Source organism: Monodelphis domestica, chromosome 6, assembly GCF_027887165.1.
Source record: "Monodelphis domestica isolate mMonDom1 chromosome 6, mMonDom1.pri, whole genome shotgun sequence".
Taxonomy (NCBI): Eukaryota; Metazoa; Chordata; class Mammalia; order Didelphimorphia; family Didelphidae; genus Monodelphis; species Monodelphis domestica.
In genome coordinates, this window is record NC_077232.1 from 218,393,138 (window position 1) to 218,465,226 (window position 72,089).

Here is a 72,089-nt window from a genome sequence, read left to right on the forward strand (position 1 = left end):
AGATTTCATTCACTTCTCTTGCCTCTTTTTAATTATTTTTTTTTTTGGTTTGTTTTATCTAGTTAGGATAGAGGAAAATTCAGGTCTCCCACTAGTATAGTTTTTCTGTCTATTTCAACCTTGAGCTCCACTAGTTTCTCCTTTAGAAATTTGGATGCTATGCCATTTGGTGCATACATGTTGATTCCTGATATTTCCTCATCGTCTATACTGCCTTTTATCGGAATGTAATTACTTCCCTATCTCTTTTAACTAGATTTATTTTTACTTTGGATTTGTCATATATCATGATTGAGACTCCTGCCTTCTTTTTATCAGTTGATGTCAAATACATTTGACTCCATCCTCTTACTTTTATGCTATGTGTGTCTACCTTCGTCATGTGTGTTTCTTGCAGACAGAATATGGTAGGATTTTGCATTCTAATCCACTCTGCTGTTCACTTGCATTTTATTGGTGAGTTAATTCCATTCACATTCAGAGTTAATATTACTAGCATTTTGCCTTAATTTCTTCTTCATTAGAGGTAAGGTTTCCCTTTTCATCTTGGATACTGTCAATTTTGTTTTCTTCTTTCCTTTTTCCCAGCATTTTGATTTCTACTCGTAGTCCTGCCTTTTCTTCTTTCACTATTGCCTTCTACACCAATGTCTGTTTTTAATCATTCCCCCTAGTTCCCTCCCTTATTTTACTTCCCTTTCTACCACCCTCCCTTCTTATTCCCCCTTATTTTCTTTGCAGTCATTTTAAAACTACCCCCTGACCCTTTCCCTTCCTTATACTGCTTCCCTCCCCACCAGTTCATTTGTTATCCTTCTACTCACCTATATGGCGCGTATCTATTCTCTGCCCCAATGGATTGGATTGTTCTTCCCTCTTTGGGTCAATTTCAACTCATGTAAGAGTTGAGTATTTCTTGTCTCCAACCACTTTACCCTTCCAGTGTATTGATGTTCTCCCCCCTCCCTCCATGAGCTTCTTTGTGACATATAAATTTACCCCATTTTGTTTCTTTTCCCATTTCTTTTAGTATTAACCTCTTTTGTTAGCTCTAGTTGTATATGTATCCATAAACACATGTATATGTGTTTATGGATACATATATATATATATATGTATATATATATATATACATATTTATGTCTTGTTATTTCATCCTATCCAGTATGTCCCTGTTCCCTCTAAGTGTAATTCTTCTAGCTGCCCGAGTGATAACAACATTTTTTAATAGTTACCAATGACCTCTTTTCTTATTGGGATACATATCATTTAAACTCATTGAGTCTCAAAAAAAAAAAGGTTTTTCTTTGTTTTATTTTTCTTTTTTCCCTCTTTTAAAATTACTTTTTCATGGTTCTCTTAAATTCTGTGCTTGGACATCAAATTTAATGTTCAGGTCTGGTCTTTTCTTTACAAATTCTTGGAATTCTTCTATTTTGTTAAATGACCATACTTTCCCCTGTAAGAATATAGTCAGTTTTGCTGGGTAGTTGATTCTTGGTTATAGACCTAGTTCCCTTGCTTTCTGGGATATCATATTACATGCCTTTCGATCCTTTAGTGCATATGCAGCCATATCCTGCATTATCCTCACTGTGGTTCCATGGTATCTGAATGACTTTTTCTTGGCAGCTTGTAACATTTTTTCTTTGGTCTGATAGTTCTTGAATTTGGCTATAACACTCCTGGGTGTTGTCAGTTGGGGATTAAGTACAGGAGGTGATCTGTGGATTCTTTAAATCTCCATTTTCCCCTCTTGTTCTAAAATATTGGGGCAGTTTTCTTGAATGATTTTCTGTAGTATTGTATCCAGGCTTTTTCTTTTGTCAAGGTCTTCTGGTAGACCAATGATTCTTAAATTGTCTCTCCTGGAGTGATTTTCTAAATCTTCTGTTTTGTGAATGAAATGTTTCATATTTTCCTCAATTTTTTCATTCTTTTGGTTTTGTTTTATAGTGTCCTGCTGCCTTGTGAGGTCACAATTCTAGTTGTTATATTCTGGTTCTTAAAGACTGGATTTCATCCCTGTTTTTTTTGGTCATCCTTCTCCTTCTGGTCTGATTTTCTTTGGAGGTCATCTTTCATCTTTGATGAGCCTCTTTGGCTTATTTTTCATCTCCTTTGCCTCATTTTCAAGCTGGTTGATTTTGGCTTTCAAGATACTATTTTCTGTTTCCAGATGACTTATTTTAGTTTTTAAGTTCTTTTCCTAATTGTCTTCAGCCTCTCTTAATTGTGTTTTGAATTGCATTTTGAGTTCTTCCAAATCCTATATCCAATTCTCTGGTATATCTGATTTTTCCTTTGCTGAACCCCCCTCCCCTGTGTTGTGTTTGCTTTTTGCTCATTATCTGTACAGAAGCTCTCTATTGTAATTTCTTTCTTCTTTTTCTTTTGTTTGTTCATATTTACCCCTTCCTTGCTACCCATATTTGTCTGTGCTCTTGCTCCTCTCATTTTTTTGGTTTTGGGGGTTTCTGTCAGTCTCCCCTCTTGAAGCTTTGACAGAAAGTCTCTCCCTGCAGTCTGTGGGGGAGGGGTGTTGTAGTTTGAGCTTCCCTGTCCTCTGGAGGCTTTTGATTGGATTAAATTAAAGTTCAGAAATCTGTGAGGGAGGGTTGTTGGAGTTAGGACTTCCCTGACCTCTGAAGACTTTTTATGGGATTAAGTTCATCTGGGTTGGCCTGGATGTGCTCTGAGGCCAAAATCTCCTGGAAGGCTGGAACAATATGGAGGGTCTCAGCCATTCTGACCAGGGTGCTAGCTCTTCACTCCCTTCCAGCTGCTTCCCCACAGCCTGTGTTTGACACTTTGAGCCTGGCACAGCCCTGCCTTCAAAGTATGTAAAAAATAGACTCGAATACAGGACTACAATCCCCACAAGCCTTTGCTCCACTTCCCCAGAATGCCTTGTAATCTCACCTGGGCCAAGATAGAGAAGGTATTTAAGCTGATTCAAAGGGCTTTTGAGAACGCTCTTTTTGGACTTCCGTTTTGGAGCAGACGCGTCTCTTCCATGATGTGAGATGATTTTGTCTAGGCCACTCTGGCCTAGGCACGTGTTTCTTATCCTGTCTTTTCTTTAATCCTTAATCCTTAATAAACCTCTAAAAAGTATAATACTCCTTACAGAGAGAAACTAATTTCTACCTGCCTCAGTCTCCCCATATTCCCTAATTTTAATCTTTACAAGTACACCCTCCAGACCAGTGCCTTTGCCTGCCCAGAGGTTCCCACTGCCACTGGAGTCTTAGTGCTCTAGGTGTGTGTGTGTGGGAATTCTGGGACCTTCCTTCTGCCTTCCCCTTAAACCCATGTTCTTGGATTCTGGCTTTTGGGAGGCATATCTTTTGGATTGAGTCCAGCAGGAGGGTTCCTTGGCTCTGTCTTATTGTTAGGTTTGATTTCCAGTCTCCTAGGAGCAGTCAGTTTGTGATCGGTAAGGAATGGATTTTAGAGGTCTGAACTACTGCTGCTTCTAAGTCACCATCTTGACTCTGCCTGCTTCTTATTAATTCTGATCTATAGACAGGTGAATATAGTTCTCTTCCATTGTCTAGCTCCAAATTAATGGAAGTCAAATGGTGAAGGCAATATCATTCATATATTTACATAGAGAATTTTTAATGGAGTTTCATAGTTTTCAAAGCACATTGATATTAAGACATTTCATTTGTCAACCAAAATAATCTTATAAGGTCAGAAATTCTAAGGTCCTCAAGTTGTAAGCAATCAATCTGAGGCCTAGAGGAAACACTTGCCCAAGGATAAAGGCTGCTTCTTTTCAGCATGTAAGCTGCCTCTAATGCAAATGTATTTGTCCAGACAGATCACAGAAACATGAAGCACTTGGTATCTTTGCCTTTCCAATGTTAAGCTCTTTCAAATGTTGCCAAGTACAAAACCTCTTTGCAGTCCAGAAATATAGTCGAGTTCTCTGCTAAGGAAAACTCTTTTGTAATAGACTGTCAAGGTCTTCAGATGACCTCACTTCAGATTTTCTCCTTTCTTGGCTACTGTGGATTAATTCTTCCCACCTGCTGGAGCATGGGAAAGAAACTAAACTCTGCAGTTACTGCACTGAAATTAATTATGAAATAAATGAACATGCAAAAGAGTAGAGATGCTTGGCTTGATCCAGACAAAGCTGAGTTTTCTGAAGGCAGATGGAAATGAAGCATCCAGGGAAGCTAAAACATATGATAATCAGCACGCAGGAAAACTGATGAGAAAAAGTTCATTGTTTGGGGGATTTCTCCCCTTTTCTTTTTCTTTCCAGCTTCTTTTCTAAAAAGGAAACTTTTCTTTTTTTGCTTTATACTATGGAGGGCACTAATATCAGAAAAAAATATTTATTACCATTTTGATAGTTTCTTCTTTCTCTTTTCAAGGGTACAGCTCTAAGGAAGAGTGTCAAGAGACACTAGATAGCTACCTTAAGTTTAGCAGCCTGTAGCCTTATATGTAGCAAAAAAGTAAATGAATTGTTGCTTGAAAAAAATTATATTCTCATGTACCACAAATGAAAATCTTATGAACAATCTGAGGTATGCACAATAAACATTCTATTTCTAAACCAATAATCACATCAAGTACATTTTTAACATATTGCCTATATTTCCTTTTCTCTCCATAATTTTTACTAAATGGTCTTCCCATGACTGAAATATGAGGAATGTTACATTTCTAGCAATGTTTAGGTTTTGATTATATAGAAATAAAGGGTAAGCATTAACTGACTATGTTTGAAAAGAAGAAATCAAGTTTCTTGATGGTGTAATGGGCTACGGTCTTGTCCTTAAATTATGTACAATATGTCTTGCCTACTTTCAGCCAAATGAAAATGCTCTATACTTTAGAGAGTGAACAGTTATTCTCTGACTGATCCATTTGTTCACTTTTGGTGACAAAAAAGCTTCTTATAAAGATCTTCATCAGTTACTTGGGTTCTTTGAGAAGAATAGCTCTGTTGACTATCAGCAGGATTCTTCTTTTGAGCAGAATGGTAAACAAGGGGTGGCTAACATTGTTAATCCCATTCAAAGTATGTTTACTTTGACTTCAAAGCCAAAACTGAATGTGAATACAAAAAGTTTTAGGCCAGTTCTCTTATTATGTCCCTTGGTAGCAAATTATGAAAAAAAAAAAACCCAACAACCCTACTTTGCCATGAGTCAATGGTGAGACTGTATTTTGTGTTTTTTTTCCCCTTGGTTTTAACTAAATAAATATTGAGAGATGGAACAGACCAATTATGACCTCATGAGCTTCAAAAAGTTGAAAGTAGTATTAAAAGTCCAGTAATTGAACTTGGTAAGTAAAGTCTGATAGCGTCAATAGCCAGTTCAATGAGGAACCAAGTTTCTCTGAGGACAAAGACTTGTTTGATCAAACTCAGTAAGGTATCAACCTAGCTAAACACTGGAATGACTTGTCTATAGGTTGTGCAACACCCTGAAACAAACTTGATGTGGACTCTTTGAAAAGAGAAATGTACTCCTGATGCCATGAATCAGGTGGTCTCTTGTGGTCACATATATGCTTTGGCTCTTGTTAGATCTTGGGACCAAAGCATCATCCCTTTCCCCAGTCCCTACTGAGACCAACTACCCCTTTCCCCTGCTGTCAAGTTCTGTTTGTTATAACCTGCACCTGCTTGAACTCCAGAACAAAGGAAGTAGTCCCACTTCATAGGGTGCTGCTACTTTCCATGCTGTTACCTGACAAATTCATGATGGATTGATGTTTTAGACTTATATTGTCTATATCACACTAAGGATTATACAAGCCTGGGAATCAAAACCCCCCACCCCCAAAGCCAACTACCTTAGGGTTATCCAATCAACTAGACACAACTACCCCAACTTTGCCTAATAGAGACAATCCAGGTTGCCTCATCCCAGACCACCACCCTATAAAAGATTACCCCCTTCTCCAGTCAGATGGAGATCCCTAGCCACCTACAGAATTGCAATCTCCCTACATGCTCTCTTTTCCTCCTTCCCCCTTTCTTTCCCACAATAAAGCTTTGCTATATTACTCAATGTCTCTGTCTCATTTGCCTTGGATTGGACCCTATCAGTCAGGTATGACAGCACTAGAGTGCTTTAATTATGAGCATACTTTTCCCTAGGGACTTTAGATATATACAACAGGTAGAGTGCAATTCAGATTGAGAGGGGGTGTTTTGTATATACCACTTTCTGTTTGAGACCACTCTTCCTATGGACTAAGATTGTTCAGGGAAGAAAGTGTGCTCCAATTCAAAGGGGGTGAGGGAGCAGATGTTTTTGTACTTTGGTCTTTCTTAGCAAATATTAAAGCTAGTTTGTATTAATTAGCTCATTGATATTGGGGAGATATCAACTAATTAATTGATAGTAGGGAGAAGACATTTGAATTATGGTTGATAATATTATCAAATATATTAGCATGCTCTGGGGATTCAATCTGCCAGATCAATTTTTAGAGGAATGAGTTCAGAGGCTCTGCTATAATGTGTCAAAAGATTAAAGAAAATAATTTCAGGAGGTATAAATGTTGTCAATGTTATTGACTTGGAAGATAGATGATATAACTCTTTCAGAGTACAATGTTAGCAGAACTAAATTTTGAAACATAAACAATTATCTGTAAATATATTTATATGATACATAACAGCATAAAAATAGCATTAGCCTGAACTTGTCTATGTTAGCCATGTTATCCTCTTTGTTAATGATTAACAATTGTCCAGACCAGAATAGCTTAGATTTTGGCCAAGAACTGAAAAGGGTAGAAACAATAAGATGAGAAACTGAAAATTCAACTTATGAAAATATATATGGGGTGTGGGCATTTTGGGAGATGAACTTTGGAGAAAGGACAAATAAATATAGATGTTAGTCTACATCAGAGCCTAAGTTCTGTAAAAATAATAGTGAGTCCTATAAAAATAATAAATCAAGGGATTGATTATTGGTTTTAAACTTATTTAGATACTCTGCTTACTGTGCTTACAAAGTATCTTCAGTTTATATCAGTGAAGTGAAGCTCTTAAGTGAACTTCTCTTAAGGGTCAGGTGCAAGGATGCTAAGGAAACTCTTGTTATAAAAAATAAAATATTTATTGAAATATATAAGGACAAAAAAGATTTCTAATTCTAAGGGATTCTAACTCCACCCAAATAAAACTCTGTGGTTCTGTAAGGAACCACTTCTCTTATGTCCACAGGCTATACTGATCCTTCCTGATGTGATTAATCCAAATTTTTACTACTCTAAATAAACTAACACTATTATCCTTATAATTCTTAACTTCATCTCCAAGTTATAAAAAAACAAACAAAGGCTAGCTGGCTGAGTCTCAGCAAGAACCAAATTAGGACTCCGATACAGAGAGAGAGTAAATCCTCACTACCTCCCAGAAAGTAACTTCCAACTCCTTCCAAGAAACTGACACACCCAGAGTGTGTAACTGTCACAGAACTGTCAACATTTGAAACTGCTACTCTGCCTTACATCTGCTTCAAAGTCCAATTCTTTCTCAAGCCAGCTTCTCTATTTCTTATCTCTAAACTAATATAACAAGACTTAATTTCTAATATCATTCTTATAATTTACAATTAGAAGTTTCATATTAGAAAAGAAGTCCTGAAATATTTTTTTATCTATGGTTACTGTTTATATTTTCCCCTTTATTCTTAAGGGAAATGCTGTGTAAATTGAGTTTCTAGCCAAGCCTGGAGCATTTTGCATTAAACTACAAAGCTACATGGGGAAAATTCTGGCCCAATATTGAGTGCCTATATGAGGATTAGAGTTGGTATGAAAGCTGTAGAAAGGAAGATAGTCTTCATTTCTTCTTTGAGATAGATACATATGATTCCAGACTCCCATTGGGATAAATTCCAGAGAGGAAAAGAGAAAGATTCATTGGAAGGTATGTAGGGAAAGCTGACACCTCAATATGTCCCTAGTGAGATAATAATTTCTCTCTTGGTTGAACTTAGATATCTTATTTCCACAGAGTGAGTGAGACCATTTCTTTATATATATATATATATATATATATATATATATTTTTTTTTTAGATGTGATGTAATCTTTATAACCTCCATTTTCTTATTTCTGTTTTTTATTTGCTTAGATGAATGGGTTCACTCATTATTCCCTATTTGTAATACACATGTTCTATGGAAAAGTTTTGAGTTGGCCAATGTAAGATAAGGGCTACTTTCTCCCTACAAAAGGGATTGCAACAAGAGAATCTAGAAGCTTTTTGTTGTGAACCAATTGTACCCCTACATTAGCAATGTTGCGGGGCAGAGGTAAATATATAGAAATCTATTCTGTCACCCCCTCTCTCAGATGAGTACAAAGCAGCCACATCTTTTGGCCTTTCAGAGCTGCCTGGTAGAGGGGTGGGCAAGATTCCAGAGATATCTGTCAATGTCTCATGACAGCTGCATTTAGACAACTCACCTGGCCATACATCGCCAACAAAGGATTCCTATTACAACCCAAAATTCTCAAGTGAGATGCTGATAGCAGTATAATTGGGATGTTAATCTTGACAAGCCAGGAGAAATGAAATCCTATTCAGTGCTCTTGACTCTATGTGTCTCTGTTCTGGGGAAGAGTACTTAAATTGTGTGGAACTTTTTTGGGAGATATTCATTTGACATTTCTCCTTTCCCTTAGTTTTCAGAAACCTTGGTATATCTGTGTAACTCTCAGCACTAAAAATATAATGTCACCAAACTTTAAATCCAGAAAGAATCTTAGAGGTGATCTAGTTTTATCCTTCAAACCAAAGATAAGTAAAATATCCTAATGCTTTATAGTGGATTACTCTGAGGTACTCAGTTATGGAATGAGATGGACAATGGGGAGAAGGAAGCATCTAAATGTTAACAAGTATCTTTCTGTAGCAAAAGTTTTGGAGATTGGAAAAAAAAAACTCTGAAGATATACAAGTTGTATATAAACATAGATAGTTTCATTCATGACCTGTCAGGTTTGAGGATTCTCAGTCTTTGAATGGTAAAGTAATATGTCTAAGCTCAAACTGCTAATTAGAAGCAGATATAGGAATCTGAATTCAACTTTTCCTGATTCTTAGTATGGTGCTCACTGATATCAGGCTTACAGCCTATTTTCTAGCTTTCTCATTTCAAAGATAATTTTATGCAAAGGACTTAAATAGTCACACACTTCCAGAAAGCAAAATCATATCATTCTTCTGCTACATCTTTCTGCTATTTTCTCATTTATTACACTCTTTCTATGGAATGAAACTATTCCCAGTCTTCTTTAATATTTTTTCACCTAACATAGAATCTCCATAAAAGTGGTTCATTTGGTCAGGCAGGGTATGGTTGCTGGGTTCAGATGACATTTGGACATTTGTCCCTTCACTAGGAGTTCTGTCACTGGTCACTGCAGCTATATCCAATGTCTATGTTAGATTTCAATTAAGGAGACTCTATGGTTTGATTTTTGTCATTAGAGAGTAGAATAGAGAGACGGATGATTGAAGAAAACAGTATTGAGGGTCAAAAAAAGAGATGCCCTAAATTAGTGCTTTTTCTTTACTAAAATTCTGGCTTAGTGTGCAAATGACTTGAAACAACTCAGTAGATTTTTCAATGGAATAAAGAGAAAGGAGTACGACTGGTGAAAGAAAAGAATATGAAAACAACCACTGAACTATACCTTTGATAATTATTTAATGTATTTAATTAAAAGAAACAAAAATCAAATTACTCTCCATTGGAATAATATGCCTCTTTTTCCATCAGAAAAATGGCTGGAAAAGAGGGGGATCAAATTCCTTCATAGCAGGGTATACTCCAAGACTGTATAAAAACAGCTTAGGAAAGCAAACACAGATGTAGCCTACTGACCTTGCCAAGAAATTGAATCACAAATGACTCATCTAGGTTGGCAAAGACAATCTCCCTTTTACCCTCTTCACTAAATCTTTACTCATATCCTAAAACTGGAAAAATATACTCAAGCACTTAAGAGATCCTAAATCTGGATGAACTAAATTACATATTTGGCCCTCATTCAAGAGGAAAAGTGTTAAAATGCCATATGAAATTAATTTAAAAGAACTAGATCAATATGATAAGCATCTAAGGTTATGAATTGGAATTCACCATAATTGCTAAACCTTTGGGTAGTAATCCTGAGAAATAGCAAAGTACATATAAATATCCAGCAATTCAAATCAAAATACTAGAGCCCAATTCAATACCATGAAAATCAATTAAATATAATTCAATAGGTAGTTGAATAGAATGTCAAAGCTTATTTAATGTTGAATGAAGGAAGAAACCTTAGGGGATCTTCTGAGGCCTAGAGCAAGTAAATAACTTGCTCCAAGTGACCTGGCTACTTGAGGCAAAACAGGACAAAATTTTTCATCATTTGTCTGTCTATTCCCTTTTTCATTTCAACTTTATCTATCACATCAAACATTTACAGAATATTTTCTCTAGGCAAGGAACTGTGGGGAGTAGTAAGATAAACTGTATTAGATCCCTGTCCTCAAGGAACTTGAATTTCTCTATATTTGAACAAAGGGTAGTTTTGATTTCAAGTTTCCTAACTTTCCTCTGTCATGTCCATAACTTAACCTGGAATACCCTTCCTCATTTCCACCTTCTGGCCTCCTTCAAGTCTTGGTTTAAATATCATAGTCTATAAGAATTTTTTCATGGCCTCCTCATTATTCCCCACCACCCCAAATTCTACCACCCTTCATTCAATAAGCATTTATTAAGCTTATACTATATACAAGTTACTATGTATACAAAGAAAGGAAAAACATTGTCTCTGCCCCTAAGGACTTTATCATTTTATAGAGAAGACAACATGCAAACAACTATGTGGGGGGCAGCTGGGTGGCTCGGCAGATTGAAAGCCAGACCTAGCAATGGGAGATCCTAGGTTCAAATCTGGCCTCAGACACTTCCCAGATGTGTGACCCTGGGCCAATCAATTAACCCCCATTGCCTAGCCCTTATCACTCTTCTGCCTTGGATGTATCACCTCTTATATATCCCCAGTCAGAAAACCATCCTACATATAATTTTTATTTAAACCTTTACCTTCGGTCTTAGAATCAATACCTTGTATTGATTTTAAGGCAGAAGAACTGTAAGGGCTAGGCAATGGGGGTTAAATTACTTTCCCATGGTCCTACAGCTGTGAAGTGTCTGAGGCCAGCTTTGAATCCAGGACCTCCCATCTCTGGGCTTGGCTCTCAATCAATTGAGCCACCCAACTGCCCTAATTACATTTTTTAAAGAAGTGATAGAAAAAAATCAGTCAAACAAGTCAGTACATTGAAAAAGCCTGAAATTATAATCAGTTTTACACTCATGAAGCCTTATTTTTGTAAAGGCAGGAGTGGGGGAGTGTCTCATATCTCTTCTGTCAGGACAGAGCTAGGTTATTATAATCTTTCAGTGTTCCATTTTGCTGGTTTTGTAGTTCTTTCCATTTACATTATTATAGTTATTATAAAATTTCTTTTTCTGTCTACAAATTTTTTTTGAAAGCCTAGTATTAGTAGATTTAGATTCAGAGGACCTAGATTTGAATTCTGGTTCTGTTACATACTAGCTATATGATATTGGAGGAGTCACAATCATTTTGTATCTTTTTCTTCAGCAGTACAGTAAAGGGGTTGGAAGAAATTACTCATACTTTATCTTCTCAATTTTAATCTTCACTGTGATGTTATATACAAAGAACTTTTAGCTTGAAGACTAGAGGAGAATTTGAGGTTCAAACTTACCAGTTAAAGGGAGAATCTCTAAAAGAAAAGAACATTTTTTTTCTCTAAATGTTACTGTTCAGGATAGAAACTACTTACATGCTAATAACCCAGCATGCTCTTCTTTGTCAGTCTCTGACTATAGAATCTGTAAGAAGATGCATGAAGAAAGTAGACTTTGTTTCCTAATGCTGTTTTTTCCTAGAGCAGCATGAAAATATATTTAAGGAAGGAATGGAGCTGCTACAAGAACAGGAATTCTGTGGGAGAATATTGTTTAGTTCTGAAAGTCAGAGTAGGAATAGTGTAAGAAAATGGGATGTGACTTGGCATACCTAATTATGCCATTTGATTGTTTAAGGGAGGGATTCTTAACTTGGGATCTGTGTAAAAAATTAGATAATGATAGTTCTGAATCTATCTCCCTATATATGTATATATATACACACATATAAATGTTTTCCTTTGTAAGACTCTGTATTTTATTTCATGCATTTAGAAACATGATTCTGAGAAAGAGCCCATTGTCTTCAACAAACGGACAAAGGGATCCATGTTGCAAAAACCAAACCAAACCAAACCAAGAAGATTAGAAATCCCTGGTTAGGGTGAGCCCTGTCAACAACTCAAAACCACGAATTCCTAGAAGCCGTGAATATAATTTGAAGAATGTGTTCATAGTTTGACCAAAACTTTGCATCTACAGTATTTGCTGTGGACACACCTATAAGCAGAAAATGAAATGCAGGATTTGTCAGAACTGATGTTTTAAAATGTCGTGTATACTCCAAAGCTTCCAGAATGAACTCTAATTTGGCACTAGGTTTTCAAGTGAAAATTAAATTAAAATTTTAAAGCTCTCTTCCTAAGTCTTACTAGCTGTTATGCTCCCACTTACTGGAAAGAGGGTGGTGGTGTTAGTAAATTCCTCCTAGGGCTTCTGTATCCTAGCTGAATCTTTGAGTCATTTTAATAAAGAATGGCAATGCGTCATATTACTATCTCCTTAGGGATCAGGAACACATTAACCCAGGCATAGCTATCAAAGCAATAAGAATTGCTTTAGACCTCTTGCTATAGCTATTAAGCAAATGTTGCCATTATTCCATTTTGAGCCTTGGAAACACTCTCCTCTAGTCACTTCAAAATCACACTAGAGTAAGGTTTTCTGTTAACTGGACATTTCCAGAGAACAACTAACATTTCTGTAGTGCTTTAAGATCTGCAAAGTGTTGTATGTACATTATTTCCTTAGATCCTTGTAACAACCTATACAGTAGATTCTTTTTTTTATAGAAGATAAATAGAGATGGATAGAAAGAGAAAGCATTTCTTAAGCACTTACTATGTGCCAGGCTCTTTATGAGTGCTGTTGCTACTATTAAAAACAAGTAAAACTGTCTTTGTCTTCAAAAAACTTAAATTCTCATGTAAGGAATCAGTGCAGAAAGAAGAAGACAGCATGGCATGGGAGTTCATCTGTCCTTCTTTGTGGAGGTTGTCCAAATGTGTTCATTTAGCTATTTCTTCTCCAAGTAGAGATGTGAGGAAAATTAGGCTCACTATTCTTTGGAGAGTGTAACTGACTTATGGAATGCAGATTGTATTATTTTCAGATACCTTTAAATTATCCAAATATGTGTCATTGCTCATAGAATAACTAAAGTTCTGGTCTACTCAGAAGAGCAAGGAAGAGGAACATGGTGTGTGTGAGTATGCTATCGTACATTACCAAAGAAATTTTAACTAGGAAAATGGCATGAAATTATCAAATAAATATATGATTAAAAAAATCAATCAGTTATAGAGAAAGCAAGGGTTAAATGATAGAGTGCTATTCATATTCTTATAATATCAAGGAATGCAAAAGAAGATCTCTAGATTGGATAAAGTATTTATGAACAGTTTATGGGAGAACAGACTATTACATAGAAAGAAAAGGTGTAGTAGGAACATGATCTACTAAGTAGGAACATGTATAAGATCCTTCAATGCATTCAAACAACAGTCCCAATAGAATGTGAAGCTTGTAGATGTCAAGATTTGTTTTGTTTTGTCTTTTCATTTCCCAATGCCTATAACAGTATCTCATATGTAGAAGGTTTACTTTCCTCTCTCTTTTCTGAATTCGTGCCCACACACACATAAACAGAATATTTTCATGCACACAGCACAACACAAAAGCATGATTCTATAGGAATAGCAAATCTCTATTTCATAGCATCATTTACATACACAATGCAAAGTATAAAGGGAAAGTTTTTCTTCTCTACAACTATAAAAAGTGAGCTGTTGCATCCCAATAGTGACATTATCAATGCTTTTTTTGCATGCTCCCTAATTATGGGCATTACCCAAGGATTTGTCCTTGACCTTTTCTCTATATACTCTCTCACTGGTGATCTCATTACCTCCATGAATTCAGTTATTGGCACAATGAAAGGACTATTTTTGCTGTCCTTTATTTTCCTTAGCTTGTTCTAGTGCTGGCACTTAAGGGCTTAAATTATTTTTTGATGGATTAGATGACTGACATTCTATCTAACAGTTCTTACTAAGCTAAAAAGTTTCAATGTGTCTGCTCAAAATTTGATTAATAGAGAAGTTCATCCATATTGTATGCCCGTTCCATGATGGCATGCCTATGTGGGTTCTAAATAATGGACAACATTCTTGCACCTTCCCAATCACCAACTGAGTGATACCAATGGAGGACTGTGTTTTTAGTGATAGTATTTGGACATCTTCAATGAGGATGAAAATGGCTCCAAGGTCAACTACTACAATGAAAGTAAATTATTTACCTTGAAAAGACTACAAGCCAATACTAAAGTGAAGGAAGACTGGGTGCACACCTTTTTATTTGCTGATGTTCTAGCTTCTGAGGCCAAGAAGAAACAGAATATGGATCAATTCTCCACTGTTTTGCTAAATTGCTCTGCTGATTTGACTAATTTTAAACAATTAACACAAAAAAAACAGAGGTTCTCCACAAGCCAGCACCACATCAATCATGTGTGGAACCATTGGTTACAGCAAATGGAGAACTGTGGATAAGTTCACTTGCTTGCAAGTATACTTTCCAGGTAGGTACTGTGAAAGAGAAGTCTTTACTCTATTGTCTATTCTGAGTTAACATTAACTTAAGTACCTCACTAGATTGTAGAGACAGGATTAACTCTCCTTTGTCTACCTTTTGATTGAATCAACACAAACCTGAACTATGTGGAGGAGCTTGCAAACCACTTAGTGAATTTACACCCTACCTAGTGCTAGGTGAGAAGCCAGAAAGCTACTTGGAAAGCTCCATCCTTTTTTCTAACTCAAAGTCAGAAACTTATGAATTCTTCTAAAAGTTCACACTCTCAGAAACTGCGAACCCTTTTGATGAATATTCATCCCTCCAGAAGGTGAAAACTGGTTCCCACAAACACTACCCCTTGGGAAGTGCTAGATAATATGAAACCTGTGATCAGCCCCTGTAAAGAGGGGAAGAGACAAGAAGTCAGTATAAAAAAAAGGCCCTGAATTTCTGGGGTGAGGGGAAGTTGGCTCCAAGAAGGAAGTCAGTTTCAAGAAGGTGTTGGACTTCAAGAAGGAAGAAGGTTGGCTCATGGAAAACAGTTGGCCTCAAGAGTCACCTTCAGCTCCAGTCATTGTCTTGACCTGCTTCTTGGAGGGAATTTAGGTGAGTGAATAGCTTTTCCTTCCTTTCTTCTGGAGAGAGTTTAAGGTCAAAAAGTGTAGCAGTCCACAGTTGTGTTTACTCTAGAGAGATAATTAAGCTGTAAAGTTGGTCTTAGGAGAGCGCATTCTCTGTCCTGCACATGGCCAGTAAGGCACTGAACTTTGATCCCCACAGGTTTAGGCGCGAAATCAGGTTTCTTTGTTCTCACCAGGCTGTGAAAAGGCTATGCCCTTATCTTATGACAATTTACCTTTCTACCAATGATAATCCACTATGTCTTTAATTAATATGCATTATGTGTCTTTGCATGTGGAAATCAATAAAAGACGAGCTCACAGGCCCAGCCCAGCTTTTACCCACTTGTCTTTCTTCCTTGCTACTATCTCTCTTTCTCACTCTCTTGGAGCTGGCCTCTGGCCCTGCTCAGCACCTTTGTTTCTCTAACCTCTATCATTAAGCCATAACAGTCCGTGCTAAAGCATGGTTTTAAGGACTATGGCTTGTCTCTATTGATCTCTAAGCTTATTTCTGATGCCCATGATGTTGTGTTATGGTTTTCTCACTGTCTCGTGTATCTATGAAGTGGAAGGCCAGAGCTAAAATCTGTGAGCTCGAAATTCATGTATTCGGTGTCTGGTTCTCTCTCTCTTGCCATCCCTCCGGCTTCAGATTCTGTTCCCCCAAAGAGATAAACTTCTATCTTTCCTCTTGTGTGAGGGCTGCTGGCCAGTCCCTCCCACAAAAAGTCCTGGCTGAGTCAAGCACAAGAGTAATGTTTAGTTAGGCTAACTATCTTCTCTACCTTTTGTATTTCTTTGCTGTCACTCACTCTTTCCACCTCTTTTGTAAATAAAAGCTATTAAAAGTCACTTTGACTGAGCAATATTATTATGAATCATATATTTTAGTCAAACCCTTAATTTTAACCCTTACAGTACCCATAGGTGATAAGGCTGATGCATACAATACCAGAGCAAGTTCAGTATTTGAAAGGCTCCAGAGGAAAGCGTTGGAGAGAAGCGGTATTAGGCTGCCTCCTAACTAAAGGTCTGCTCTATACTGAGGTCCTTTCTGGAGTTGAGCTGTCAAATATTTAGGCTCTACTGCAAAGAACACAACTCTGATGGGTGGGTAGATTTGCTTGAATGCCATACATTTGCCGTATATTTTGTGTATAACTCACACAACACTTTCAAGATTTTCCTAAAAAAACTTTTGTATTGATTGTGAGACATGGGAGACCCTGAAACACTCATCAAAGAAGGTGCTGTACTCTATGAGTAAAGCAGAAAAGCCATTTTGGTTCTCAAGTAAGAAGGACAAAACCAAGGTAAAAAGTCTTAGCAATTCTGTTCAAAGATCTTTGAGAATTCAGTGTACAGAATTTTATTACTGAAAGGCTGGCCAATATGGCCAAATTGACCAATATGGTCAATTTTGTTTTTTCCCTTTTCAGACAAGAACTGAGAAATATAGGGAGGTGATTTGGAACTGTCATCACAATTAGAGAATCACTAATCTTTTAAGAGTTTGGATATATTTAGAAGACAGATACTTTAAATGAGAGGTAGCTGATCACTGGGAGTCAGGGAGCTCCTCTTCCTGAGTTCAAATATGACCTCAGATACTAAATGTATGATCCTGGGCAAGTCACTTATCCCTGTTTGTCTCAGTTCTTCATCTATAGAATGAGTGGGAGAAGAAAATGGCAAACCATGCCACTATCTTTGCCAAGAAAATACCAAATGAAGTCATGAAGAGCTGGACACAAGTGAAGAATGATTGAACTAAACAAGCTACTGGACTTACTATGTTTTAAGTGCTATGCTTTAAGGCAACAACATAGTCTTTTCTCTGAAAGAGATCACATTCTAGTGGAGAGGCAACCTAAAAATAACTATATACAAGAAAAAAGAAGGTGATCTTAGTGGGGAAAGTACTGCCAGTGCAATGGGATGATACTGTAGAGTTGTTGGTACATGGAGTCCACAGGTCCATCTTGTACTCAGTAGTGTATTGATGATGCTGATGCTGTACTATCTTAGAATTCATACTGATTTGAAATCTCAGAATTGGTGCCATTTCTGTTCAATCCAACAATATGGAATGGAAAGCTTGACTTCATAATGGGGCTACAGACTACAAAGCAAGAATGTCTGTAAGCTTAAATTTAACTCATTAGCTAGTCAATTAGAGACAACCAACTTCTGCATAACCTTTTGCCTTTAATTCTCTTGAAATCTTGTGATATAGCCAAAATGACCTCTCTATTCTTCAATCTTTCTCCCTTACTGGCAATCTCCATGCACTAGCCATTCTCTAGGCCTGGAATGTACTCACTCCCTCTTTACCTCCCCCTTAGAGTCTCTTATTAAGATAAAGCTCAGATTCATATTCTTTTTTTAAAAAATGTTAATTAATTTAGAATATTTTTTCATGGTTATGTGATTCATATTCTTTTCCTCCCCTCCTCCCACCCCTCTCCCATAGCCAACAAACAATTCCACTGGGTTTTACATGTGTCAGTGATCCAGATCTATTTCTATATTATTAATATTTGCACTAGGGTGATTGTTTATAGAGTCTACATCTCCAATAATATCCCCATCAATTCATGTGACCAGGCAGTTGTTTTTCTTCTGTGTTTCTGTTCCCACAGTTCTTTCTCTGAATAGGGGTAGTGTTCTTTCTAATAAGTCCCTCAGAATTGTCCTGGATCACTGCATTGCTGCTAGTAGAGAAGTCCATTACATTTGATTGTGTAGATAGATAGATAGAGAACAAACTGGAATAATACTCAAAGAGTTAAAAACTGCACATACTTTTTTTAAACTTTACTTTCCATTTTGGAAATAATATTGTGTATTAGTTTTAAGGCAGAAGAATGGTAAATGCTAGGCAATTGTGATTAAGTGACTTGCCCAGGGTTCCACGGTTACTAAGGCCAGGTTAAAACTCAGGACCTCTATTAGTTTCTAGATCTGGCTTTCAATCCACTGAGCCACCCAGCTGCCCTTACTGTGTATACCTTTTCACTCAGCAATACTACTATTAGGTTTATATCCTTAGGTGATCAAGGATCAAGGAAAGTGGAAAAAGAGTCTATATATTCTAAAATATTTATAGGAGTTTCCTTCGTGGTGACAAAGACCTGGAAATGGAAGGGATGCCTATTGATTGGGGAATGGATAAAGAAGTTGGGGTATATGATTATGAGAGAATACCATTGGGCTATAAGAAATGATAAATATCTTAATTAAATTTTAAATTAATTTTTAAAAGCATGGAAAAACCAACATGAAATTATGAAAAGTGAAATTAGAAGAACTAAGAGAACATTATATATATATATATGATTAATATATGAAAAAAAGATATTTTGTGAATATCTCCAGAGAATGAACTGAAAAATGGAAACAGAAATCTACAATCTATATCTACATATCTTTTTTGTTGGATAATATATTCCATTATGTGGGAAAAGGAAGAACTGAGATACTTGGGAATAAATTTTATTAAATAAATGAGGTTAAGGAAAAGAATTAATGAACTGATGCCTAAAGATAAGTGTTTTATCTTAAATTCACAGATATGAAAAGAATCATCTTTAGGTCCTCCTACTCCTAGTCCAGTGATCTCGTCACCACATAATGTTTTCTCTCCCTGTTACCCTTTACTTCTGCTTTTCCTTTTTTTAGAGCCATTATCACTTATTCATTTGATATATCAAGCAAACATTAATTTTACTTTTGTGCAAAGCACAATGCTATGAGATGAGGATACCTATACTCACCTGGTCTAGGCCCCATTGTAACAAAACTAAAAAAACAAAACAGAATAAGAGAGAATGGGCCCTTAGGGACAAATACACATATAACAAGGATACTGAGGAGAGGAGGAAGTGTAGAGGCTATATCCAGGCAGTATGCCAGGACAATTTTGAGGAGAGAGGTCATTTTTCAGTGGGTGTATGTGTGTGTGGAAGAGAGCCTGAGGAAAGTAAAGCAAGTCAGAGAAGGCTTCCTTTTCATTTCTTACTTAAGAAAAAAATCTTCAAGAACCAGATATAGTACATTAAATACATTACATTTTATTGAAAATGTACATCTTTGAGCACTTCAAATTTTCATTCAGCAACAACAACAAATTCTAAATACTTGAGACAAATGGACATTTTCAGTCTTCTCCCAGTAAAACCTAGACTGGAAAGTCATCTACACAGAAAAAAAAAATAAGTTCCTTGGCCCCTTTGATATTCAGTGTCAATGATCTTTGTGCCTTGGAAACAGGAAGAGGATCTGAGGATTTGGAAGAAAGTCCTATATTCACAGAAGAAAAAAAAAAAGCTGGGAAAGCATATCCCTGGCAAAATAAGAGGCAACTGCATTTAGGACACACACTGAACTGATACTTTCCCAACATAGTAGGAGATTCTTTCCCCCTATCATAGGCTTACATAATATATCACATGACAGAATTATGAACACTATTTACAGAATTATTTAAAAAGGTGAATCAACTTTTCTTAATATATACACTCACATTTTTATTTGCTGCTGCAGCTCAGCTATTGCTTTTCAATGCCTGCTCTGAAGTTTTTGTTTTGTTTTGAAAGAGAAGATTTCCAGCACTTGGTATGTTTGCTTGGAGCTGCCAGGATGCAGGTAGATCTACAAAATTACTGTACACACATTGCAAAGTATGACTTTGTGTCACAGAAAGAAAAATGAAAAAAGACAAAAAGAAGATATGGCTTACAATAGTGACATTCAATTTGACTGGATACTAGTGGAGAAGTCTGTGCCCGAAGGACATAGCTTATTCCAGTGAAGAAGGGCAAGTCTCAATTCCACTTATCTCCTTTTCAGAGGCAAACTGGATCTTCTGTCACTGTCTGCCTTGTTGAGGCTTCCTGTCCCAAACGTTTCCTTAGTGAGCCAAAAGGAAGTCGCCAACACAGCTTCATGCCTACTTAAGTCCGTAGAATTGTAGTCGGTAACTGCATGTGCTTTCATGTGGTAAAAAGTCTCCTAATCTCTAGCTCTTCTCCTTTATGAAGTATGCTAGTCACTTGAGACAACTCCCAGAGGACTTGACTCAAATGAAGTCACTGATGATTCAGGAGGCAGAGTACATTCACCAACCTTTAGGCTACACTGAGATAATCACTGGTCAAGTTAGGAATCTTGAGCTTCCATTTCTTTGTGGCATCTGTTGGAGTCTGGATCAGTGTAGTGAAAACAATTTTGTACACATGGAGTAAGGTAGGCAGCTCTTCCCTTTGTCACATAACAATAGCCTTTACTGGCCTGTGGTGGATAATTATGCCAGTGCAAAAGGGTCAGTATTGTGTGACTATTTTTATTATTACAACCTATCATGGCTTTTGGCACACAAAAACATTAGTAGCTATTTCCGAATCAGCTCCGGAATGGTGAAAGAGATGCATTATCATCCAATTGGAGACTGTTTACTAATGTTTTAGAGATTTAAGTCAAACATTCTCAGTGAGAGCCAGGTAATTCTGAAATCCATGAAAACTGGCTAAAAAGAAAACTGAGTTTGAAATACACATTGCAGTTGCAATTTTTTTTCAGAAAATAGTATCTAAATTTAATTTGGGGGGGGTGTTGGTTACTTTTCTTTATTTGCTCTATGAAATTTTTAAAAGTTGAATTGAAAGTACCACATGCACTCCCCTCAAAGTCTAATAGGAAAGCTTTTGAAGTTAGAGTTCACAATTCTGAATTCATAGATAGCTGAATACGTGGACCACTCAATCAAAATCTAAAAGTCTTGCCTGACAAATGGGAAGGCAGTATTTCTTCTAAGAGAGGAAGCTGAGCTGTGAAATCAATAGTCCCAAATTCTATTCTTAGCCATTGACTTTCTTCCCCTCTGTAATAAGTATATCAACTGTAGTTGATCCTTTCCAAGGGATGCTGCCACAATAAGTACACTAAAAAAATTTAAGAACAGGAGTTGCTCATATTAAAGAGCATACAATAAGCATTAAAAGTATTATTGCTGAGCATTTGCTATTTCATGTAGCCTGACTCATTTAAACCAATTATTTTCACAGAGATAACAATTGTGTACAATATATTTCTAACAGCTTGAATGAAAGAACAATTCAAGTATTTAAAAAATCAGAGAAAACATGAGCTTAGAAAAAAATCATTTGTATTCCAATTGCTTAATTGGATTAAAAAAACACACAATAGTATTTCAACATCCTTTTGCAGTCTTCAGAGCTCAAAGTTCTCATGTCAATTTCTGGCCCATGCTACCTATCAGATTTAGTATAACTATTAACCACATGCTTGATAGATCACAAGGTAAAAATGTCATTAACAAATTAATGTTTTCCCAAATAAATGCAATTCTTCTTCACTGTAGAATTTTCTCAAGGACTTAAGCTATACAATATCTTTAAAACATAGTTTCTATACTATGAATCACATCCAGAAATGCATGAATATATCAGTTGTACTTCTATTCAGATGTTGTCAATTCATGAAATGTTTACTGAGTTTTAGGATAATATGTAAGTGTATCATAGTTTTGAAAGTGAATTCCTTTAGAGGTTGTGATCTTCATAATTGCACCATTTAAAGAATCATCTTCTATGATGGTTATTAATCCTTTGGCAATGGTTGATGGACTAAAAATAGAAATAAGACATAGGAATTTTAAAAGTTAGGGATGATTGGTATTGCATCTTTCCCTTTTTAGTGATTTCTAAAGTACCCGTTACCTCTAGCTTTCAGCAATTTAATCTAGAAGAGTAAGTTTATGATGAAGACATTGCTATTCCTCATTAGTTTTAGTTAATAAGATTTTGGAAGACTAGATAATGAGTACAGTGGTCAGTAACCATACTGGACTTTGGTCACTTGGGGCCTGAATTATTCATATTTACTTTTCATCATATTTAGATGAGTCTTTTCCCGTCCTATTTCATGTGCTTGACTTGACACCTACCAGTTAGAAAATGTCAAATACAACAGGAAAAACTATCTCTACTATATGCTACCTTATTCCTGACTTTATTAAGTCACTGGTGCTTGCTACTGTTTCCACCTGTTATTATGACTTCTGTTGTTTAGTCATGGTAGAGTGGAGAATGTGGGCTAGGAGCCCATGAACTTCCACAAATATATATATATATTTTTTTTTTTAATATAAATATTTAACACTTGAGAAGGCTTTGTGGTTTTAGAACCAACTTATGACCTGAGTTCAAGCAACATTTCTGACATGCATTGACTGTATGACTCTGGGGAGATTTAATTAAAGCAGGCTTTCTAAGAATATAAATTACAGATGTCAAGTTTCGTTGGCAGGGGTGGTGGGGGGTGTTACCTCACCTGGGGAGTTTTCTATACCAATGAAAACATAGGTTTGGTTCAGTTCACTTTTTCTCCATCTTTAGAGATAGTCAATTAACCAGAGATAAGATCTCAAGACTACATTAGTTTTAGAAATAGATGCTGATAAAATTCTGTTTTTGTATACAACTAAGTAAGATGTTAAAGAATCAGCTTCATTTTGGAAGAGGGTCATTAGAATTCCTTTTCCCATAAAATTACAATATTTAAACCCCAAAAGTCATCCCTGGCTTCAGAGGTATAGCAAAACAAAGTTGTTTGTGTCCTGAATTATCTGCCCACATGTATTAAAAGACTTATGAGAGAAAATATGAAGGTCTCTACTTACTCTAAGACTCCATAAAATTTTATCATATCTTTGATACAATCCTTGTATTCAAAATATTGTCCCATGTTCTCTTCTTTTTCAATGGACTGAAGAATCGGTGTGTTAACAAAACCCGGGCAAATGGCATTTATTCTCACACCATTTTTTGTATAGTTAGCTGCCATCTACAAAAGAAAATAAAAGATGTGTTAAGAAAAATGATTGTATTAATTACTGTAATTTTGAATAGGATTGACATACAATAATATTTGTAAAATGTAAACTGGAACAAAAGTCAGCAGGGAATCATAGAAAGTGAACTGGCTTTCAGAGTTCAAGTCCTGCCTCTTACATCCATAGGCAACTAGGTCCTAGGGGACTCATTTACCTTCTCTGCAGTATTAATCATATGAAAGGCACTGTACTAGATGTCAAAGATACAATGACAAAACAAGAGTTCCTATCCTCAAGCCCTTCAGAATCACACTCCAGCTTATCTTTCTACATGGATGACAAATTACTTCTCAAGTACTCTAGCTCCAGTCAGGCTATCCTACTTGCTGTTCCCAATAAGATAATTAATATTTCCTACCTTTGCCTTTGCACAGATTGTTCAGACTACCATGCTCTAGGTCTTTATCTTTGATCTTTGAATACCTAATCCTAACTCAAGGGCAACCTCTTTCAAGAAACCTTTCCTAATTCCCCCCGTTGTTAAGGGTTTTCTCCTCAATCATTTCATATTTGTATGTTACATATGTTCAACTAATTTGTGAAGTTGTATCTCTTTCCAACTCCCCAGGGAGAAGGTAAGTTATTTTAAATGGGAGACGCTATAATTTTTTTATATTTGAATCTCCAGAGGCTAACACAGAATATGGCACATAGTAGGTGCTTAACAAAAGTATATGAATTAGCCAGAAACAAAAAATTTAAATAATGGAAAAAAGACTCTATTCTCTCAAGATAAAATTAAGAGTCCTTCAGATATCAGAGAGGAAAACAGTAAAGTAGGTTGGCACATTCTTTAATTTCTGAGGGAAAGCAATTCTGATAACCCAAATTAACTCTCTGGGTTTCAGGTTTATCACATGTAAAATGAGAAGGTTGGATTAAAGTCAGAGATTCTTAACTTTTTTGTATGCCATGGAATCTTTGGAAGTCTAGTGAAGTCTAAGGTCTGAAAAATTTTTTAAATGAATAGGATAAAGACATAAAGTTATGTAGTCAACATTACCTAGGATAAAAGTTAACCAATTATATCAAAATCATCATCAAAATATTAAGGAATAAACAATTTAAGAGCCTTTGGATTTGATTGTCTCTGACGTTATTTTTCTTACATCTCTAAATCTTCTGATCCTCGGTTTCCCATAAAACCTTTTCTTGGCTTAATGGAGAGACAAGAAGATAAAGAAGATACATTGGTTGTGTCTAGAAAAAAATGCCCAAATTTTGTTCTTCAATAAGGCTGACTAGACTTAGGTCACTAATCCCTTCTTGCTTATGAAACTGGTCTCCTATCTTATTAAAAAAATAATATTAGGGGGTATGGAAGGGTGATTCCATTAGTGCTCATGTAGGTTAGTTTGTTGAATTGAATAAATCAAAATTATCAAGAGGTCTATCTGATAGGGTTTGATCCCTGGACTAGTTACAATTTTGCAGAGGAAAAATAGAAATTCAGTTTCATAGTTGCAAACTACACCCTTCATTATACCACTCATTGGTCATCAGGGGAAATGATGAGAATTATTTGGCTGAGTCATCTACACTAACAGTCACATTGGAAAAATAAATCAGAGCACATGTCCTACTGGTGTGAGGGTAGTAACATTAACTCCCCATTAGAAGGGCAATATGTTAACTAGGGTATCCAAAGATGAAACATTTGTAACTTAAAAAAAATCAGATTATTTGGCTCACAATGAGTTCTGGCAAATATTAAGTAAATTAAGAATAAATGTTAAAAGCTATAACACAAAACTTAAAAAACTTATCTATTACTAAAGAGATATTGCTTTACCAATAAGGCAAAAAGTAGAAAAGAAATGTATCTGGTATTATTAGTCTGAGGATAAGTTATCTAATAGCTACTGCTTAAAAATAGAAAATCAAACAAAACAAAACAAAACAAAACAAAACAAAAAAAAAACTGTAGCTGATTCTAAAGGTTCCAATTTCTTTACCCTAACTTCTCATTTTACTGGAATTAAAAAAGCACTGGGTTAAATAAAGTTTTTTAAAGCTTTATTTTTTTCAGAGTTAATATTCTTAGGTCAGATTGACACAGGCTAATTATGTGATTAGTGATATATAATCATATATAATTTCTCTAGTCCTGGCTAAATATCTCAAGAGAAATTTGACTTATTTTGGATTGATTAGTCCAGGTAACAGGAGCTATATAGACATGACCTGGAATATAATAGCCTAAGTTTTACTTGAACAAGATTGTAGTCAAAATCGAGAGTTTGAAAATACTATCAGTATGAAATAGAGTGTTAAGGAGACCTACTATACAGTTACGGTGGAATGAGGACAAAATTCCAAGTCTTCTGATGCTTTTTTACTATCCTACGTTTAAAGAATCAAGTGGTGAAGAATGTATTGAATATTTATTCTCTAACAGGATGACTAACTCCAGAATCGAACAAATCCATAAGTAAGTTCAGATTTTCTTAAAATGGGGAGCTGGATTTTATTTTTAACCACCAAAGGTCACAGATAGGAAATCTTTTTTCACCCTGGTATTTCGAATGAAGCCTCCAAGCCGAACTCTTGGTATGGAGAGATGATCTTGGTTCTCAAAAGCTTAGCCAGCAAAATACAATTTTTGTCAATATCTACTAAGATGGAAAAGCTTCAAATCCACTGATAGACTGACCACATATTTGTTGTCCAGGACCTCCTAACCATATTTGGAGAGGTCCATATCAAAAGCGGGGTATATTTTTAGTATCTGTCCAAGATTATCTCTTAAGTTAGAAAAAATTGTTAGCAATGTTGAGTACTTGAACTGATGAAACTGCAAATCCTTGAAGTTCTTAAGTCAAACAGAATATTACTTTCTTCTTTTCTTGCATGAACATTGCATTATATATTATATTAAAATCATATATAATAATAGCTAGTATTGCTTAAAATTTGTCACATGTTTTATATATCATTTGCTTCTCCTCCAAACCTGTGAAGTAGATACTATTATTATCCTGAATTTACAGATGAGGAAACCGAGACAGGCAAAGTTTAAGGGATACAGGGCTAGTAAGTGTCTGAGGCAGGATTCACTCTGGTCTTCCCAACTCCAAGGTCAGTATGTTATCTATTTTAATATGTAGCTACCATTTTCCTTATGTAACTATTTCATAATTCAGAGAGAGAGAGAGAGAGAGAGAGAGAGAGAGAGAGAAAGAGAGAGAGAGAAAGAGAGAAAGAGAGAGAGAAAGAGAGCGAGAGAGAGAGCAAGAAAGAGAGAGACAGAGAGAGACAGAGAGAGAGAGAGGGAGAGGGAGAGGGAGAGGGAGAGAGAGAGAGAGAGAGAGAGAGAGAGAGAGAGAGAGAGAGAGAGAGAGAGAGAGAGATTCTGTGCTAAGTTAAAAGGTATGTGAGGTTTTGGGCAACTATATATTTACTCACAGCAGTAGAACGTGTGAATCCAATTATTCCATGTTTGGAAGCACAGTATACAGGTTGGTGTGCAGTAGGCATAAGTCCTTTAAAAAAAAAGACAAGAGGAAAAAATAAATAGACTAGGTTTCACTGGACAACTATTCAACTGATTTGGGTTATCTATGACTAAAAAAAGAATGTTTTGGCAAACCTTTTAAATAAAAAAAAATATACCCACTTTACCCCCAGGTAATTTTGATGAACTTACAATTTACTCTTTGTCTCTTCTCCTTAACCCAAATGCACACATTCTACTAGCCAGGACCTCAGCAGCTTATATGTCTAATTGAATGTTTAAGAGATTCAGTGAAGAATCTTCACTTACAAAAGGAGGATAATTTGCCTTATCTATGGTGAAGAGAAAAATCCTTACTAAATGATAAGGCTATCATATAAATGAATTGTTGCTATTGTCTGCCTTTAAGCCTGGCGTGTTGAAGATAATCTTTAAACAGAATATAATACATGGAGGTAATTTTTATTTAGGGACCCCTATGAATCATTTTATTAACTAAAATCAAAGCATCAACTTGTTATGCAGCAAATCTTCCTTCTCAGCCCCTTTTCAAGGAATGTTTTCTTCTTTACAGAGTGTTATTCCTGGGTAGTAGAGCCAAAGGGAACCTCAGCATCACTGTCTCAAACAAAAGTCTCATTTGGATCTGGTTCTTATCATCAGCTATCATCTCTAGCAACCCAACTGACTCCAACCTTTTTAACACAGAGTTCCAGCCAGGGCCCTCTTGCCCCTGGAAAAAAAATGTTTTTTCGAGGAACTGGCTCATAATATAGTAAGCATTACTATCAAGCTTATTTCATTGAAATGCCTGCCAGTTTGGGGTTTGATTAGCACTTACACTTATGAGCTTACATCCCTGCCCATTTGGTCAATTTACATTATTTCTTCAAGTCAATTCTATATGTTCGCATGATTTTTTTTTAACCCCTTACCTTCCGTCTTGGAGTCAATACTGTGTATTGGCTCCAAGGCAGAAGAGTGGTAAGGGTTAGGCAATGGGGGTCAAGTGACTTGCCCAGGGTCACACAGCTGGGAAGTGTCTGAGGACAGATTTGAACCTAGGACCTCCCATCTCTAGGCCTGGCTCTCAATACACTGAGCTACTACCCAGCTGCCCCCTTGTTGTTCGCATGATCTTACAATAATATATTTCTTTCTCAGCCCCTCATAATGATTTCTCTGAGTAGGAAACCAATGGTCTTTAACTTTGAAGATGGTTATTCTGCTGCTAATGAAATGAATTTATCTCCACTCAGCTAGCCATTCTCAGGAAAATCACCAAATGAGTTGAGTGTACCTGCCAAACTCCAGATCTAGATATAGGATTGAACCACTCCCAAGACGCATGTCAAGTTTCAACTCAGAAAGTATGTTCATTGAAATACTTAGAAGAATTGTTCAAAGGAAACAAAATATCTATCCTGGAAAATCAAAGATCTTAATGTTATAGTATTCTTTGTTTGAATTCACTTTTAAGTTAGAAAAATATATGTAACTATATTATGTCTATGAGTGTCATTCAACAGTTAAATTTTATTTTATATCAGTTATTTCCCACAATAATCCATATTCCCATTGAAACTGCCTACAATAAAGAAAGACAGAGAAAAGGAGAGCTCTGTTTGGAGGCAAATATTTAGGAAACTCCCTAGCCTCCTCCAGCCTCTCCCCATCTCTCTTCCCTCTTCATCAGCTCTGTCCAACACTAGCATCAGGAGGCTAAAAGCAGTCCCCTCAGGGGCTCTCCCCCACATCTGGAATACTTTTCCTCCTCATCTCTTCCTCTTGGTTTCGCTAGCTTCCTTCAAATCCCAGCTAATATCCCACTTTCTGCAAGAAGCTTATCCCCAATTCTTTGCAAACTTAACACCTTTCCTTTGAGATTACTTCCAAGTTATCTAATATTCATCTTGTTTGGACATAATCTTTTTCTATTAGAAAAAGAGCAGGGATCATTTTTGCCTTTTGTCTTTGGGTTGTGTCCCCAGTAATTTGCACTTCTTCCCTTGTGTAGTAAGGATCTAAAATGCTTTCTGACTTAAGCAAATATCCCACATTGCATTTTTAGAGTCTCCCACATTCTTTATTAGAGGAGAAAAGTATACCAGCTTTATCATCTGTTCTCTCTCTCAAGTTTCAACAATCACATATACCTTTACAGAATGGAAAAAAATGCAATGGGAGTTTGAGGTTTTGGGGATTTTTAGAACTAGTAGGTTCCTTAGAGATCAAACTAAAAGTGGATGAATATTTTAAGTTGTCTCAATTGATATATACTCTATGGAAGTCAGATCTTAGGCTTCATCTAGCCTCTTCAATATGATTTTAGCAAAAACTCAAACTAAGCTACACTTACTATCACAAGGTCAGATATCTATAATGTTCAGATCTTTCAAGGCCTTCAAATCCAGGCCCTTTAATTTTTAGGTGCAGAACCTGAGGGTCAGAAAGAGGGAAAAGATTTGCCTCAAAGTCATCTAAATAGTACATAGTAAAGTTACTCCTTACACCAAGGTCTTGAGACTCCCTAACTAGTACTCTATTCAGTTGGTTAAATTATATTTATTTAGTGCTGCTCCAGAATAAGAAAACATAGGGTTTCTGTTTAATCCAGCCTCAGTTTTATTCACCTTCCCTGAACAATCTTTTCAGGTCTAGGAACTGCCATTATTACCCCAGGAAATGCAGAGACAAATTTACATAGAGATAAATTAGTTGACATAGCTACAAAATATGCAATAAATCAAGAGCGTACTCTTGACTGAAAAAGAAAGTAATCTACAGCAGGCAGAAAGGCCTTTCAAAGGGTGATTTGGAATTAATTCCTACCATCACAAGCCTGAACTTCTGAACTCACTTCACTCAGTATTTAAGCATGTAGTGAGTGAAATAAAGTATTTAAAATACATGTTTTGTTGGCTCTTTCTCGTGGGACTAGAGACAAACTCATTTCCTCAGGTGGTACAATGATAAAGGCTACTTTGGTTCTTAAAGAAGCTCTTAGATTCCTGGTGGGTTTTGTTTATTGTAAATACAGTGAGTTGTGAGTACATAGAAGGTCATAGCCCAGAGAATCTAACTTGGAAGGGATCTTGAATGCCATTTAGTCCAACTCCCTTATTTTATAAGATATTACTAATGGATTTGCTGACCTCTAAGACTCCCTTGAGCCTCTCCCCATGAGATCCATGAGTCATTCCATTGTGCCATGTTTTAATTCAGTTCTTTAACAAGATGAAGGCTGCACGCTTAAGTGTGGGATTTCAGTGGATTACATGAGGCAACCAAAGAAAGTGAATGTGATCTAGAGTTGTACTAAGAGGATCACTGTTGGTGAGATGGTTTTAATGAGTGTTTTCTGTCCTGGACAGACTCAGAATTTCTGAAGGACACTGATGATCTGGAGAGCGTCCAGAGGAAGGCAGTGAGAATGGTGAAAGTACCTTGAGTTCATGCTGTATGAAGAGAGCCTGAAGGAAATGAGATGTTGGCCTGGAAGAAACTGCATGGAATCAGGAGAATAGTCTTCAAAAATGCAAAGGATTATTATGTAGAAGTTTGCGGTTTATTTGTTTTTCAGTCATCCATCTCCAACTTTTTGTGACCTCATTTGAGGTTTTCAAGACAAAGGTACTGGAGTGGTTTGCCATTTCCTACTCCAGCTCATTTTACAGATTAGGAAACTGAGGAGAAAGGAGTTAATCAATTTGCCCAGGGTCACACAGGCACCATGTGTTTGAGAGCAGAGTTTAACTTGGGGAAATGAGTTTTCCTGACTCCAGACTTGGCACTCTTTTTCTTGAGCTTTCTATTGTTAATACTATTCTTTTAAAATATGCGTTTGTGAAAAAGTGCCTCAAGGAAGTACTATTATTAATTATTATCATTACATTGAAGTACTGATGAGCATAGTAATCACTAGGGAATATTTGAAACATATCCTTTTGAAGTGCATGAAATGAATAAGTTGCCCATTGGGCTTTTTTTGGATATACATTAGTTAGAAATGTAAGCACTTGAGAAGGGGGGATTAAGTCAGAAGTTTTTAATCTTCTTTTGTGTCACAGACCTCTTTGTCAGTTTGGTGAAGCCTATGACCTCCTTGTTAGTGTAACATTTTTAAATGCATAATATATATATATATATATATATGTATATATATATATTACAAAGGAACCAAATAATGATAATAATGAAAATGACAGCTAATATTTCTATAGCTTTTTAAGATTTGTGCAGAACTTTACAAATATTGCCTCATTTGACCATCAGAACAACTTTGGGAAATAGGTGCTATTGTTAATTCTATTCTACAGATGAGGAAACTGAGGCAGGCATTCAAATGACCAGTGTGATAGAATTAATAAGTGTCTGAAGCAGGAGAAACTCTACTCTGACTACAATACCCCTAACTGTCTAGGTACAATGAAACATTTATTTATTTAAAAAAAAATACGGATTCCAGGTTAAAACTCTTGTGTGAGGATCAGAAAAAAAGGGAAAAAAATCTTAATTTTAATTTTTTTACATACATCATTTGATCTTTTGAGCCAATGGCCTTTTAGTATAGATGATTGCTTTTTTGAACTTTATAATTTTTTTTTAATTTAAATTTGCTACTTCAAAAGACTGATGGTCATTTCAATGATATGGTACCCTTTCCAATGAGATAGATTGCAACTTCCACCATGCTTTAATAAATAAATAAATAACTGCTGTGGCCACATCATTCTTCACCAATTTTTGGTTCCAAACCTCCTGGAGCTTGCCTTGGCTGGTTCCTCAGTTAAAATCATAAGATGCTGGGTCCCACTGGAAATCTTTCTAGCCTTAGAAGACCTGCAAAGGTTGTGTTCCTGCTGACACACCCTTTGAGAACCCAGAGTAATAACATCTTGAGATTTCAGAAGAGGCTTTTACTGAAAGGCCTTGTTAAACTGCTCCTCCAAAAGATTTTAATCTTGTTAAAACACCTAAAAAAATCCAACTGAAATGTAAAAAGACTTAGAGTAGTGCTGCCCTTGTTACATGGAACAGTGTTGGTTTAGCAGTCAAATCTTTTCATCTAGAATTTCCTGGGAGTTTTGCCTATGTAAAGATCACAGGACCAGACCTGTAAATTCATCTCAGAAGTGACTTTGGATTTCTTAAAACCCTTGCAATTTTGTTAATTCCTATAAAAATGTGGAGATTATTTTAGATTACTATTAAAAGTGAAAAGCTTTACCAAACAAGGATAAAAAAAAAAGCCCCTAAAGTTATTCTTAATTAGTGGGCATATGCGGTTTTAGAAAATGACATTTTACTTAACATTTTTAGCAGTCTTTTTATTTGTACCAAAGTAAAAAGACCTTGAAGTTGAAACCATATCAAGAAGCATTTTGGGGCCAGGTCCTCAGAACTGTGCTATGGGCCAGCCTCATTAAATGGTACTGAATTTCCTGTGTGCCTGCCCTCTTTTAACTTTCTATCAAATCTTCAAAGGCCAAAGACAGTCAGTAAAGCTTGTTATCAGATAGGACTATAAGTTTAGGCCATTTGTATTTGATAAAATAGAAAGAGAAAAATAAAATCCATCAATATGTATTTGCCAAAGTGCAACATGTCCTATCCTCAAGGAGATTATATGCTTTATTCTTCAGTTGGCCCTGGCTTCTCTGAAAACTATGCTATCTACTAAAATACCATCTCCCTAATGCTGCTCCCAAATGACCTTTACCGTCCAACTTAGTTCAGACAGAAAAGGGGTAAGGGCTAGCTGATTTGAGTTAAGTGTTTTGCCCAGAGTTGCACAACTAGGAGGTATCTGAGATCAGATTTGAACCTGGGTCCTAATGGCAATCCTGGTGCTCTCTCCATTGTGCCACTTAAAATACAGTCTTTGGTATATCCAACTAAGTTGACAGGATTTGGAATGTAAGTCCAATGATGTGTTGTGTGTCTGTCTGTCTTCCAGTGTTTCCAATAGCTAATTTTGGAGGCTCTTCTTCAGAAAGTTGGCTACCCAGTAATTGAAACCTCCTTTCCCTGTCCCTGACCCATTCAGGAATACTGTCTTCTAAAGGGTGGAGGAGTTGGAATTGAAGCTGGTGAGAGAGTAACGACACAGATAAGAACATGGAACACTAGAATGATGAAGGTATGAAAAGAGAAGACTGTGTGCAGCAGAGAGAGAACTGACCTTGCAACTAGGAAGACCTGGTGTCAAGTTCTGTCTCTACCAACTAATAGCTACAGGACCTTGGGGAAGTTCTATCATCTCTCTGTGTTCCAGGCAATTCTCTAGAATCTAGCAGAGTGAATAAAATATAGAATAGTGCTGACCTGTTTTAGTGGAGGGAGTTTCCTTCTCTGGGAGTTAGATCCCTATACTAATGAAATCAGGGCAGTTAAGTGGCCCTGTGGCTAAAGCACTCAACCTGGAAAGAGGAGAATTCATCTTCCTTTGTTCAAATCTGGTCTTAGACACATACTAGCTGTGCAACTCTGGCCAAGTCACTTTACCCTGTTTGTCTCAGTTCCTCATCTGAAAAATGAGATAGAGAAAGAAATAGAAAATCACTTCAATATCTTTGCCAAGAAGACCCAAATGAGTTCCCAAAGAGTTGGACACGACTGAAGCGACGGAACAAGAACCCATGAAATCACAGGTCTAGTCTCGATCCTCATACTAAATAGGCAAGGCAAACCAGAAATATTTTTTAAAATCCCAAGTCTAAATTTTCACACTTAAAATGAAATGAATACCATCCTGTTTCATACCATTATTAATGAAAATGATTAAAAAGTGAAAGTATAGGATCTGGAGAGCAGATCTAAAAATCAGCAAAAGATGAAATTTTTTTCCTGGTTTGTTGGTTTTCATGGCTTTCTAGAGTTTCCATTTTTAAATCCTTTCTATTTTTTATGCCCAAAGGGTTAAAAGTCATAAAATCTTTTGTGCAATTACAAAATTAAAAGGAAACACACAAAATGTCTTTCTTCCAACAACAGCATTTGTTTGGATCCTAAGAGAATATTTTAGTTCAGAAGTATCATTAATAATAACGAGTATTTATATACTGCTTTAAAGTTTGCAGAGCACTTTACCTAACCCAAGGAGGGGATGTTGTTATTTCCCCCACATTACAAATAAAGAAACTGGGAACTGAGAGAGGATAAGTGACTTACCTTGGTTACTTGGGTCATATGCCTGATGAGTTTTAGGTCTGATCTCAGATTTTCTTGACTCTAAATCCAACATCCTAACCATTGTACTACTTAACTGTCTTATGGCCTCCATCTTTCTCTCCCAAAATGCAGTTTATACATACTCATCATTGAATACCATTTATTGGTTGATTAGGTAGAAATGATTCTTACATCAGGTAATCTCCATATAGTTAAAAATACACAGATAAAAGACATTCAAAGTCTTGTATGACTGTGACTTCTTTTGGAGTTTTCTTGGCTAAAATTCTGGAATGGGTTTGCCATTTCTTTCTCCAGTTCATTTTATAAAGGAGGAAATGGAGGCAAATAGGGTTTAAGTGACTTGCCCAGGGTCACACAGTTAGTAAGTGTCTGAGGACAGATTTAAACTCAGCAAGATGAATCTTCCTGACTCCAAGTCTGGCACTATATCCACCCACCATTTAGCTGCCCCCAAGACCTGCATTGTCTAAAAATTGGATCATCTATAAATAGATGAAACTTCAGAGCATAACTTTCTAGACTTTATCATGACTCTGATGGGATTATCTGTAGTCTCCATTTTATCCTCCATATTATATAAATCTAATCAGACCCCTTCTCAGTTCAAGAAGCTCTAAGGGTTCCCAATTGTCTTCAGGATAAACTGCAAACTTCTCTGTTTGGCTCTTAAAATCTTCTATAATCTGGATGCAAGCTAGTTTTCAATCATTTTGAGCAGTGGGTTTGGGTCAAGTTGACCCACTCACCATTCCCCATGCATGGCATTTTTTCTCTTCTCATTCGTTGTATAGGCTTATGCCCCCTTCTTACTTCCTACTCAGAATCAGGAAAGGCTTCAAGGGGGACATTCCTCCCAAGTCCATTTCCTGTGCCAGCTTCTTTATGAGGTCTATTCTGACCCTACTGTCCCACTCCTAGTTGCTAGAACCTCCATCACTGAAATTACTTTGAATATATTTTGTATTTAAGGCAATGTGGTTTGGTTTGGGTCCATATCACTAACATGCTACTGCCTGGAACATAATGTTTGCTTAATAACTATATCTTGAATTAAATGTCATAATACAGGAATTACTCCTATGAACGTTAAGCCCTTGATAGCTAAGGAGTGTTGCAGAAGAGGCATGGGATAAAATCACCTTTCACTAACAATTGCCCTTTGGGTTTTTCTATCACTAGTAAACAATAGGTAATGCACCTCTTTCCCTCCCTGTGGCACAGAAGATAACATAAAAGGGCACAATCATCACATCACTCAATCCAGTTTTTTCTTTAGGATAATAACCGATGCATAGAGGGATTGAAAGTCTGTAAAGCACTTTATATCAAGAACTCACTGGAGCTTCACAACAGCCCTGTGGAGCTCATACTACACATGCAGTCCTCATTTGACTGGTAAGAAATCCTAAGGCTATCTAAGGGTAGGTTAAGCAGCTTGCTAATAATAAGCCTGGTGGCACACTGGAGAGTGACGAGTCAGAAAGATGAGTTCAAGACCAGCCTTAGATATTCTCTAGTAGTGTGACATTGGGAAGGTCACTTAAGCACTGGCTGCAACTGTTTCCTCAGCTGTAAAATGAAGATAATAATATCACCTATTTTCTAGTGTTGTGGTGAGGATCAAATAAGAAGATAATATTTGTAAAGCACATGGTACAATGATGGGAACACAGTGGGTACTAAATAAATTTATTTTCTTCTTTTCTCATTTCCCTTCCCTCCTTTTCTTTCCTTACTATTCCCTCCCTTATGATTCCTTCCTTCCTTCCTTCCTTCCTTCCTTCCTTCCTTCCTTCCTTCCTTCCTTCCTTCCTTCCTTCCTTCCTTCCTTCTTTCCTTCCTTCCTTCCTTCCTTCCTTCCTTCCTTCCTTCCTTCCTTCCTTCCTTCCTTCCTTCCTTCCTTCCTTCCTTCCTTCCTTCCTTCCTTCCTTCCTTCCTTCCTTCCTTCCTTCCTTCCTTCCTTCCTTCCTTCCTTCCTTCCTTCCTTCCTTCCTTCCTTCCTTCTCCCTACTTCTTCTCTTTCTTTATCCTTCTCTCTCTTCCTTTTTCCTCCTTCCTCCCTCTATCCCTTGTCACACAGCTAGTCAGTGTCTCAACTGGAATATGAACCCAACTCCTTTTGGCTCCAGTTTCAGGATCCTATATTTGTACCCCACCCTGCTTCCATCAGAGAATCAAAAAGTATGTGACCATGAGAAGGAATGTTTGGGTGGCATTTATTGTTGACAAGAAGTATGTGAGGAAGAGTGTTTGTGTTTAGCAAATTATCAGTATGATTTCCAGGTCTTCAGACTTGAGCACACCCTTCTTTCAATATGCTGAGTAACTAACCACTTAAACCCTATAGCTACTCCCCTATTGGTTAAGCTTCTTAATTGCATTCGTCACTGTCCATTACTCTCTTTGCGTCACTATCCATTACTCATTAATCTTCCAGCCCAACCCAGCTGTCTCAACCAAGCTTTTAACTGGAACACTAAAGGTCTCTGCTATGTGCAAAGAATAATTGATAGCCTCTGGCAAAACTGAAGACAACCATAAGTATCCCATGACAATCAAATGGACAGGAAATAAATTGGGGGTAAATGTGAAACAATGGAAAAAAGAAAGAAGGAAAAATAGCATTGAACATGTGCATACACCTAAATATCACCAAAGGTCTCTTGAGCTCCTGACATCAAAGATATCCTAGCAGAGGATGAGGAGGCTGCCCCCTACAAAGTGTGACTTAAAGGACACATTAAGGTCCCCTGGCTCTATATCTTCAATTCTAAAATCTAACCTTTCATGGTAGGTTCCTTCCCTTCTACACAGTCATCAAAGCCACTGCTTTGCTTCAGTGGGGTAGAGGGCAAGAGGGAAGATCAAAAGAATGTATACCGAGAGCTATTGCTAAAATGAATTGTAAAGGACTTGGTCTAGGCAAGGACAGGTTTGGGGAGAGCAGAAATAGCTACTCAGTTTTCTCCTATTATTATATTATCCTGGATTTGTCCATTATATCAGTAAGTTGTCACTGTAAAAGTCCGAGGCAATCTGGTCCTCAGGAAATGAGATACAGGACTGCTAAATTTCACTGGAACATGCCAAGGAGGGAGGTTGACTAGAGGAAACTTAATGGGGTACTGAGTGCCAAGACCACCATTGGAGCCTTGGGCCTGCTAGAGGCAGAATGAAGGCATCAGGAAAGATGGAATTTCAGGCCAATGAAGGTAGTTGATCCCAAAGTAGGAAGCAGAGGGTCAATGAAAAACCTGGTAATGTCACAATTTTGTTTTGGTTGGACTTATAAGTCATAATTGATACCTAATCAAAAAGCAGTTTAGAGAGGCAGCTAAGTGGCTCAGTGAATAGAGATAGGCTTGAACACAAAGGTACTGGGTTCAAACCTGACTTCAGATACTTCTGTGTTATCTTGGACAAGTCTCTTAACCCCAATTTCCTTTAAAAAACTTTATTATTTAGGGGTTTTAACACACACATGCACACAAAAAATAACTGGCTTAGAGGTGGAAGAATACTTAAGAAATATCCTGTAGTCCAACTCTCTAATTTTGCAGGTGAGAGAAGGGAGCCTAGAACTATTAAGGGATTTGCCCAAGGTCATACATACATAGTAGGAGAGACAGGATTTTAACCCAGGTCTTCTGACTCCAACTCTCATTGTTTTCTACTGTGCACATGAGTATGCAGCCACATATAGTTAAAAAGGGGAATAGCTATGTGCCATATCTTTACTAAAGTCATTCTGATGCTTCTTCCTCTCTACCACATATGTACATATATATGTCTCAGTTTTCTTTTCTGCAAAAGGAGCTAGAGAAAGGAATAGCAAACCACTCCAGTATCTTTGTCAAGAATTACTACATGGGCTCATGCAGAGTTGGGCATGACTGAAATGACTGAATAACCAGAAGACATACAGTTAAATATATGTGTATATGCCTAAGTGCTACCTTCAATAGAGTTTCTCTGATGCTTCACTTTGGTTGGAGGGTGGTTCAGGGTTCATAGGTCCTCAAGGACAGTAGAATATATGAGCTGACAGTGCCTGATTATCCAGGGTCCAGCTTAGGCAAATGGAAAAAATAAATCACCATCACCAAAAGATTTGAGAATGGATGATGGTTGATTGGTTTTGGTCATAGCAACTAATGAAGACTAATTTACTAAAGTGCTGGGATCCATACTGTCCAGGGAATACCCATCTTGATAAAATTTTTGGACTATTGTGGTATGTGTAATATATTAAACAAACATATCTGTTTTCATATATGAATGATATGTATTTATATACATATATGCATATATGCATGGATATCCTTATAATTATACATATAATTGTATATACAATATGTATATATCTATGAAAGAGCCCCAAACAAGGAAATAATGCAAATCCATTAAGGAACAAAACCATTAGGAAAATACAAACACAAGTTGTTCCTTTTCAAACAGATGGCTGCCTTCTAGAAATGCAAATGAAAGAAGAAATATAGGGAACTAACTTTTTGAAGAAATACATTTTAATATAGTGATCAGAAAGAAAAAAAAGTATTTCCATTTCCTGTTTTGGCTTTTCTTACCTGCCAGAGATGACATGTTGATGATGACTCCTCCATCACCTCCATTTTGTTTACTCATGTACTCCAGTCCAAGATATGTTCCACTAATCACAGAAACCTGATAGAAAAATGGAGAAATCAATGTAGAGGTTGCTTTTACCAGTTGTTAAGTAGGCAAAGCACTTTTGTATTTCAAGATATTCCTTGAGGCAAAATAAAATCAATCATTTTGGAAGCTAATCTTAACTACCAAACAATTGCCATACTCATTACATATGGTAAAATTTAGGATCATACTTTTAGAGCTGAAAAGGTGCTCTGATGTTATTAAGCTGTCATTAAATTATTAAAATGAATATTATTTGTAAAAGTGTCTTGAAAACTTTAAAGACTATACTAAAGCTAGTTATTATTGTTATCATCCATAATTATAATTATCAACATTAATTTATTATCAACACTTATTTTGAAGAAGAAGAAACTGAGACAAAGAAGATAAGTGACTTGGTCAAGTTCACATGGTAGCAGATCAGGTATTTGAACTCAGGACCTCTAATTCCAAATCTAGGATAGTCCCATGCTGTTGCTTTATAAAACATCACCTACATTATTTGCTTTCCACATTTTCTTTAACCTTGCCATGGAGTAGAGCAGTTACTGCAATGAACTTTAAGTCATGCTTAGGTTGAGAATCACCTAGAAAGCCCACAGATCAGAATTAGCAAATGGTCTCATATGTTTCTTTTCTTAATTTTATTGTATCCTCTTGACAATCTGTATCCATATTCCAATACCATTGATACTTCTGTCTCCTGAATACTTCTCAGGCTCTGCCATTCTTGTGTTTCTTATCTATTGACCAGTAACCATTTATTAATTTATTTGCTAATCTGCAGGTCAGATGTATTCTTCCCAATCTGCCTCTAGAATTTAAGATTTCAACAAAACCATAAATGATTTGTAAAGCAAAACCCATGCCTACAATGTATTTTCCCTTTATGTTTCATGCTTCCTCACCTCTGTGATTCAGTTTTGGAAAACAAAAACTTGTTTGAGATTTCATGATTCCTACTTACGTTTATCTGGCTTTCAAGGATGGAACGAAAAGGAAACTGATTTTTAATGAGTCTGAAGGGATGAGTACTTGCTTATCTAGCTGGCATGCCCTTGCTTTAAATCCTTTTGGGGCTTTCCAAACAAGTACTCAGAGAGGTCTGTGTTAAACAGTAGTTGTTTTGTAACACAAAATTAAAATAAAATCCTATTCATTTGTGCAGTAAGTCAACTTGACATTAAGCTGACTAGAGGGTAAATAAGCAAACCCAGAGGCTTCTTCCTTCCCCCAATACTCCAAGCCAAAACACACAACTTAATTGTTTATATAAGAGGAAAGAAAAAATATATAGGATAGAATTACCAAAGCCCGTTATATTCTGCCAGTTTCTGCCCAAGCCTCCTGCATGCCTCAACAACATCTACATAACATTTGGTTAGCACTTAGCTTCTTACCTATAACTATTCTCATGGATTGACTTACAATTTTGTTGACAGACAATTTCCATATTTCTAATACCATGTGGGTGCACACACATATATTAAAGATGTGTCAAAAGTGAAACTTGAATTCAGGTCTTTCTAGCTTCAGGACCACATCTCTCTAACCACTATTTCACACTTCTCCCCCTACACAATCATTAGCGAAGACTTATTTCAAAGTGGTTTCAAAATGAACATTTGGTATGATTTGACCAACTGGAACCCTCTCCAGAGAACTGAATAGAATTCTAGCTTTGGACTCAGTGGTCTTGGTTCAGATCCTGCCTTTGACACTAACTATGTGACCATCGCTAAATCATTTAGCCTCTTCAAGTTTCTGCTTCTTCAGTACCTATATATAGGTATCCGGGTGACTACTTTAGACATAAATAAGTTTTCTTGAAACCCTTACTGTCTGTCTTAGTAACAACTCTAAGACAGAATGCAAGGGATAGGCAAATAAGGTTAAGTGACTTGCCCATGGTCACACATCTAGGAAGTATCTGAGGTGGGATTTGAACCCAGGCATTCTATCCACTGTGTTCCCTAGCTGCTCTAAAATCCTTACATATAGAACATTAAAATTTGACTTTACATTTCTTTATGAGCCATTTTTTTTTGTCTTGTAGTAAAACTTTTTTATTATAATCCTCCTATTTCTCTCATTGTTCTACCCATTCTCCCATGAATGCCATAAAGTAAATGAATATTCTAGGTCTAATTTATAACATTTCAGCCTTAGAAGAAACCTCAGATGCTATTCTCTGCAACATTCTAAATGAAGTAGGTATATCCTTCCAACGTTTTAGTATGTGCTCCTCCAGTCTCTGCTTAAAGTCATCTAGCACAGAGCCACACGGGTTATCTTGAGACTATTCATTCCGTGTTTACATAGCTAGAAAGGCTAAGAAGTTTCTTCTTAGTTTTTATGAAAATGTTCCTTTGAGGGGTAATGTTTAAACCTAGAATAAAAAAAAGAATTGTAAAGAACTTTCTTGTCTGACAATGAATTAAAATCGGACTTCCTCCCTAGCCATCTCTTCTTGAATTTGATTTTCTTTTCAATTTGCTTATCTCTGCCTCTCTGAAAGGGATTTGCTGGTGAGTGCCTAATAGTGGGCTGAGGTGAGGATTATATGTGACACTTTTAAGTTTAATCTTCAGTATTAACATTTTATCCATCAATTTTCTAACTCAAGACAATCACCAAAATAATAAATCAAGCCTTACTTTGTAGAACTTACTGATTTCCAAGAGGTGTAAATATTCACTGAAAATTTCACAAATGATCTCCCTAGTTGGTATAAGTAGGCTCTAACATATCCCTGCCTCTATGTAGAGCACTTTAAAGATTTAATTCTTTTTTCCTATCCATAATAACTTAGCTATTACCATAATCTCCCTATATGTCATTCCCCTTATCTCTTACTTCATTCTGCCTTTTGAGTTCTCATTTAGAATAAGCATGATAAATATGTCTATTTCTTATGTATCACACAAACTGTATAACTATTTCTCAACTTTCTAGACTTCTCTTATCTTCTTGGTTCCTGAAAATATTGCTTTTATTTAATTATGTACTACCCCTTTCTTCCTTTTTTCCCCTTTATTGTTTTCCATTCTTAACTTCTCATTATAGTTCATACATCTCTCTATGCCATATATTTTTCATCTGGAGCTGTCTATAAACTAGAGCAGTGATGATGAACCTTTTGAACATTTTAGAGACCAAGTGTCTAAGTTGTAGCCCTTATACCATGTGTGAGCTCCCTGCCTTACCTCAATCAGGGGAGGGAGAAAGCACTCCTATTGGGTAGCTAGGCAAAAGGGGTGGGTGATGAGAGAAATGTCCTCAGTCACGTGTGAAGGGGGCTAGGGGAACGGAGCATTCCCCTCTGGCACATGTGCCATAGTTTTGCCAACAAAGAATGAGAGAATCACTTTGACCTCATACAGATTCCAGATAGTTCCTTGGATTGTGTAACTAATAAGTGCTATTGAATCTTTATGGAAAGTAACTAGATGGCCTGAGAGACATTCAGGAGAGTTTACATATCAACCCTGTAGCACAGTGCAAGGAAGAAACAAAAAAACTGAGCGGGTGTCAGAAAGATTTCCAGTATGGGTTCTACCTCTCACTAGCTGACACAGGTTTTTGTCATTGTGTAACAAGGACATTGTTTGCCATATCCACCTACCTCAGAGGGCTGTGAGAAAAGTGCTTGGTAGAATTGGGAAGGTTTTTTTTTTGTTTTGTTTTGTATCATGGCAGCATATACCTATAATCCCTGTTATTGGAAGGCTGAGACTAGTGGATCACTTGAATTTTGGAGTTCTGAGCTGAAATAGAGTTAACATCCATCAGGTAGTTAGATGGTACAGTAGATAGAGTATGGGGCTGGGAGTCAGAAGGACTCAACATCTTTGCTAAGAGAACCTCAAATGAAGAGTTGGACACAACTGAAAATGACTGATCAACTATCATCATACTCTCTGCCCTTTCCCCCACATCTCTAAGGTTTCCTGGATTCAAATGCCACTTCAGACACTTATGAGCACTGTGATTCAGGGTAATCCACCTAACTTTCTAGCCACAATTTCCTCATTTGTGAAACTGGGATGGGAAATTAGATGGCACAGTAGATAGACTGCCTATCATGGAATTGGGAAGAGTTCTCTTCCTGACTTAAAATCTGGCCTTAGTCATTTACTAGCTGTTTGACCCTGGGTAAGACATTTAATCCTGTTTTCATTAGTTTCCTCATCTGTAAAATAAGCTAAAAAAGGAGATGGGAAACCATTCCAGTGTCTGTGCCAAGAAAACCCCAAATGGGGTCATAAAGAATCACACATGACTGAAATGATTTGATTTGAAAATGAGGACAGTAGTACCTACCTCAAATGTGGAAATGAGAAAATATAGGTAAATCTAAAATCACTATGTGTTAATTATTATGCTTTTATTACTTTGTTGTCATTGCTAGTATTAAGATCATCTTCATCATCATTCTTTCTGGTTCTAAATTTTATAAGGCTGCAAAGATATCTAGATATCCTCTGTTGGAGTTACTGCTGAAGAGATAGATCTCATTAAAAGGGCAGGTGTTTGGCCTTGGCATAAATCAAGTAAAACCTATCCTCTAAGCTGGAGGAGGTGGATGGGAGTGAGGAGCAAAACAACTGATCCAGGTGCGCCACAGCTTGTGTTCTAGGACTGTGCCCTTTGTAGCCATAAAGAAATAAGTTGTCATCATCATTCATGCTGGGTACAACAGCATAAATGTATAACAACAGTATAAAAGAACTTCAGATATTATTGGAAAAAGTCTTTGTGTATAGGGAAGTAGAGAATGATGGCTGTGGATTTGCTGTCCTGGCAGCATTCAGAGCTATTGAAAAATGTATTAACTTCCCTTGGAACTATGTAAAACCATGTATCCAATAGAGCTCCTATCCTCTAAGATTGTAGAGTCTCAAATGGCATTAAAATAACATACCTGTCTGTCTACTACCATAAAAGGAAACATTATAGAAAGAGGAGGAAGCTTAAAAAATATCATTATTACAACTATGACGCACACACAGATCCAGACTCCTTCGTTCTGATCATTCAGAGAAGCAAGTGGAAAGGGGAATGGGTGTCAGCCATACTCTCAAAGGTCGATACTATCAGTGGACCTAAGAGAAATGAGCGGAACAAACTTTTAAGTTATCTATGAAGAACAAAGGTCATATCCTCCTGTTCCTTTTACACAAAATTAAACAAATGCTTTTATTCCTCTCTACAATCTGGCCAAGGTCACCCAGAACAGTGGGCTTGTAAGAAAAATAAAGGAAAGCTTTGCTTAGTGAGGAGGAAGGAGCAGGAGAGTTGGCTGAGGTCAGTGGGGGCAGGGTGCAGAAAATCCCCTTTGCTATTCCAGAGTTTCCTATTTACAAAGAACCTATTGAGGCTCTTTCCTGCAAGGATCAGGTGTTTATTCAACCAAGTATTGTTATTTGGTAAGCCAACATGCTTACTTTGCTGGACAGAGTGAGACTTGACACCATATTCAATCTCTGTAGTCCTCTCAGCCTTCTACATTCTATTTTCTCTTCTCATGTCACTGTAATTCAGGACAGTTCTGAAGGGCACAGAGATGTTTGATTGCTCAATGTTACTTTATTTAGAGCCCACCACTGTGATACTTTGGTTTACCAATATATCTAAAAGATATCTATGGATAGAACTGAGTGGTTTCTAAGGAATACTATCAGAGACCCTAAGCAGGAAGGGGAAGGAAGGAATCCATATCATACAGTCTTATGGTTCTTCCTTTTTAAAAGTTATTTTTATTAATTTCATTAAATAATTTCAGATTATACTTTTAAAATTTTATAACATTCATTTTTTAAAGTTTGAGTTTCAAATTCTTTCTCTCCATCACATCCCTCCTTCTTCCTTGATAAGACAAGCAATATGATACTGAGTATACACGGGAAGTCATACAAAATATGTTATTTCCATATTAGTTATATCGCAAAAGTAAACATATTCAATCTTCCCTCTCCCACCCACCAGAAAGAGAAAAAAGAAGTGAAAAAAGTTTGTTAAGTTGATTTATGATGATAGCAGCATTTACTGTTAGACATGTTCCCACCTTTATTTAGTCAACTGTTTTGATGCTCCATGACATGGATTCCCCCAATCTTCACACCTCTATTGTAGCTCCATGACTAACCCAAATAGAGTCTCTAGAGATGATAATCCTCTGACTTCCTTAGTAATCCTCATTCATCCAGCATGCCCCTAAAGCCCCTATTCTACTTTCTACATAATAAATTAATACCTAAGCTGAGGCTCTCTGATTCTTGATTTTATCTAGTGGTAAGAACTAAGTAGCTTTGGGGGAGGCAACCCTTACCCTGAGAGCATTTCCATTCTATAAGATCAAGTTATAAAGGGAGATCCTATCATCTTTTTCTTTCTCTTTCCCTGGTATTTCCTAACCAGAATGCTGAAAGGCTAATTATTAATAATTTTCCTATCAAGGCTACATTTGAATAATTAATATCCAGAACCCTTAGATAGAAGGTCTCCTTTCCCCCATCTTCTGAGGATTGCTCAACTTCAAGAGCAAAACTTCTCAAGAATGTCTAATACCAAAGAGTTTCACCCAATATTCAAACTGCAAGAGTATAGATCTGCTCCTTTCTGGACACAAAGAAAGGGAAGAAAACACCAAGAAACTGACTGCTTCCAAGTGGGATGGGCATCAGTCAAGAACTAAACTCTAATGTTCACTGAAGTTAGCTGTCCTTTGGTTGTTATGATAGGGTTCTCCCATCTGAAGTTCATGCAAAAATCCTCTTCATTTTATGAGGCTCAGAAAGAAGCTGTTATGAAATCTTATTCCTGAAAGGTTCTGCAGAACCTTATTTATTTTTGTATTTGAAACAAAGTAGTAAGGATTGTGAAATGCATGGGATCGTTCCTATTCTCTGAGGGAGGATATTTTCTGAATCTGGTATCTTAGAACTCTTTGGCAGTTTGATGGAGCCTCTGAAACTTTTCTTAGTATGATGTGCAAAGTAGAAGGCATAGAATTACAGAGGAAGCCAATTACAGAGAAAGCAGAATTATGTGCATAATGAGATATTCCCCATTGAGGAAATGTTTTCTTTGACTCTATACGTATTTATGTATTTATCTATCTATCACATATATATACATATATTTTACACAGACATACACACATACATATATTTGTTACAAGACATTTTGTTTTTTCTCTTTTCCAATAGAATAAGGAGGGAGGAGGTCATCTGCAAATGTCTATATTGTAAAAACAGAACACATCAATGCAAAGAAAAAATTATTGCCCTCAATTTAAAAACAGTCATGGATCCTAGGTTAAGAATCTCCTGTTAACAAAATCCAAGTGAACACAGCCAAGTTATTCACTTTTTATGCAGCAAAATTTAAAGGGTTATTGGAGCACAGGAACCTGGATAAATTTTCAAAAAAGCCTTTTAATGATCTTAAAATTTTAATTAAGTCATAGTTTTTGTATCACTTTGAAGGTATAAATGATATATTTATTTTCCTCTCAATGCGTGGGGGAGGCTAAGAGGGCAGGAGAGAATTTGGAGTTCAAGATTTAAAAGATAAATGTTAAAAATGTAACTGGGAAATATTTAATGAAAATTTAAAAAAGTTTTTAAAGACTAAACAAAACAAAACAAAACCTCATGGTAAATAAAGCTTTAAACATACACAGAATTTTAAGGTTCAGCCCTTCTAATCAAAGTCATTGTTATCATTGCTTTTTAGTCCAAGCCTTAGGTTTTCTTGTTATCAGGGAATTATCACTGGAGAAACTCTATCACAGTAAGTCAACTCCTGCTTTTCAGGTTATAATCTTAGAGTGTTGGGAAGTGTGAAAAGAAGAGGAAGTATTGAGTAACTAAGGGACCTGCTATTCCATGGCAGAGTTGTGACTTCAAACTGTGTCAGCTCTGACAAGCTGCCTTGAGTTTTTACCATCAGTGACATTTTGTAGAATATTCCCTTTTCCACTAAAACTCTGAACAGTGTCAGCTAAGGAGTATATTTCTAAAATCCCTGAATTGTTAAGCTACATATCCATTTTAGTACGGGACTGAAGATTGAATCCAAAGAGTAAATCTTGAATCCTCTCATTTGGCTTGGAATTGGTCATTGGCACCATTAACTTTTTGGTTAAGGCAGTTAGTTGTATTTTCTAGACACACTATCATGTCATCTGTAGTTAATGATATTTTGACTTTTACATTTTCAGCGCTAATCTGTCCAATATATTTTCTTCACTCTTATAAATGTTGAATTTCCAATACTGTCAATTTTTTTTCGAAATATAGTTAAGAATGGGAAAGAAAATGAATCCAAGAATTTATGAGTACAGACCCACCACACTCACTTGGCTATGTTGGTTGAATTGAATTGGCAAGATTTAACTGACCAAGGACATAAATCCATTTGAGTCTTCATTCATTTTAGAGGCATCATCACTCACATGGCCTACACCATCTGCCTGCTTCTCTTCTTGCAACCCAGAAGGGCTAAGCAAACCTAATTCTCTTTTCTGTGGGAGGAAAAGAACTATTACCAAATAGAGTGTTGTCAGTCATCTTTATTAAACTTCCCTCTGTCAGATTATGGAAGAGGTGGGGAAAAGCCCCTTCCATAGAGCTGCAGTGTCATCATGAAGGAGCACTATGAGACTATGGAAACACCTTTGCATAGTTCCCACAGATCAGGCATCATGACTGTCTCTGAGATCCCAGATGTTGCCTTGCTACTTTCTCATATTGGGCTTAAAATGATTTAGAAACCAAGAGCCATTAGTTATTTTAAATGATTCTGGACTAAAAGTTTCTGGGCATAAGTTTAGTACCTCAGGAGAATAATTCTGGAGAGCAGATTGTCAACTCTGTAGGAAATACATAGGGCAAATGAAAACAAATAAATAAAAAATAAGAGTTTATTAAAATAAAGAAAACATGATGGAATTTTCACATACATATTTGAAAATTTGTCAAGCTAAGAAGGAAAGTTAAACATAAAAAACCTTCATCAGTTTTTAGGACCCAGCACACTGGGGGCTACACAGTAGAAACTAAGATACATTTAAATTATTTCTAAAAAAAATCCTTAAATGTGGTCATTACTGATTCCTGATTAGTGATCCATTATTTTATCCTACGATATCCAGTTAATCTGTGCCAGAAGTAGTATCCCTCTGCGCATGATTGCCTCTGTGGTCACAGCAGTTTCCTGAATACTCCCTCACATAAAGTTTAAAAGTGATTTAGAAATTGAGGGCCACCAACTGCTTTAGGAGAATTCTCTACTTGAACCATAAATAGTTCAATTTGAGTAGAGAATGTTTTTCAGCCCTCCCACCTAGACCATCTAAGAAAAGACCCCAATTCAGTTATTGACTGCATATTGACTGAAAAAACTCGGAGGGAATTGAGGGCATTGCCAGATAAAAGGACCAGTTATACTTGAGTCCATATCTTTGAATCCCTCCAGCGAGGAGGTATTTTTCTGGTGCCTCACCTTAGTAGTGACTTAGTAGTTCTTCAAGGCTGTACCAGTGGATCTCAAGCTCTGACAAGTCCCACTAAGTTAGAAAGAGTCTAAGAACAGACCTGGTGACAGGCTCTTGGCCAAGGATCAGAGGTCCTCATTTCCAGAAGGTTGGCCACCAGGCAACAAATGTACTTTTGGCAATAGCAAATCACAAAGCTTTCTAAGGAGAACTATGCTTCTTTAACAGTGGAGAGATTATGCATGAGGATTTTGTGAATTAACATTAAACCCAGTTTTCTAAGCCCTACAGCCTGAGGTCTCCATTTGTAAGAACATTAAAATTGAATTCAATGCTTATCTCTTTACACACTATGGTCCAGTGACCAGACTGGTGCTTATGTAATTGTTCATGCTATGTGGCAAAACATGACATTTTTTATGGTTGGTGAGGAAAATGTTTTACTTTGACCGTAGAAATAATTACACAGGCAAAACAAGCAAAACCAGACCCACACAGAACATGCATTAATTGCTTTATTGTTTTAGTCACCACCACTTCCTAGCTCTTGTTACAGTCCTGAAGTTTACTACAAATTAAAAGGGGGTGACCAGGAAAGAACTGTACATTTAGCAATAGTCTTAAGTACTTTCTACTAGTCTTTGACTCTCATCTTGGCTGACAAAAAATTAGAATTGGAAGAAATCTTAGAGATCCTATATAGATCTTGGAGATTAATTTTACAGACAATGAAGCCAAAGGTCAGGGAAGCTTTAGATTTGGTGCCAGGAAAAGCCTCCTAACAATGAATGCTCTTCAGAAGTAAAATGGGTTGCTTCCAGAAGTAGAAGAGTTGTCCTTGATGGAGAGTGTTCAAATAGATATTGTATAGTCACTTATCAGGAGATATTTGGTGGCTCAGTGAGAAAGAACATGGGACCTAGAGTCAGGTAGATCTGAATTCAAATCTAAACTCTTAAAAACTCACTAGATGTATGACCCTAGGCAAGTCATTTAGACTTTGTTTGCCTAATCCACTCAAAAAGGAAATGGCAAACCACTCCAGTATCTTTGCCAAGAAAACCCTAAATGAGTTGATGAAGAGTCAGATACAACTGTGGGTCTGAACGACAACAGCAATCACTTATTGAGTGAGTTATAAAGGAGACAGTATGTTACAGCATGAATGGAACTGGATGTTTGTTACTGAAATTTCTTCTACTATTTCCATTCTATGGGTTCATGAAGTTCAGTGACTTGCCCTAAGTCCCATAGCTAGTTAAGGGCAAGACTGAGCCTAGAACCTAGTTCTTCTTACTCAATATGCTTTCCGGGCCAAATTCTAAACTATTTCAACTTGGCTAAGCAAAAACCAGGCCAGTTTGAAGAATTAAGAGCCAAGGCCACCATCTTCTAAGTTTCTGGATGGGCTGACAAATGCCTAAAATTCTGATACTGGAGTTTAAGGCTTTGGCCTCTTAGGACAGATCAGCACTTTGATGGAATCAGTCATTTATATCTTACTGTGAATGAGAAATCCTAAAATTAGCTTTCAATCATGGGGAGGAGGTTTGGGGGAAGAAGCCATGATAATGATTCTTCTATAGCACTTTAAGTCACTTTATAGCCTTATCTCTTATAGTCATCTCCACAACTCTTGGTTAAAAACCAAACCAAACCAAAACACAACTGGTCTGATGTTTCTGGGAATAGAAAGGAGAAAAAGAAACAAGGAGGAATTTGATCTTGTTGTCCCTCAATAGAACTATGAGTTATATATAATACATTTACCTAAAATGTTCAGTCCACAAATTGTATCCATATTCTGCAATGGCCCTTGTTTGAAGCATATATTTTTTTAATGTAAATGATATTATTCATCGGTTGGAGAAGAGGAAAAGGAAAACAGAGCCACTCAAATTAGTAAAACCAATAGGATTCTGAGAATGATGATTCCTGCTAATATGGAGTGATTCTCCATGCTATCTGGGATCAATGCTATGTTACCTTTCTATCCTCACTTTTCTGTTCCCTCTTTCCTTTCATTACTACTGACAGTGTCATAGTACTTTGCCACCATCTTCTCTATTAAAATTTACTCACAGGAAAGGATCAGAAATCCCTCATTTACAGTATAAGATAAATCTGTTTAATGTGTTGCCTATCTCTACCCCAGGGAGAAGTTTCAGTTTAAGCCTTCTCTCCCTCTTTTACTATATACATAATTAATAACAACAACAAAAAAAGGCCTTGCCCAACTAAAGGAATTTCTGATACCAGTGAGAAAGAAAGCCTTTTAATGCTTAGGGACCATTTTGTTCATATCCTACTAAATTCCCATGATGCATAAGGCACTGGGGATGCAAAGAACAATCACTGCTCCCCACCCAGTTTCAAATATTTGTACCATTCTTTGAAACAATTGTTCTTTGGTGTCATATCTAGAGTAAAAGGATGAGAGAAAGGTTGAACTAAAAACCTGTCAGAAAGGATAAAAGGAGGAAGATAAATCCATATACTCTAATATAATGGAAGTCTCTCTTAAACCAAATCTCTCATATACTTATATATGCTCGAAATATTCCTATTCTTTCTTCAAAAGGGAATGTTTCTCTAAATCCATCAATTGATTTATGTTACTAACAATGACAGATGTCCAGAGAACTATTTGAGTTACTATATTGTCAAGACTGACTTTGAGGGGATAGCCAAGCAAAATCATAATATATCACTTAAAAGGGAGACAGCATGGGATGGTAGATAGAGAGGTGCCCTTAAAACCAGAAACATATGGGTCAGGCCCTCCTTTGGACATATGCTGGACTGGGTGACCCTGTGCCCTAGATAAGTCTATACAAATAAATTACAGCTAAGGTAAAACCTAGCATTCGAAGTTGATATTTCCTCATAACCATGAAATGGCAGAACCAGCTCCATTCCCTATATGAAGCTTCAATAATTTTGATGCTTCCTCTAGACATCATTGGAACCCTTTCAGAAGTAGCAGTAGAATAAATAGAGAATTCACAAAACTATGTGTGTGTTCAGATCACTACTGCGTATCAATTGTTAAAGAAAGACGCAGGGTGTCTGTTGAAAGCCAGATGATAGATACAACATGAAGAGGTAGGAAGTTAAAACCAAGTTTCTTTGTTATGCATAAGGCCAGGTTCAGAGTTCAGAATATAATGCTGAGCCCCTAGTGGAGGCTTCACAAGACATATAATTTTCAATATATCAAAGAGACAAAGGAATGCTTTTTGTTTTATGGCTTTCAGAAAGGAGACAATCTCCCGTGTTACTCCGGGAAAGAAGAAATACAATGTTACAGGTATAAATTTAAGAGAATTATTCAAAAATGGGCTCATGAAATTTACATTTCAAGGCTACATTTAGAGGTTTCACAGTGGACTAATTGAGAGAGGAAGATTACATGCTATAAGGTGACTATAGAGCCTGAGCTTGGCTGTGGATTCCTCCTTAAACAAAGAGGGAGTAGTACTTTAGGAAATTACAGGTGTCATAAATTCCATTTATACCTATCTCATTTCTTATCTTAGATACAAAATAAAGGAATGACTGATCTGAACACAACATAAGAAAGGCTCCAGTCAGATAAGTGACTTTCTCAGAAAATGTGGAAGCTCTGGAGCCCAAATATTAAAGCTAGTAAAAGAAATACAAAATTCTTATGACTCAGTGGTAAATTTTATCTCATGTCTTTTAACCTCCTACATATAAGAAAGGACTGACCCTTGGTCAACAGAATAATTCTTCATTTTATATCTAGAGTTGATAACATCTTAACTCTGACTAACCTAAACTCTTTCACCCAGTTTCTATTCTGATTGGCAGTCAGGGATATAGTACTGAACAAAGAGGAGTTTGAAGCTGACGTTGCCCATTTGTGAAGCAAGCTCTTGTGACTATGACCTTGTTAGCATTAATCTAGAGTTAACTAGGCAGGGAACAGCTCCATTTCAGGGGGAGTATCTCCAGATAAATAGTGTGACCAAACCCTGGAGGTGTGGGACAAGGCAGGGCAGTGTGTACCTCCCACAGCAAAGGTCTAGTCTAGGCTGCAAAACTAATCTAAAATGTCCTAATGCCCTTTGATAAAACTACATAAAGTCAATAGAAGGAAAACTTCAGGAATCACAATATTTTACAGATCGAAGGTTGGAAAAGAAAGTCAAGGCTATCCGGGTTAATATCCTTATTTTACAGACAAATCAACTGAGGCCAAGAATGATTAAATTACTCATCCAAAGATTCAGAGGTAATAAGTAGCAGAGCCTTAGCTGAACCAGATATTCTCATTCTCAATCCATGGAAACTTTAATGAGAGTAACCAAACCATAATAGGAAAGCACAGCTCTCATAACAAAGTAGCTTCATATCAAAATATCAAAATCCCCAAATCCAATTTCAGTTTAACCTTACTACTGTGCACTTGGACTTCATTCAAATTCCCCTTCGTTTTCTTTTGTTATCACTTTGAAAAAGATGAGTTAAGAAATGACCTCCCCTCCCACCCCAGTATTTCCTTTTGGTATTTTAAGACAGCTATCGCTATAGTTTAGTGTCCAGAAAGCCTTCCTGTTTTTCAAAGAGAAATACCTCTCTTTAGCATTCTGCAATTTTCCCCCTCTCCATTTTCCCTATAGACATATACAAGTATATTTATAGTTCTTGTGTTCATTTGAATGAAAGTTCTTGCAAATATATAGACTAAACACATTCCCAAATAGTTTGATAAACTTACTTAGAGATAAAGAGAAGACTTGGATAATACTTACTAAATTAATCTGGACAGTTTTTTCCCACTGTTTTTCATTATTCACTCCAGCATTATTGACCAAAATATCCAATCTTCCAAAATGTTGAACCACTTTTCGAAAAGTATCTAATTCCAAGGAGAAAAAAAAAAGAATACTTTTAGCTACCTTCTTATCATCTATGCCAAACAGTTCTCTTTATTTTTAAATTTTCATTCATTCATTCTTTCTTTCTTTCTTTCATTTATAAAACCCTTACCTTGCCTCTAAGGCAGAAGAGCTGTAGGCAATGAGAGTTAAGTGACTTGCCCAGGATCATACAGCAAGGAAATATCCGAGGCTGGATTTGAACCCAGGGCTTCTTTAGGCATGGCTTTCAATCCACTGAATCAAAGAATTCTCTTTAAATGCATTTTCAGACCTATACTACTTTGGCCAAAGTTATTTTCCAAGATTTCCTGACAAAATACTTGATTCTAAAAAAAGGAAGGATATAACTGCTTGTGTTTTCTAACAACTTCCTAGATCTGCATGGAAATAATTACTAGAGTCCTGTAATATAGGTTAGAATAATATGAACCTATTGTTGTGTTAGTATTATGCTATTAACCATCAGCTGAGTTGCATAAACCAAAAAAAATTATTTTGAAATTCAGGTCTGAAACTACCTCCATCAAATTGACATTCTTATCTACTTGTCTTACACACACACACACATACACACACACACACAAACACACACACACACACACATGTATACTTAAATTAGTAAATAGAGCCAGAGCAGATCTCAGGCAGTTTTTGAGTCTAGAATTTGATTACGTAAATGTAAACTTGGAGTTGATTCTTCCTTTCTTCTATCTATGTCAATGACCTATGTCAGAATTGTTTAGGAAGGGTATAGAGAGAGGCAGCACACAGGAACAATATGTACTCAGGAAAGAAGTTGTCAGATGGGAGAGCTTTGTGCATTCATTAATCTTCTAGGGGACCAACATGATTTTATTAATTTTAACAAATAAGCAGATTGGTGTCACTCCAAAGAACTTCAACATCCTCCTTCCTCTTTCATGGCCATGATGTGAAGAGTAATAAAATTATTTCTTTCACCTGTCCCTCAAATCCTAACACCTTCTCCTTTGGACATATCCACTATCCCTTTCTTAACAAAAACTTAACCAATCCCATTATCCTGGACAAAATCTTTGCTCCTCATACAATTCTCTATTTTTTTTTTAATACTCTGATCCTCCTCTTGCCTCCTCCCCAAAACCTACATATAAATAAGAAAATAAGAGCTAGATCACATTTCAATTCCAGTCTAGAATTTGTTAAGCATATTATGAATCAGATACCTTGCTAGGTCAGGGATACAAAGATAAAAATGAAAAGCCCCAGCCCTCAATGAGCTAGCACTCTTGGGAATGGGTGGGGGTTGGGGGGAATCATTTGATTGGGAGCAGAGAAGTACAAACAACTGTGAGGAATAAGGAAAGGCATTTTTATAGTTCTTTATAATTTTATAGTTCTTTCTATGGACTTAATAATACTACTACTAAGTGACATTTACATAGCTCGCAAAACTCATGCCTTATACATTAACTTACTTTGATATAATTCTTATTTCCTGATTCAGATAGCAGTTATAGTACATGTTAAGTGAGGTCTTTGCAGTGTTATATGCATCTCCAACAGCTGTTGGTTGCCATGCAATAACTACCATTTAGGGCAAGGTGATTCAGTGGATTGAGAGCCAGGCCCAGAGATGGGAGGTCCTGGGTTCAAATTTGTCCTCAGATACTTCTTATCTGTGTAATCCTGGGTAAATCACTTGACCCCCATTGCCTAGCCCTTCCTGCTCTTCTGTCTTAGAACCAACACACAATACTGATTCCAAAATATAAGGTAAAGGTTTAAAAATAAAAAAAGAAAAGAAAAAATAACTACCATTTATTTAGAGCTTTAAGGATTGAAAGACACTTTACAAATATTATCTCACTTTAATCTCACAACAACCCTGGGAGGTAGTTGCTGTTATTATGCCCATTTTACAGAGGAGAAAGCTGAAGCAGTTAGCCCTTAAAAGGATGGAAATGGTATTGAAAGAAATACTGAACTTGGAGCTTATAGAACCCAAGTTTGAATCCTGCCTCTGATATTTTTTCTCTGTAACCCTTGGCAAGTTACTTTCCCTCTTTGGGCCTCAGGTTCCTCATTTATTAAATGAAGGATTTGGATTAGGTGGCCACTAAGGACCCTTGTAGCTCTAGATCTCTGAGTCTGTAATTCTCCAGAAAGCAAGCAGTGAGAGCTAGATTTCAGACTTAGATTCTTGGCCCCTCGCTAGCAACATGACTTTGGACAAATGACAACTTCTTTGGGTTTCAGTTTCTTTCCTTGTAATATAAAGTTATTGTTCTAAATAATTTCAAATGTCCTTTCCAACTTTAAAGCTTTAGAATTCCAATGAAGTTGGGACTAGCAAGTTTATAAACTGTCCTGGAAAGCATTAAGAAGCCCCCAAACCCTCAAAACTCTTACATTAGTCTCTTTTTCCAGTGATCATTATTTCTGAGGGGGGAAGCAAACTCCGCGAAGTGTTTTCCTTAGAGATAAAACATTGATGCATCATCAGCTCTCAATTATTTAACATGTGGTTTACCCACCACACCCAGCATAACTGCCCTTTTCTACTTAGTATACAATCTGGTCACCTCCTGTACCCAGCACCTGTGCCCTGGGACTGGTAAACTAATTTGAAATATTGGCACAGGTAAACTGTAATTACGAAGAGAAGGTATAAGACTGTACATTGTAACTCATTCTAAAGTCAGGTCAAATGGTTTTGTATTAACCACAATGCTGATTGTATTTATTGTATGTTTGTGCACTGAGATTCCTGGTGCCTAGAAGGGCTCTGAATAAGCCAGCACCATCAGGCAATGCCACAGTGACTATGATGAATAAATGGTGTTTTCAACCCATGCATTCATTTCATTCCTCAGATCTCCCTCCTCCCATCACATCACTAGTTCCTTATTTTGTACCTTGTTAGCATTTGCAGAATAAACTCTAGGACTTTTAAAAACCACTTCCCCTTACTGTGTGAGAACTTTCATTTATATCATAAGTTTTTCTCCTTTTATAACCAAATGGAACATCTATTTTTATACTGTCAGACAGCTGACCTGCATAGCCCAGAATTTTGACAACAGCAAAGAGAACAAAACATTGGGGCATGTTGCTTTCCATGACAAAATCCTCCCACACTCCAAATTGCATCTTAGAAAACCCTCTCTGTCACAACCTACTGTGGAATTACAATTCATAGCAAATAGAGTTTGTTTTTCAAATCCTTTTTCTGGGGATCTCTTCACCCCTTTTCAGTAACCAATCCATTCTCCTTAACCAAGTCCTGTGCTCTTTTGTAACCTCCTTCCAGGCCTCTAGGTGAGGCACTTGGTCCATGTTTAGCTCACCTCCATTAAAATTTTATCTTGGGACAGTTAGGTGGATTGAGAATCAGGCATAGAAACTGTAGGTCCTGGGTTCAAATTTGACCTGAGACACTTCCTAACTATCTGACCCTGGGCAAGTCACTGAGTCCCCATTGCCCAGCCCTCAATGACCTTCTACTTTGGAACAAACACACAGTATCAATTCTAAGATGGAAGGTAAAGATCTAAAATATATATCTCTCAATGCCTCATTCCTTTTAGTCCCCTGGATGGTTTATTAAATTGGTGACCAGCTCCTTGTTGATGTCTTAGTTAACTAAACACTTCTCTTCTCCCAGATAACAGATATTTCAGCTTAGAAAAAATGGTGGGATGACCAATGATTAAGATGATTTTGAGCCAGTGAGGGATGTCCTAAATGCCTGTTACAGAGGCAGCTCCCTCTCACTGTAAAGTATCATAAAAATGTCAGTAGTTATGAGTAATGATGCAGAGGGCTAGTCCTGCTGGAGGTTTATGCAAGTCATCCTCAAAGTTGTTATTTGTGTCCCATAAAACTTCTTGGGATAACAAAGCTGCACATGCTTACTTTCCCTTGTGTGAAGCATAGACTTCCTAATGCATAAAGAGTTAACCCTCCAGATCTCCTCCCCATTTAAGGTATCTTTCATAGTCAGAATTTGTTCTTGGCTACTTATGATGAGTTAAATTCAGTTTTTAAAAGTTTGACTAAGTTATTTCCAAAATGTATCACACTGGTTTTTAATCTCTAAAAGAAGTTATGCTCTACATATCCTGCACTTTAAAAAAATTACAATTTTTTTTCACCCTTGCTATAATTTTTGGTGTTAAATCTAGTCTACTAACACCTGTATGACCCTGAATAAGTCACCTGTGTGAAATTGGACACATTACTTAACTGCTGGGACCCTAAATTCCTCAACTGCAAAATGAAGGGGTGGAACAGAGAGGATTAGATATGCTTTGCGTCCCTTTCAGCTCTCCATCTTTGAGCTACCTCCCATCCTCTCCTTAACATAGTGGCAAATATATACAGTATCATTTCTACCCATTGATTTATAACTGTATTACTTCCCACCAATTATCAGGCCTCCCAAGGTCTACATGGTAAATTTCAATGGGTTATTGCCATTGACTTTTCACAAGTAGACTGACCTATTTTAAGTTGAGCTGAGGGAAACAGGAAAGCTTTGAGGAAAGCCTGATAGAAAATTATTTTTTTTTCAGTACTGAGATTGCACTTATTAGCAAAAGACAAATGATATAAATGGAACAAGAGAACCGGAGAACATCTGGTTTGAAGTACATTGCACGTAACTGACAATGATCCTTGAACTCAATTTCTAACACAAGAAGAGGGAGAGGGGTGGGGAAACACAATTGTATCCTGCAGTCAGTTAAGTACCTAAGTGTTTCAGAGTTTTCCCTGAGAATTTAGTCTATTTTTCTCTGGGGAATCCTCTAAAGGGCCATCTCAGTTTTTAGCTCTTTAGCATCAAACACATACACACAAAACTCTTTAAGACACAATAAGCTTATATAAACAAAAAGGGCTTGTCCATGTTTTTTTCTTTGTTTTTTTTTTGGTTGTTTTTTGCTTTTCCTAAGAAATACAACTATGGATCAGAGCTTCCTTGGTTGAGACTCAGACCCTGAAGCTTTCTTTATCTTCTGGTGATCAGCAATGGGCTGCACTCCAGGAGGCTGTTGAATTGCACACATGTTGGCTCACTAATGCCAAACTGGCTCCAGGTTGTGGCTGATTATGATTGCCTTTCTTGTTGATTAATTATCCCCCCCACCCCCTCCCCGAGCCAGCCTCCTTTTACCTCTCAGTTGTTCCTGATCTGCTACATCACACTGAAGAAACAGCGTCTTTTGAGGCTCGAACATCTCGTCCAGGGCAGCTTTACATTTTTCACCTTCCTCCAGATTGAGATCCACCAGTGCTACCTGTTGAGAACAGAGAAGGGGTTGGGAGTGGGAAGGGAAGTTTCTGAGGTGAGTAGATAAATAGCAGAAGGGAGGGCACCAGGGGCACAAAGAAGCACTCAGTACAAGCTACTTAGAAGTTCAATTCTGGAAGGTGATTACAAGTTCTCTGTTTTTACTAAACACTAAAGCTTCCAGCCCAAAGTGAGGGAATCTCTACTTGGGACTAATATAGGACATTCAGGGAGCGCTTTTAAGTTTGTGAAGTGCTTTGGGAAACACGATCTCTTTCAAAACATTCTCTGTTGCATCCTGAGGCAACCCTGTGAGCAGGAGTGAGGAGAGGCAGTGTATGGTAATGATATTTGTCCATGAGGACCAAAAAAGGGTATGCTTAGTCTCTCTCGTTTTCTCCACTGCCTCGAAGACCTTCGGTTTCCCCAGGTCCCCCTACCTCCCCTCCCATCCCATGCTCCTTGACCCTCAGTTTCCCCAGCCCTTCCTTTCCTCTGCCCTCCGGACTTCCAGTGTCCCCAGCTCTCCCTCTGTTCCTCAGATCCTCATTGTCTCCATCATGCAATACTTCCCCCTCCCAGCTTTTCCCTCTGGATACCCAGACCCTCTTTTTCCCCGCTCACCTTGGCGCCTTTGTGCAGAAGCTCCTCCACGAAGGCTTTCCCTATGCCCTGAGCTGCCCCCGTCACCAGCGCCACTTTGCCATTCACGTGCATGATGCCCACCTTCACAGCAGAAGTAGTGAGAATGTACGCTTGGTGGGCAAACTCCGATTCTTCCTCTGCTTCTCCGGGTTTACCCCGCGTTTTATTGTGCTCTATTTCCAGTGGGCGGGGATGAAACTGTCAAACCCTAAGCCCCAGGAAATCTGCATCTGTGTCACCTGCCCCAGAGCTCGATGGGACTCTGCTAAGAAACCCTCCCGTCTTCCTGCTTTGTCTTTGCGAGTCTGTGAGCCAGGCTTTGCTCTGACTAACTACACAGCTGGCTGCCTGGTTGACAGCAGAGAAGACTGATCTGGGAGGAAGGAGTGAATGCGTGTGGGGAGGGGTGGTGGGCAGGAAAGTGGGGTGGACGGGCGTGCAAGAGCCTGGAAGCTTTTCATTCTGTGCTTTGATAACCATCACCAATAAAGGGAGGGCAAGAGGGAGCCCTGGGCACTCGGGATATTCCCTAGAAAAGGATCTTCGGGATGTTCCTGCTGTTCTAGTCTTCCCAGAAGGGGTCATGTTTGTTGGATTTCCACTTTTAACGCTCCTCTTGCAGAACTAGGCAACTAACCTTGTAATTTTTCTTCCCCTTGGCCAGGGAAGTGCACTCAAACCTCTCCTCCATTGAGAAAGAAGGGTTACTGTTTTTGGTAAAAAACTTTTCCCGAGGTTTAAAACTAGTCATGAATTGTGAAGTGAGTTGCGGTCCAATTGTGTAACTGGGAATCACATTCCTCTCGCCCTGAGTTCCCCAAACTGCGTAGGATGCCTGTGGCCATTCGAGATTCAAAGTCTTATCAGTTGCATGACCCCTTGAGGCTCGCTCTGAGACAATACCGTGGGAAAATTGAACGGTGCCAGGAAGGGACCCAGAATTGTAAATGTTGCTGTTTCGAAGAAGTCTGTTCCGATTTGTCGAACTTCCCAAGGTGTGGGGGAATATTAAGGAACTGGACAAGGTCCCTCTCCTCTAGTTGGAAAGATAAGATATGCATGAAACAATTAGATCGGTACAGAGAGTGCTAAATCAATGAATCAGTCCCCAGATATTTATTAAGTAACCATTAGGTGCCAGGCACAGTGCTAGGGCTAATGCAATAAATCATATCCTAATCCCTACCCACAAGGTGTTAAAGTTAAATAAAGCCCTAAACCCCTGGATGGCCTATTGCAGGAATTCTTAAATAGTGATCTGTGAACTTGTTTTTTGTAGTTTTGTTTAATATTTTGATAACTGTTTCCTTTGTCCATTTTTAAACAGTTTAATATCCATAGTTTCAAGATTGATATTAAATATTTATATTGATAACTTTTATATTGAATAGCTATTTCCTTCATGATTTTAACATAACTGGTTTCCTTTGTAATCCAATGTATTTTCTACATTTAAAAATATTAACCCAGAGTCCATAAATTTCACTAGACTGCCAAAGACATCACACACACACATACACACACACACACACACACACACAAGATGAAGAACTCTTGAACTTTGGCTTCCTGGAAGAAGTAGGACATCATTCAATCCATGATTATTTGTAATATATTATTCTCTTTCTTCATGTGACAATCTGGAGACTACATGTCTAAATGTGGTGGCTCCATTTTATTGATGGAAAACTTGTGTGATTAAAATCTTGATATAGATACCCATCTATTTTATCCAACTATCTATATCTTTATATATACTTGGTTAATTGTCCTTCCAACTTATTATTTATTAAACTCCTCCTATCTGAGAGGCACAGTGCTGGGATACACAGTGTTTCAAGCAATTGCCTACTATGTGTTAGGCAAGATTTTGTGGATTCAAAAACAAAGCAATTAAGCAGTACCTTACCTGGAGGAACTGACTTTCATCCTTCTTTAAAAGGTCTGTAGGATTTAGTGAATGCTGGCATTTCAGTTGGAGGAAACCGGATGCTTGATTGAACCTCAAAGAGTATACTTGTCAGAAAGGACACTGAAATAACTAGAATGAAAGGTTAGGGGGAGAAGGATTGGTAAGAGGAGTCATGGAATGGAAGCCTTTGGTTACCAGATAAAAGAAGTTGATCGGACTGGTGGCAGTGGGAAGATGAAGAAGGTTCTACCAGGAAGCCTCATGGGGTGATTTTCTACAGGATGGATTAGAAGAAAAAGACTGGATGCAGGAAGGATGATTAGGAAGTTATTGCAGTAGTTTCCCCTTAAAATGGTGGAAATCTGGCTTAGTATTATAGTAATATGAAAAAGATAAATCTAAAATACTTAAAAGACTGGCAGGGTTTGCTTACTAACTAGATGTACAAATGAAGGTGAGAGAGTGGGAGATGATTCCAGTTTTCAAGTCTGGATAATTGATATCTCAGAGTTATATTAATTTTCATTTCTTTAATCAATAATGACAGCATTTTTTTCATTTAATTATATAAGGCTTTTACTTCTTTATCCCCAAACTCTGCGTTTATCTTTTGACCATTTATCAAGGGGGAATGGCTCTTGTAAATTTGATGAAGTTAACTATATAGTTTAGATATGAGGTCTCTGAGAAACTGTCTATATTTCCCCCAACTCGCTGCTTTCCTTCTAATCTTGACTGCATTAGTTTTATTTATTCAAAACCATTTTAATTTGTTATATTCACAATTATCCATTTTATATTTTATAATGCTTTCTGTCCCTTGTTCATTCATAAATTCTTCTTCTAGCCATAAATCTGATAGGTAATCTCTTTCCCATTCTTCTAATTTGCTTATGCTATCTCCCCTTTCTATCTAGACCATGTATCCATTTTGATCTTTTCTTGGTAAATGGTATAAGACATTGGTCCACAGTTTCTTCCAGACTGCTTTCCAGTTTTCCCAACAATTTTTACTAAATAATGACTTTTTAAAAAAATCTAAATTATTAGTGATTAGAGAAATGCAAATAAAAACAACAACAACAACAACTCTGAGATATCATCTCACACCTACCAAATTGGCCAGGATAACAAAAGGGAAAAATGACAAATGTTGGAGGGGATATGAAAAGATGGGGAAACTAAGATATTGTTTGGTGGAACTATAAAATGATACAATCATTTTGGAGAACAATCTGGAACTGTGCCCAAAGAGTTAAAAAGAAACTTTATACCATTTGGCCATATTAGGTTTATTTCCTAAAGTGATCAGGGAAAAAATAAAATAGCCTTTATGTTCTAAAACATTTATAGTAGCTCTCTTTGTGGTGGCAAGGAACTGGAAATTGAAGGAATGCCCATCAATTGGGGAATGACTAAAGAAGTTGTGGCATATAATTGTCATAGAATACTATTGCACTGTAAGAAATGTTGGACACATTAATTTAAAAAAATGAAAAGAACTACATGAAATTATGAAGAGTGAAATAAGCAGAACCAAGAGAACATTATATACAGTAACAGAATATTGTTTGAAGAATGACTTGTATATATCCATTGCCAGAGGAAGAACTTATCAGTTTATCAATAGAAATAAGTAAAATTAGTTTTACATATACTTATGACTTTTTGTCAAACGATACCTTCTCTAATAGAAGGAGAGGAAGGAGATAGTTAACCAAGTATTTTAATGTAACAAACAAATAAATTTATTAAAAAAAAAGAAAATTAAGTATGGTAACTGGAAACCATTGGCAGAAACTAGGAAGGGTTGTTGGCTTAGGTTGGAATGTGTTCATTTCAGATATGTTGATTATATATCTGAGCTGGTAGCAGAACATTTAAACGTGTAAAGATAGAGAACTGGAGGTAGGATGCAATGTCATGGCTGGAGATATAGGTCATAGATTTGGAACCAAAATGAAAGTTTAATCATGTTCCTTTATAGACAAGGAAACTGAAACAAAGAAAAAATTAATGATCTCTGCCTAATAGTAATTAAAAGAGATGGAATTTGAATTCAGGTTGCCTGATTGAAAACAGTATTCTTCCCATTATACTGCTCTGCCTTAAAATGAAGATATGGCTAACTATGTAGGGAGTGAAACTTTTTGAGCCATAGAATGCGGATTCTAATCCTAGCTATGTTATTTATTACTGGTATGACCTTAAGTACATCAATTAACCACTTCAGACCTCATATGCCCATCTATAAAATAATGGGGATCAACTATGTGATTTTAAGGTCTTTCCATTTCTTTATCTTATGATTTGAGTTCTGTTGCTATGATATAGACCTGAGAGTATATTAAAGACGAATAGTGATTTTATAAGAACTGAGTCTTTTACCTTTCCAATCTGTACTTTATTTACCTCCATTTTCTCTATACTGGCCAACTTGCTCCTCCTATTAGCCATCCATCTCAATTCTGTCTATTTTGACTGGCTGTGCTGCATGTTTAGAATTTTGTTTCCTCATGATTGCCTCTTGGCTTGCTACACATCTTAGCCCAAATTTTACCTTTGGAAGAAACTTTTATTTCCTTCTCTCCCTTAATGTGTTAATACCTTCCCTCTGGCATCAACCTTGCCTCTATTTTCTATGTATCTTGTTTATGTGTAGTTGTTTGCAAAGCCTTCTCCCATTGTACTGTCAATTCTTTAAGGGAAAGGACTTTCTGGCCTTTTGTCTTTCTTTGTTACCCCAGTACGTAGCACAATTCCTGGTACATAGTAAACACACAATAAATAAATGTTTGATTAGATTTTCCTAGGTTCTCTGTGTTCAAACTACTGTTCAACAAACATTTACAAACATTTATTGTGTGTTTACTATGTACCAGGAATTGTGCTACGTACTGGGGTAGTGGGTACTGGGGAAAAGAGGATCCTACTTAGGAGACAGATAATTACAGTATGGTCTTCCAGTGGGGGAAAAAATGAGACAAGTTCTGTGTCATGAGAGCCAAAGGAAATGCCAATTTCAAGAATGTGTGGCTGATTAATAATATCAGATGCTTCAGAGAGTTTGAAGTGAATTAGTTCAGAGAAAACACCACTGACTTGATTAGATTATTGCTGACTTTTGAGAGCAGATTTGATAGAATAGTGAGAACAGATATTAAAAAGTATTTGAATAAAGAGACAATTATAAGATCATAGATTTAGAACTGGAAGGGACCTTTAGGGGCCAGCATTCCAATTCACTCATTTTACAGATTTGAAAACTTAAATTTAGAGAAGTTAAATGATTTGCAAGGCAGGATTCACACTCAGGTCTGTCTGATTCCAAAGCTACATCTCTAGCCATTATTTCCTAGAGCCTCTCAAAGTGAAATGAAAATAGAAGTTGTGGCTATACATCACTCATCTAAGAAGTTTGGGGGGTTTGGGCTATAAAAGAGTTTGTGTAGCTGACTGAATATTATTTTAAGATAGGGATAAAGACTAGACCTGAGATTTTATTGGGATGTTATTGTTGAGTCATTTCAGTCATGTCTGACTCTTTGTGACCCTATTTGAAGTTTTCTTGCCAGTGATATAGAAGATACAGTCTGCCATTTCCTTCTCCAGCTCATTTTACAGATAGTGATATGAAGGAAGATTTAAGTGACTTTCCCAGGGTAGTAGTCCCTAGTAAGTGACTGAATTCAGATTTGAACTCAGGTCTTCCTGATTCCAGGCTCAGTGTTCTATCCACTGGGCAGTGTAGGAGCTCCCAGATGAAGAAATTATTGATACTAAGGTAGGTCAGCATCTTCCTCTATAACCTATATTCATGGAGAATTGCCTAGAGAACAGAAAGGTTGGGACTTGCCCAAGGCAACACAGACAGAATAGCGTAGAAACAAGACTTTAACTGAGGTCTTTCTGGCTCTATTGCTAGTCCTCTCATCATTCCAACTCTTGGCCTCTCGGCAATCTCTCTTATTTTCTCAGAGAGAGAAGATAACTAAAAAATTAAAGGCAAATGGTAACATGGAGACCAAAAATATCAGATGACACTTTTTCACTAATGTAATCTGGAGCTAGCAAAAGAACTTATTTTTCTCCATCCTAGGAGGATCCTGTAAAGACAGAGGTATCAAGAATTTATTCCACTGGCTGAAGTTTCCCAGATACATTCTAACAGATGTTCCTTATTTTGTGTGGGGTTTTTCATAATGATTCTGACAGTTCAGACCATAGTGTTTTAAGGTTTAAAAACTTTTTTACTCCTTACCACAGTCCTGAGTAATTGGGAAGTACATGTATGATTATCTGCATTTTAAAGATGAAAAAAATCAGAGGTCCACAGAGGTTAAGTGATTCTGGCTCTAAATCTGTGCTTCTAAAATCCTTTGTGGTCACACAGCTGGAAAGTATCACAGAAGGAACAGAAACTTCTGATTTCTGTTGAATTCAAGTCCAATCTATTTCCCTTGTCCCTTGCAGCCTTTCAAAATAAATAATAATAGCTTTCAATTATACATTCCTTTAGTCAATAGGAGGAGGAATTCAGTACTTGTATATTAAAATCTCTTCCTCTCCAAAGTTTGCTATAATTCTTTATCACTTCTGTGATAATAAAATCTAAATCATCTGACATTTGTTACATATCCATAGGGGTTTGCATGCTGTGTAGCCTAAAGCAATAAAGGCTAGAAATTACTCATCCAGTAAAAATACACCCATCCAGCACCCAGCTGTTTTTGATACATATCTTACTATTTCTACATGCAAAGATTTATTTGGCATTCATGTGCAGGTTGCCTTGAGAGTTCTTCCTTCATGGTGACTCACTTTGACTTTATTCTGATGAGGTCAAAATGGGTTTTAATCCTCACAAAATAATTTTTTAAACTCTAGTCTTCTGTAGAGGGTTTCTGATAGAAGCCAGGTAAAAATTTAAAATATATTTAAAATGTTATCTATTTTAAATGTCTTTAAATATTTCATATAGATTAAGAGGTAGTATGGCTTAGTGGATAGAGGTAGGAAGATCTGGCTATAAGCTTTCACTCACATGTATTGGCTGAGTTATCATGGTTAAGTCACTTAACCTCTCCCAACCTTCTAGGACTGTATATTTCAGAGAGGGGACTGCTCTCCATCAGTAGCTGGAGTCCCCCATGCCAATGAAATCATAGGTCCATTCCCAAGCATATATAGGTCAATATAAAATTAAGTTTTGGGGGGAGTTAAAATTAATTGGAAGGGATTTTAGAGATCAGCTATTCCAAAGCTCTCATTTTTTCAAATGAGGACACTGAGGGCCAGAGAGGTCAAGAGTGGTACATTTCAAGAGTCCTTTCCCCCCAACATATGGCTAATCTGTTATTTTACCTAAATAAATTTATTATGTCCTAGAGCAGAATTAATTTAGCTCACTAGATATCACTCTATCACCTAACTTAATAGTATTTTCATTCACACTTTCCTAGGGACTTTTCTTGTGGGACATCATTGAGGAAGGAAATGAGATTCTTCTAAAGGAGTAGAAATAAAGAATTTAGTCTCTCAGATCTGCATTTGTCAATAATTGTATTGATATTTTGTGGACCTGTGGTTTCCCTGGTGCAGGGGATTAATCCTGAGTAACCTTGTCCAAAAATAATCTGTAAAAATTACTGTTTTCAGAGAGGTGCCTTGGGGCACCAGGAAGAAGTTGAATTGCCCAGGACCCTAAAAATAATATCTGTGTCAAAGGCAGGATTTAGATCCATGGATTTCTAAACCAACCTTTTCATAGCTGTTATCTAGATATGCATATATACACACATATGTGTAGACACATACATGTATATGTATGAACATTAGGTTGTCAGTCACTATACAAAAGAAGTCCAAAATATCTCTAAACATTGAAGGCTATGATTCTCTTTTAGCTCTAAACAAATGCTAAATTCTTTCATTCAGTACTCAAATTTCCTGCACAAGTTTATTTTTAATGTAAACTTACAGTAAATAGGTCACCAGAGAGAGATAAAATTCTTGGTAAACCAAACAGCTTCTGGACAATTATCTAAAATGCCCCCCTCAGACAGGGTTATTGAAGAAATAGTATAGATGAGAACAGTTGAAGTTGGATCTTAGTTAGCAAGATAGCTTGAGGAGGAAATAGGAAGTTTAGTTTGGGATCCAGAGGAATATTGGAGAGTTGGGGGGAGTATAGAAAAACAGGGGAGAGATGTATTGGAAGGAGGACAACATCAAGGCATGGCCTCTAATTGTTGAATTTCTCCACAGCATCTCCATTTGAGGAGGTACCCACATCAGGCATATTTATTTAAATTCTATTTTACCTGTGCTTTTCTTGGACTATATTTTCTCCTTTGTCTCAGCAGTCTTCTCACTGAGAATAGCTTCACTTCTGCTGTTGCTGCTCCTTTTGATTGATGAGTTCATCCTTGGAACCCCCATTTGAGGAAATACCCAAGCTAGCCTTTCTGAAGATGGCTTAGCTCCTCATTTCCCTTCCCTCTTCCCTCCCTCTGTTTTTCAATTCCATTTTATCTTATCTTCCCCAAGGGTTATATTATTTTATTATTTTACTATGTGATTATTTTACTTTTTTCACTATTTTTCCTGTGGTAGAACCTTTGGAGCTCATATTGGACAGATCAGCAACAGAAGAATACATTGTACCCGGACTCCAAGATTGTGATGTCATTAGACCTCTTCTAGGTCTAAGGACCAACTAAAACAATAACGTCTTTCTCATATTTGAACATAAGAACCTAAGAAAGCAGAAACTATCTTTCTACCTGTATTTAAAAAAATTCTTACCTTTAATCTTAGAATCAATAGTGTGTATTGGTTCCAGTGTAGAATAGTGGTAAGGGCTAGGCAATGGGTGGTAAGTGAACTGCCCAGGGTCACATAGCCAGGGAGAGTCTGATACCAGATTTCAACCCATTTCTACTTTTTTGTATCAACATAGTTAACCTAGCACTAGGTACTAGGCACTAGGCTCAATAAATGCTTTATCTAGTCATGCTGAAGAGGCTTGGAGGGTCAGAACAAAGCATGAAACTGGCATGCATATATTTAAATTTCCTAAGTCTAAAGCATATCCTTCCTGTAATCCTCTTAGTTTTAAAATGTAAAGACTTAAGCTTTTATTGTTCCATTTTCAGTAAATCTCTTCTCCTTCATCCCCAAATGCTTCATTGTTTCTACAAGGCCATCTCCTGACATTAAAATAGAATATTCAGAAACAAAAAGAACAGGGGTATACTATGTCATTAGGAAACTATAATAGAACTTGTTCCATGTGGAGGAAGAATGATGCCAAGTAAACAACCATTTTGATCCATTCAGCTCAGAGATGTCAGGAAAAACAAACAAACAAACAAACAAACAAAAAAGCCAAACAAACTATTAGTGTTCAATTAAAGTAAATTTCCATCCTACAAATTTGTAGGAAAAAAATTCAGTAATATTGTATTTACCCATTATAAGACAGTACTATAGGAAGTTGCCATAATGTAAGAGAGAAAAAAGGACTAGTTTTTTGTGTAAAAGGGAAGTGTCATTTCCTGGTCTGATCTTTCATCATTTCTGAGCGATAGGGGAGCCAGAACAGCCAATTGTTAGGTACTTTGATAGAAAATATTTTACAAGGAGTGTGGTTCAAGGAGTCCTGCATCTTAATATATGTCAAATGTGCAACCTTGAGCCTCACACTAGGTTCAAGTCTTTTCATATTGGTGTAGAAGTTCATCAATCCCACCTGGATTAGTTTCTTTTTTGACCTGTGTGCTCCTTTTTGGCACTATTCAGGTTGAATATGTGCTTCTATGGCACTATGTAGATAAAGTCTGTGCTCCTTTTTTGATCCCATTTCCTAGAATCAGGCACAAACATTAATTACAGTTCCATAATATTTGTCAATAAATGGCAGGTTTCCATAGTCTAAAGTTCTTGGGTATGCATTCATATGCTAGGCAAATGGACATCTTAGCTTATTCTCTTGCAAAATTCAAAAATAGTTAAAAGAAAATCTTCTCAATACTAGTGACATGTGCTTCAAATGCAAAAAAATGAGAGAAATCAAATATTGTAGGGCACATGTAGGAAAAAGAAGGAATGTTAAAAATGTGTATATTTCACAGTCACAGAGGTGCTGTATTCAAAAATCTTCTTCTATCTTCTTTCTTCCTTCTTTGCTACTATGTGGAAGAGAGACAAAACTGAAAAGGGTTAATTAATATCAATAAAATCAATAGAGTCTAAGGGCAACCACCTTCTGCCCCATGTGGAGGGGCAGAAGCACCCTGCATATTTCATGGAAGAGCTCCACTTAAGTTATACTGTTGTTGGGTTAGTTGGTTTGGTTATCATTTTCCCAATTTCTATTCTTAAACTTGTTATAAGTCCTAAAGTTGTGATTCCTATGTTCATTATTATGGTCATTTCTATAATTATCATTTCTGTAGTTATTAAATTACATATTATTTTTAATTGCCTTGAATAAATTTCAATAGTCCATCATTTTGTGGCCCTTCTCACAGAAGTGGCAGGTAATGGATCAATAGTTAGATTCTCAGAGGGGGGCAAGTACCATTAGTTGAGTATCATACCCTTTTCCCTGTTTATCAGTACTATTTCTTAAATATTTCCATTCTTTCCTAATTGTCTCCATGAAATCATTAGTCTCTTCCTCTTTTTCTTTGTTTCCTTTTGAAACATATACAACAGTTTTTCTCAAATCATCAAGATCCATTTCGAGCTACCTTGGGAAATGAGTTCTAAAATAATCCCTGATCACTTTGCAAGAGTTATTGATAAAGTATCTTCTAATTTGTCCTATGATATTTTCTTTAGAAATGTCAAAATCTAGTTACCAACTCCCAAACTCAATGATCCTATCCATGAATCTGTAGTGTCTCATCATCTTTTTGCTTAAGTTTTTCAAATTCTGCCCATTTATCTGCATTTTCACACCACTCTCTCATTGCAGTTAGAATGGCCTCCCTACAATGATAATTGTAACTAATCTTCAGATTTGTATAGGCCCCTCTGGGATCCTGCAATGGCCAGTGTGCTGCATTGTGCCCCTGGACATTATTAACATGTGAAATTATTTTATTTTTCTCACATTCCTTTAGGAAAACCTGGAGTAGATCTTCAATGTCTTTGTAAGACAGATTATACTGAAAAAATGTCAGCCATCTTTTTTGTTACCACAAAGGGATCTTCTTCATATGTGGGTACATTTCATGTCAATTCAATTATGTCTTGGGGAGAAAAAGGTATATGGTCCCCATTGCATACTATTTGGGACACTTCCTTTAAGGGGAAAAGGACTTCATTTGAATTGGGTAAGGGTGGGTCATATTGGGGAGTAATAGTTTTGTTAGAAGGATGAGATTTCCTTGAGCCTGGAATTGGTTGTGGGGTAGGAGAAGGAACAGGAGAAGATGAGTCATCAGGAGAAGGATCAGGGGAAGTAAGGTCAGCTAAGAGTTGCAGAGCACGAGAGAGGTAGTTCTGCAGCTCAGATATTGGAGAGGGGTACTCAGTCTCTATTTTGGGGGTAGGATTTTCCTTGCTTAGTGGTTCAGAAACAGGCTTGTAAAAATCAGACCTGTTTTGGATGTGGTCAGTATTTGCCATTTGACCACATAAGAAGTATTTGAAATTGTGCAATTGGCTTTGAATGTCTGCCTGCATTTCAGCTGTAATTTTTCATATGGTAGCATTTCTTTTCAAAATATTTAAGAACAGGATAATAAAATTACATAAGTACATAAGGAATAGGAGGCATTCTGAAATCGTTAAGTTTCCTAATTGTGCAAAAGCCAAAAAAACTTTCATACACACACACACACACACACACACACACACACATGTTAAATTGCTTATAATTCTGGTTTTTGTCAGTAGATGGAGCTACTGGCTTGGGGTTAAAATCAGGGTGTGAAAATTAAAGGTAAGGGTGTAGTCTCTTTAAGAATGTCATGCCTTGATTTGATTAACTCCTTGGTTGGAGGGTGGGAGAGGATTAACTCCTTTTGTTGTAGCCTGAGTATAGGAGTGACAATAGGAAGCAGCTGACTTCCCCCTCAGGGTGAAAATACAAGAACCATGTGCTTCTATCACATGCTTCCACAAGCAAATTCTGGGCAGCTTTTTTTGAGTTGGCCAAGTGTCAAAAAGGTTTTTATAAATTATTTTTTTACCTTATATGGGCTGTCAAAGCTTCTTAAGCTAAAGAGGACCATTTTATTTTTTGTTGTTGTTACTTTAACACTACTCTTCCTATCTGATTTCTCCAGGTTTTACTTCTTAATTATATTTAATTCTAGAGACGGTGGGGTTTTGAGAAATAAAGTAGATTTTCTGTTGGGGCTGCTTTCTGTTAGAGGACTATTTTACCCAGGTTTTTGCCTTCACAGCTGATTAAGAAACAAGGCAAACATAGCTAAAAGATAGAATCTTCCCCTGGTGGGGCCTCAGGGGCCAATTACTAAGATTAAAAGTCACTGTGCTATATTTATTTTTAAGGCAGAAAAGGAGGGAAAAAATGAGATTACCTTTAGCAGTTGTGAAATGTAGACAAGCAAGCTATTAAAAACTAACTTAGGGCAAAAGTAAAAGTCAAGAAAAGTTAGGAAGATTGAGGGTATTTCATCACAAATGATGTCTGCTAAATAAAATGTAAGGGTGAAAATGGGGCTGTTTTTAAAAGAGTTGGACTTGATTATTTAAGAGTGGTCACCAGGAATTTAATTAATTCCGAAGAGATTTATTTTACAATTTATTTACAAAATATAGAGAAGAATGAAGAAGGAACTCAGAGAGAGGATAGGGTAATATATCTAGCCTAAGCACTAAGTAATTTACTCTTGGCACCCAGGCAGGAAGAATTAGTTTCATCCAGCCTTGACAAAATCTGAGGACCCAGGGAAGTCTCTCAAGAGGATAGATCTTTCCTGAGGTCAGTCTCTTCAGAGAAAAAACCAGCAGTTAACAGTCAGCCATTCACTTATGATGTGTCAGTCCAGTCAGAAGATTCTTTATCAGCTTCCACTCCAAGTTGGACTCCCAGTAGAACTTTCTCTCACAGGAGGTTCTACTCCAAGGGAAAGTTCCAAGTTGTATTTTACT

At 36.9% G+C, this 72,089-nt stretch overlaps 1 protein-coding gene across 1 annotated transcript; it reads right to left on the reverse strand.

Annotated features, from left to right (window-relative positions):
* Positions 1–19,528: 19,528 nt before the first annotated feature.
* Positions 19,529–59,537, reverse strand: HPGD (15-hydroxyprostaglandin dehydrogenase). Its single transcript, XM_001371751.4, has 7 exons — positions 59,024–59,537; positions 58,283–58,406; positions 52,996–53,102; positions 38,628–38,724; positions 26,796–26,872; positions 23,178–23,341; positions 19,529–22,122 (listed from the first exon to the last, which is right to left on the reverse strand). Exons 1-7 carry the CDS (start codon positions 59,114–59,116, stop codon positions 21,984–21,986), a joined length of 801 nt encoding a protein of 266 aa, XP_001371788.1. The 5' UTR covers positions 59,117–59,537; the 3' UTR covers positions 19,529–21,983.
* Positions 59,538–72,089: the final 12,552 nt, after the last annotated feature.

Bases quoted from the DNA above. Each gene is read 5' to 3' on its own strand.
- HPGD (XM_001371751.4), bottom strand. From the start codon at position 59,116: ATGCACGTGAATGGCAAAGTGGCGCTGGTGACGGGGGCAGCTCAGGGC. The intron at 23,342-26,795 runs GTGAGTAAATAT...TTTCTTTTGTAG, and splicing joins GATTCACACGTTCTACTGCT to ATGGCAGCTAACTATACAAA. The intron at 22,123-23,177 runs GTAAGTAGAGAC...TTCTATTTTTAG, and splicing joins AAATTTTATGGAGTCTTAGA to TCCATCAACCATTGCCAAAG.